General features: G+C 42.4%; 4 protein-coding genes across 7 annotated transcripts in view; all 4 read right to left on the bottom strand.

Moving 5' to 3' along the window:
* Nucleotides 1-8914: 8914 nt before the first annotated feature.
* Nucleotides 8915-16184, bottom strand: LOC108415504. Of its 2 annotated transcripts, XM_017688544.2 has the most exons (6): nt 15472-16184; nt 12951-13018; nt 12400-12699; nt 10549-10848; nt 10251-10429; nt 8915-9647 (listed from the first exon to the last, which is right to left on the bottom strand). In XM_017688544.2, exons 2-5 carry the CDS (start codon nt 13009-13011, stop codon nt 10254-10256), a joined length of 837 nt encoding a protein of 278 aa, XP_017544033.1. In that variant the 5' UTR covers nt 13012-13018; nt 15472-16184; the 3' UTR covers nt 8915-9647; nt 10251-10253. The 2 variants fall into 2 exon arrangements, with proteins under 2 accessions (XP_017544033.1, XP_017544032.1); XM_017688543.2 differs by having other exon boundaries at nt 8915-10429.
* An 8726-nt stretch (nt 16185-24910) lies between these two features.
* On the bottom strand, nt 24911-41440 carry LOC108414970. 3 transcript variants are annotated; one of them, XM_017687905.2, is made up of 6 exons: nt 41079-41440; nt 38126-38186; nt 29938-30231; nt 29325-29609; nt 27591-27671; nt 24911-26993 (listed from the first exon to the last, which is right to left on the bottom strand). In XM_017687905.2, exons 2-6 carry the CDS (start codon nt 38184-38186, stop codon nt 26761-26763), a joined length of 954 nt encoding a protein of 317 aa, XP_017543394.1. In that variant the 5' UTR covers nt 41079-41440; the 3' UTR covers nt 24911-26760. The 3 variants fall into 3 exon arrangements, with proteins under 3 accessions (XP_017543394.1, XP_017543395.1, XP_017543396.1); XM_017687906.2 differs by lacking the exon at nt 41079-41440 and adding an exon at nt 40116-40213; XM_017687907.2 differs by lacking the exon at nt 27591-27671 and having other exon boundaries at nt 41079-41429.
* A 110-nt stretch (nt 41441-41550) lies between these two features.
* On the bottom strand, nt 41551-66123 carry mybbp1a (MYB binding protein (P160) 1a). The gene is made up of 28 exons (XM_017687904.2): nt 65969-66123; nt 65194-65400; nt 63240-63335; nt 62785-62868; nt 62584-62658; nt 62058-62165; nt 59865-60055; nt 58920-59087; nt 57856-57973; nt 57318-57607; nt 55809-55919; nt 55604-55729; nt 54152-54358; nt 52712-52820; nt 51976-52069; nt 51254-51408; nt 50354-50488; nt 49728-49853; nt 48811-48987; nt 48339-48496; nt 47302-47436; nt 47071-47140; nt 46827-46958; nt 45960-46028; nt 45617-45730; nt 45117-45215; nt 44831-44955; nt 41551-42421 (listed from the first exon to the last, which is right to left on the bottom strand). The coding sequence occupies exons 2-28, from the start codon at nt 65383-65385 to the stop codon at nt 42082-42084; spliced, it is 3804 nt and encodes a 1267-aa protein (XP_017543393.2). The 5' UTR covers nt 65386-65400; nt 65969-66123; the 3' UTR covers nt 41551-42081.
* Nucleotides 66124-68155: 2032 nt separating this feature from the next.
* Nucleotides 68156-71449, bottom strand: part of fgf10b (fibroblast growth factor 10b) — a 16547-nt gene continuing 13253 nt past the window's right edge. The window contains exons 2-3 of the mRNA XM_037531479.1: nt 71064-71167; nt 68156-69552 (exon numbers count right to left, since the gene is read on the bottom strand). Coding sequence (XP_037387376.1) covers nt 69361-69552; nt 71064-71167 — 296 coding nt within the window. The 3' untranslated portion in view covers nt 68156-69360. The remainder of the gene's footprint in view (nt 69553-71063; nt 71168-71449) is intronic.

Genomic DNA, 71449 nt, shown 5'->3' with positions numbered 1-71449 from the left:
TGGATACACACACTCTATTCATCCCCGCAGGCGGCTGTCAGAGTCAATGGTTTTAGATCGGCAAGGTTTAACCTAGAGCGCGGCTGTAGGCAAGGATGCCCTCTGTCACCCCTTTTATTTGCAATAAGTATTGAACCGCTGGCCCAACTTATTAGGGATGATGACGGCATTAGAGGAATTTTGATTGGCACAGAAGAACATAAAATCTCACTATACGCAGATGATGTTCTATTATATTTGACAGAGCCTGCATCATCAATACCACACTTAAAGGGAGTGATTTCTATATATGGACATTTTTCTGGCTATAAAATAAACGTTGATAAGACAGGCAATGGAGGTCAATGGCAATGTCCCACTGATGGTAAAGCAACAAAGTGGTTTTAAGTGGTCTAAAGAGGGCATCAAATACCTAGGTATTAATATCCCTTTTTCATTACATGATTTGTTTCACGCTAATTACAGTAAAATATTGGACATAATCAAAAATGATCTAGAGCGGTGGGCAGCGTTACCTCTCTCCCTTTTTGGACGTATAGAAACTATTCGTATGAATGTTCTTCCAAGATTGCTATATCTATTCCAAATGTTACCAGTAGTAATTCCTAAATCCACATTTGTTGAATTGGATATAATTGAATAATCTCAAAATTTATATGGCAAAATAAGCGCCCCCGGATAAATTACAAAACAATCAAAAGAAGTAAGGCAGAAGGGGGACTCAATCTTCCTGTTCTAAAATACTATTTTTGGGCAGCTCAATTAAAGCCATTAATCTCATGGATCCAAAACGACAATCATACACGATGGCTGAGCATTGAACAAACAATGAGCTCTGAGCCGTTAAAGGTCTTGCCATTTCTAGATATTTCAATAAAGGGTCTGTCATTGTGGACTAGAACCACACTCAACATTTGGAATAAAGTTAGAGCTGCATTAAAGTTGCCTAAAGCACTTTCAATTTTAACCAGCATTGGACATATTTAATCCTTCACTCCTAACAGCTTAGATAAAGGCTTTGCAAAATGGGCTGATCAGGGGCTCATGTTTATTCATCAGTTAATTGATACAAACAATCTTATGTCCTTTGAACAACTACGTAGACATTTTCAACTTCAAAAAAATCATTTCTTTAGATATTTACAGTTGCGCTCTTTTCTGACTACACACAAAGAATGGGAACGAGTGCTGAACGCCACACCAATAGAAAATCTCTTAACCCAATTTCAAAAAGGTGAAGGGGATAAGAATTTGATAACAAAATTTTACAAGGTATTTTTATCAATGAGTCGACATGAACCTGTTCAAACAAAACAAAGATGGGAGGCAGAGACGGCCAAAACCATTACTGATGAAATGTGGGGGGGGACATGGACAGAGGTACATCAAACTACAAATTCAAATATATGGCGGGAATTTAAGTGGAAAATTATCAGCAGATATTTCAGGACACCGGATGTTGTCACTAAGATGGACCCTAGAGTACCGAGCTTATGTTGGAGAAACTGTGGCACAGCAATACCTAACCACACACACATCTTCTGGTCATGCCCTAAATTACAAATCTTTTGGGACAAGGTGTATAGGACTATAAACCAGATCCTCCAGGAAGTCATACCAAAGGATCCCACCATCGCATTACTCGGTATCTTTCCAGCAGGTATACAGGGTAGAGCTAAATTATATCTCTTAAATATCTTTTTTGTAGCAGCCTTGAAATGCATTACTATTAAGTGGATGCAATTAGAGCCACCCACCTACAATGCTTGGGTCCAAAAAGTTGGCGAACTGTACCAAATGGAAAAAATAACATACTTACTAAGACTCCAAAAGCATATTTTCAGTTTACGGTGGGACTGTGCTAGAGCTCTACTCAGGTAATGCCCCAGTTAGTAAACTTGTTGCTGGAATGTCGGGTACCGCGACCTTGCCACTTCAAGTAGATATTTTATTTAATCATTCATTTGTTTTTCCTACTCTTGATTTATGTGAAGCTGAAACCAAATGGAACCTGTTGTAAAACACTATTCTGAGATGTTTATTTTATTTTACTGAATGTCTGCACAATGCTCTCTAATTACCATCTGAAGTACAGTTGTATGATCTGCTCTGTTGTTAAAAAAATTCAATAAAAATTTTAGTTCTAAAAAAAAAAAAGCCCCGTGTAAGACTTGAATGATGGGTGATGTAAGGTAGGCTGTGCCTTTGGACGTATAACACTGTTTAACATATCGCTGCTGTCAGAAGAAAACCTCGTATCTCCAAAATAGTCATTTTACAGGAGAAGGAAAAAATTCACTTTACTTTCAATGGAAGTCAATGGAACCAGAATTTTTCCCATGTCATTTTGGGTCATGTCTTTTAGGCCTCTCATCAAAATTCACAAACAATGTGAAGAGGAACACACACTCTCAAACTATGTCAAAAACTGAAGAGTACAAGATACAAGGTTTTCTCACGACAGCAGCGATATGCTTCATAAGAATCGTCAAAGATGTGGGTCCATGGAAAGGTCCCGGTTTGAAGCATCTACCTTCAGAAAAATGAAACTGGGACATTGTTAAGCTTAATTATCTGATATTTGAGTTCAACTGACTAAAAACATAAAAGCTTGTTAGACCTGACGTCAGTCTGACTCCGGTCAGGCTCAAGTGATCACGGCCAGCAAATGCTGGTTTTTGGCCCAGAGATTTGTGCAGATTCTCTGAATCTTCTGATGTTATTATGTACGATGAAAAGCCAACACCTTTTAGTCAGGTTGAAGTGATTTAATAAAGGACAGTCAACAGGTCAGTGTGCATCTGTGAAGGGAAGATGATGACATCGCTCTGGACTTCTCTTTCCCCCTTTCTGTCAGTAGCTGAACAGGAAACAGGGCGTCTTACAGTACAGTGTTAGTGATGTTCCTCACAGACTTCAAGGCTTTTCCCTGACTGTGCCAAGAAATGCTGCTGGTGTGCATTTATTACAGCAAGCATAAGATCATTAGTTCAGCTGCTTCTGATGAAGCACCAACACACATCATTAATCCAGGCTTTCTGTTCCAAATACAAATCTAAAAACTGTTTTCAGTTCATGTCATTTACTTATCAAAGGAAATCACAGTAAAAGTAACCACAAATACACAGCTGACTGAAAACAACTGACTGAGAAGTGCGTTTCTCTTCTCAGTCAGTCGATCTTCTCAGTGGGTCTTAGTCTGACAGCTCTCAGTCAGTCAATCGATCTTCTCAGTCAGTCGCTCTTCTCAGTCGGTCTTAGTCTGACAGCTCTCAGTCAGTCAATAGATCTTCTCAGTCAGTCGCTCTTCTCAGTCGGTCTTAGTCTGACAGCTCTCAGTCAGTCAATCGATCTTCTCAGTCGGTCTTAGTCTGACAGCTCTCAGTCAGTCAATCGATCTTCTCAGTCAGTCGCTCTTAGTCTGACAGCTCTCAGTCAGTCAATCGTTCTTCTCAGTCGGTCTTAGTCTGACAGCTCTCAGTCAGTCAATCGTTCTTCTCAGTCGGTCTTAGTCTGACAGCTCTCAGTCAGTCAATCGTTCTTCTCAGTCGGTCTTAGTCTGACAGCTCTCAGTCAGTCAATCGATCTTCTCAGTCGGTCTTAGTCTGACAGCTCTCAGTCAGTCAATCGATCTTCTCAGTCGGTCTTAGTCTGATAGCTCTCAGTCAGTCAATCGATCTTCTCAGTCGGTCTTAGTCTGACAGCTCTCAGTCAGTCAATCGATCTTCTCAGTCGGTCTTAGTCTGACAGCTCTCAGTCAGTCAATCGTTCTTCTCAGTCGGTCTTAGTCTGACAGCTCTCAGTCAGTCAATCGATCTTCTCAGTCGGTCTTAGTCTGACAGCTCTCAGTCAGTCAATCGATCTTCTCAGTCGGTCTTAGTCTGACAGCTCTCAGTCAGTCAATCGATCTTCTCAGTCAGTCTTAGTCTGATAGCTCTCAGTCAGTCAATCGATCTTCTCAGTCGGTCTTAGTCTGATAGCTCTCAGTCAGTCAATCGATCTTCTCAGTCGGTCTTAGTCTGACAGCTCTCAGTCAGTCAATCAATCTTCTCAGTCGGTCTTAGTCTGACAGCTCTCAGTCAGTCAATCGATCTTCTCAGTCGGTCTTAGTCTGACAGCTCTCAGTCAGTCAATCGTTCTTCTCAGTCGGTCTTAGTCTGACAGCTCTCAGTCAGTCAATCGTTCTTCTCAGTCGGTCTTAGTCTGACAGCTCTCAGTCAGTCAATCGTTCTTCTCAGTCGGTCTTAGTCTGACAGCTCTCAGTCAGTCAATCGATCTTCTCAGTCGGTCTTAGTCTGACAGCTCTCAGTCAGTCAATCGATCTTCTCAGTCGGTCTTAGTCTGATAGCTCTCAGTCAGTCAATCGATCTTCTCAGTCGGTCTTAGTCTGACAGCTCTCAGTCAGTCAATCAATCTTCTCAGTCGGTCTTAGTCTGATAGCTCTCAGTCAGTCAATCGATCTTCTCAGTCGGTCTTAATCTGACAGCTCTCAGTCAGTCAATCGATCTTCTCAGTCGGTCTTAGTCTGATAGCTCTGTCAGTCAGTCAATCGTTCTTCTCAGTCGGTCTTAGTCTGATAGCTCTCAGTCAGTCAATCGTTCTTCTCAGTCGGTCTTAGTCTGACAGCTCTCAGTCAGTCAATCGATCTTCTCAGTCGGTCTTAGTCTGATAGCTCTGTCAGTCAGTCAATCGTTCTTCTCAGTCGGTCTTAGTCTGATAGCTCTCAGTCAGTCAATCGTTCTTCTCAGTCAGTCGCTCTTCTCAGTCGGTCTTAGTCTGACAGCTCTCAATCAGTCAATTGATCTTCTCAGTCGGTCTTAGTCTGATAGCTCTCAATCAGTCAATCGATCTTCTCAGTCAATCGATCTTCTCAGTCAGTTGTTCTGGGTTTTAAAGGAAATAAGAGTGTCTCTGAAATGTCACTCTCTCCACATCCACCTTTCCCATGTACTTCTCCTGCAGTCACCATACCAGCACACACATATGCTTCAGAAGCCTGACAGTAACACTCGTGCTGATTCTGTGTGTGTGTGTGTGGGCAGTTTTACCACAGCAGCAGGGGTGAGGGTGGTATTGGTTTGAATCACCACAAAATAACCACTTAAAGTGCAGCACTGAGACACACAGACCAAAATACATTAAATAGTCAAACTCAGAGCAACATTTCAGCCACATCTGGTTTAAATAGCTACTATAACGATGTTACGGCAGCTCTATGAACAGGGTTAGGCAAAATACTTAGCAAAGCAGTGATGGCTGAATACTCAATACAATGTATTCAGTAATTCCATTACAGTACACATAAAATAAATAGATATTGGTAAATGACATAGGAAAGAACTATTATCATTTCATTTACACTGCTCCTCCTTGGTACTGGTTGCTAGTATTGTGTATGTAATTCTGAAATGTTCCTTGAAAAGTTCAATTATTCAAATGAATACAATGATTACAGCATTCTCAATTTTATTATAGTTCTCATCGCCTGCTTCAGTCCACTGCTGTTCCTGTGGGTCCGCTGCCCTTTCCTGACCCAGGTCACCATCTTGAAATTTTTCTTTGAAATGAGTTGCTTTATGTAACTTATCACTGAATGCATGCACAAATCCCGTAAAATACCAGCTTTGATCTTGTCTCTTAATAATAATAATAATTCTTTATTTTTATATAGTGCTTTATCAAGGACCCAAAGACATCCTTGACATCATGTCCACTATTCGACACGGTTCGATCTTCCCTTAAGAGAGAGTTCAGTAACACTCAGATTAACTGACTCATCACACTGATTTATCAGCTGACTCAGGCTTTAGGAGGAGCTTCAGTGTTCGTAAAGATTTTTTAACTTCTTTAGAGTAAGTCTTGACATGCTGTGTTCTTATTTTTTAAAATAATTCATCAAGTGTTGATGGTGCTTCTTTAAAAGATGTCATACTTTTCAAATTTAGCACATCCATCCATCCATCCATTTTCCAAGCCGCTTCTCCATCAGGGTCGCAGTGGGGTGCTGGAGCCTATCCCAGCGGTCATCAGGCGGAAGGCAGGATACGCCCTGGACAGGTCGCCAGTCCATCGCAGGGCAGACAGACAGACACAGACAGTCACTCACACCCAGGGGCAATTTAGCATCAGCTTGACTGCATGTCTTTGGACTGTGGGAGGAAACCGGAGAACCTGGAGGAAACCCACCTGTGTTGACTTCTAGAAGCAATTCTTGACTGGAAGCGAACTACTCACCATCTCAAAACACCAAGGAGCTTTTTGAAAAATGACATTGCATTACATTACATTAGCATTACATTGGCTCAGAAGCCAATGAGAAGTTTAAAAATGTTTATAATAATGTTTTGATACCATTGACCACATGCCATTATCTAGCATCTTGAATGCTGTGTAGTCCTCTCAGGCACAGTTAGAATGTTTGCATTTGAAATCAATCCATTCTGTGTTATATAATATGTTTAACATATAGACAATTCTTGGTTTCACTGGGAAACCATTTATCAAGCAAATCTAACTTTGTGGAGTTCTTCAAGGCTCAGTTTTAGGGTATGTGCTTTTCTCTTTGTACATGCTATCTCCAGGTGATATCATTAGAAAACATAATCTGAATTTGCATGGCTATGGTTCATTTGGTTTTCTTTACCTTTTATTATGTGTTAAAGGAAGACCTGATCATATTTTAGGTTCCATTTATGTAGATACATGCAAAATGATAAAGGGTTCATCTGGAGAGACCTTGTTTTCTTCAAGAACTGCATTTCAGCACATTTTTACCAAGTTCTTAGCCTTTGTCTTAGGAACCTTCACAGGTTTTTCTTAAGAATGCTTTAGTGAATCCAGCCTTAGAGACTCTTTTTGTACAGAATATGACAGAAATGGATGTGCCCCATTACCTCATCACCTCATACAGACGTCTTCAGGGATTATTCTCCCCAGTGACTCTTTTTTCGGACTCTCCTGATCATCTTAGAGAGTTTGCAAATGCTGCAATTAAAGAAATTTGAAAAATCTGACTTAAGTGTTAAGTAGATTTCTTTGATATGCTCATTTTAAACCAAATTCAACTGGGGCTTTTCTCCTGCAACAGGCTGAACAATAAAGTTAATTGCTAATAAAGCCACTCGTTTCAGAAATCGGCGCAAATTAATTTCAGGGAGTGAATCAGCGTCCCTCATCCATGTGACGAAGAGATGCTGCACATTGTTAAATGTGGACTTTAAGTGATAAAGTGCAGATTCTGGACAGAGTATAAGTAGAAAAACTCTGCTAACTTCTCACAGTGGGCCACACAAGACTAAGCATTACAGTTACATGACCACAGGTTTCTGACCCCCACACCCCAGTACTGAACTCTGACATTCTCAGGGACTGTTAGGCACTCAGCACTTTAACCGGTCCATAAGCTCCGTCTAGCTGCACTACTGTTTATATCTGCACTATTTGTACCCACAGACCTTAATCTGGATGTGCCTTATGTCACTTCAGTGTTCTTTTCAGGACTTCTTATATTTGTTATTTTATTACTCTATTTTTCTACAATTAATGTTTATTTGTACGATTTGTGTTTAAATAGACAGTAAAAAAAACTCTAAATTCACACTTTTCTTCTTTACCATCTATTTAATTTTATTGCTACACCATGGGGGTCTGAGAGGATTGCACTGTATGTCCTCTACATACTGTAGTATTGACAATAAAGCTGACTGGACTTGACTTACATCCAGAAAGACAATATCCGGGGGTCCGTAATGTCTTCACCCTGAATGAACCTCAGATTTAAATCACCTTCATGCAGGTAAAGTCTTATTTACAGTATGTCTTCTCTGTGTTAGTTTACTTTTTCATAACAGCTAGAGATCTGAAACGGTTTCTTCACCTTTTTAGTTTTCTAAAATAAACCCATACTTGTCCATCTTTGGTTTTTTGGGGGTTTATATATTTCTAACGTCAAATCTTATTATGTTCAAGAGTATATTTACAATACAAGTATTAAATATAGTATGCTCTGTGCTAAGCCCCAGATTTAGCCTGGTACTGAGTAAGTTTGTCCAAAAGCATGTGTTGACATGGTAACTGACCAGGGCTTAAGACTGAGGTCCAGAGTTTGTTTTTATATACCAAAAACTGTCATAATTCATTTCTCATCATTTTTCCACCTCTCTTTGCCCCAGAATGTAACAGGCCATGTTTGTCACTTTACCTTTAAGACACAGTGTATGTAAATGAGCTGGGTTTTGATTGGCTGCCCTGTATTGTACCTCATCCGAAAAGCAGTCCAGAGACACTCCTTATAACTTCAGCCCAAGTAGGCAGGGCTAAAGGATATATGTAAATGTGTTGGTTTAATGCAGACAAAAGAACAATGACATTCAAAAACCATCTTCCTCACATTTACATTATGTTCCTTTTATTTGTAAAATAATTGGCCCCTTTAACTGGGGCCAGGCTCTTTGGTCAGATGTAACACAAACAGGGGTGCAACTACATACTTTCTGAGGTGGATGCAAACATATTATCGGCGCACCCCCCCTAAAACCCCGCCCCTTAACTTAAAGTGACTGAAAAAAATTAAAATTAAAATCAAATATTTAAGCAGGCAAGCTAAAATAAGGAACTTTATAAACAGAATACAAATTAAATGGTAAGAGCAAAAAACAAGCAATGAGGATTTAATTAAGAAGAAATAAAATAATTCAGAATAAACTGATAAGTGGACAGGCTAAAATGTAACGCAATAAAATAGAGATTAATAATTAGAATAATAAAATATAAGCACAAAGAAAGAGGGTTAAAACACCAAGTTTATATAAAAAGTAAATTATGGAAATAAAATAAACAGTAAAACAGAAGACAGAATAAATAAAAGGAAGAAATAAATGAAATAAAAAGGTAAAAGGCGAAAAGTATGGAATAAAATAAATGAAAAGGTAAAACAGAAAATTAAATAAATAAAAGGACATAATAAATAAAAATGTAAAGGAAAACTCAACTAAGACAGTTACAGGCTGAATGTGTCTGAATGTGGCTGGAAACTAAGAGTTTAAGCTGATTTAGTGCCACCAGCGAGCTGAGCTTCAGACCAGGCCGCCACGGTTAGCATATTAGCTAGCTAGGTTAGCTAGCTAAACAGGCTACTATAAAGAGCTGTGGCTCGACTAATGTCACTCGTTTTGAAGTTAAACCGAGAAAATAAGCAGTTCAGGGTTAATCAGGTCGTAGCTGGAGAACCCAGTTTAGCTTTAGCGTTAGCTCGCTGCCTCACTGCTGTCATTCATCTGGCTGGCTGGGTAACATTAACATGGCTAGCCTTAGTTAGGCGATCTCTTCTGATGGTGTGAATCTATTCCCGGTGAAGTTCGGGATCTCTGGGGAAACTATGGAAGGTTTATCCTCCATTAGATTCCTTTATTTTTGAATAAGTGCGTTTGGGAACCCAGCAGTGAGGCAGCTTTGCTAGAACCCAGTGGTCCAGCGCTACTTTCGTACCCTACAGTCTCGTTTTGGTAGACAAAGGTGACGTAGGTGAATAAAGCGTATAAACTGACCAACCTGCTGTCTTTCAACCACTTTGAGAAGCTTTTCTTCATCCCTACAACATCTTTTTCTCTCTCCCTCTTCCGTTCCCTATGGGCCGCGTTCTCAAGCGCCTGTGTTTGGGAGCAGATGACAGGAGGGCAGGGGACGGAGTGGATGGGCGCCTGATTAGTGCTGTGCTGTTTTTTGATGTGTATTATCAGACTTGAACAAACAGCTCTTACAGAAAATGCAGACTAGAAATAATTTTCCGGCATCGTTTTGGCGCCCCCTCTAGTGCAGCGCCCCCTCTAGTGCAGCGCCCATATCCGCCGCATACGCTGCACACCCCCTTTTTGCGCCACTGAACACAAATACAACTTTTTGGTGTATAAAGAACCTCATCTCCACTGTTAAGCTTGCTGGAGGATCTTAGGACGTCCTGACCACTGAAGAACAGGGTAACAGAGTATCAGAGAAACAGATGCACTACAGTCTGTAACTGTAGAACTACAGAGTGAAACTATATGGTCAGTGGAGCTGATTTACACAAACAGTAACATCAATTATAATGGTCCTGAATTGTACTATTGAAACAGCAGTGGTCCTGTCCTGTTGGTCCTCATCCAAACCTCTTTACGTTTTAGAGTCTTTGGATTTCTGGCTTTTACAATCGGGTTTTTGAAAAACACTTTTTCAAAAGCTGCTTGGAAGATGAGGACAGAAATCTCTCTTACCCATTATACCCTGCAATCATTCAAAGGGCTTTGGTTTTTAATCCACTTCTCAATTTCTCTCCTCAGCCGCACAATCTTCGCTGCTGATACCCCACACAGCACTACGAGTACAGCCACCATCAGACCCAGCAGTATGGTCACCCACACTGGAACAGCAGCTCCTTTATCTGGCTGGTCACCTACAAAACACACACACAGGTTTGTAATACAGTGAGTTTAACTAAACACCATCATAAAGCTCAGCAGCAGATTCCTGCTCAGGGAATTCTGATTGGACAGATATCATATAATAACATACCTCTTCCCCCTGCTGACCCCACGGTCACTGTGTAGATGTGAATGACCTCTTTATTCAATTTGTCCATTACAGTATAAACACCACTATCAGACGGAGTCGCTCCTCTCAGCTGAAGAGCAGCCGATGTTCTCTGTTTATAGTCAGGTTTACACTGTAGTGACCGTCCATCCACTGTACAGATCTGACCACCGGATGGTCCAGCTGCACCTGTACTATCATAAAGCACCTCCACTGGATCGGGTATGTCTAAGTGGAGGACCAGAGATTCACCGGGCTTCATCTGAACTGAAGAATTCAATGCTGAGGGGAAAAAAAAGGAACTTCAATTAATTAGACTGCAGTACAGAGCTTGACTGAGCAGGGCAGACTTTCCCCTACAGGACAGCTTCTCTCACCCACTGTGTGAGTGTGAGTGTAAGAGAGTGTGTGAGTGTGTCAGTGTGTCAGTGCTTTGCTTGCCATTTGTTTTGTTGTAATTGTAAAGCATCCTTGGATTTGAGGAAGATGCTGTATTAATATCACCATCGTGATCTGCAATCTACAGTAAGCACAGCTGACCACAGATATCCGCCAATTCTGCGTGCCATGATAACAGTGATCTTTCCAGAGTACAGCTGCAGCAGTACGCTTGATTATCAGTCTCACACAACACCATAGGATGAAACATCATATGGTGTATATTTGCTTTAGACTAGTATTGAAAAAAATGCAACTGAGTGGAGAATCTCACCTGCTGTAACGGCCAGTAAAAGGAGTACTGTCTCTTTAAGATGGGCCAAAGAAAAGTTTGTGCTGTAACGGGACAAAGCCCGCTGGACCGTGCTCTTTGCCTTATTCTCATGCTTTTGATTCACGTACGAACAGACAGGTGAAGCTATGAGACCCAGCTTGATGTAGTCAAGTACATAATTAACCGGTCGGAATGTCGTCAATGTGTGCTCAAATCACTAGTTAGCATCATTAGAGAGTTCCACCTTAAAATCATGCAGCAGATCCATTCTGGTGGCTGAATTTAACTGTGCTATTTAAGGTGGAATGAGAAAATTCAAACAAGAAGCTGAGGCGCCACTGAAGCATTTAAGGTGGAACTGGAAGATATGGACAAGAAGCTGGCTTCAGCTTCGTGGAGAGCTGAAAGGCATGAAAAGGGATGAGGAGGTTGCTCTGTTTGTTTGACAGGTGAGCAACGTCAACCGATTTCTGCTGTTTCACAGAAGCAGTACGTGCGCATTGTTCTGCCTTGTTTGCTAATGTTTGTGATTGGTTAGCTTCCCGGCAGCAACTGTAGCGACAGTTTGCTAACCCACCACCTTGCTAATGTTAGCTACAGTTTCTTTTGCTGTTGTGTTCAAACATCGACACTCGTTCTCCAGAGTCATGTACTGCGCCTTTAATAGACAAAATAGTCAGCAGATTAATCCATAGTGAAAATACTTATTAAATGGATATAAAAAAGTAAAAAAGGACAACGTGGAATACCACATACTGCAATACTGTGAAACCTTCTGAGATGGTTATGACACCGTGAAAATCTCATACTGCTGCAACTCCATTCGGTAGATTAGAGAACATCACAGGATAAGAAAAAAGGTCACGCAAACTATCCAAGACTTTTGTGTGTTTTGTTGTAGCAGCTTTTTGAAAATGACCTGCACCTTTCAAGCCACACAAAACAATAGCCTGTTTTTCTAAAACCAGCCCCTTCCTGTCAAAGTAGGGCAGGGAATACCAACTAGACTCTCTAGAAACTGGCAGAAGTATCAATTCATCAGCTCTGTACAGATCTGAAGCACCTAGGCATCTAAGTCACTGGAGTTCCATCAGTAATGAAGAAAACAGATAAACACTTACATTTAATCATAAGCCGCACATTGCAGAGATCTTCACCACCACAGTCACACGTGTACCGAGCTCTCTTACTGAAATCAGCGTCAGTGATGATGAGAGAGAGATTCCCCTTCAGGTACTGATCATGGATCATCTGATATCCCTCCTTCACTGATCTACATGAAGTCTGATCACACTCAGCCAGAGGATCAGTGGGTTTACTGAACACAGTCCATCTGACCAAACCAGAGCATCTCCCAGAGCAGGGCAGAGTAGCAGAGTCATGGAGATTCACCTGTGTTGGAGCAACAGCTGATACAGACCCTGAAATAAAGAAAAAGGTACATTCAAGACAAGAGTTTATGGATAAAGAGCGCATTTTGAAATGTCACCATCATAGAAAAAACATTATGATCCAGCAGGTCTAGGTCCAATGAAGGTAAATATTCAGTGTACCCTCACTGATCCCTTTATTAAGAACGCAAAGTGCTCAGTGAGTGTGTATTACCTACTGCAATAACACATTCAAGGAGTAAAGTCTTGACGATATGACGATAAAGGAGTGCAGTTGTTACCAGCAGTGAATGTAGAGATCAGGAAGATCAGGATACAGAGAGCAGAACTGCTGGACCGCATGACTGACCTACAGACACACAACATCAAAAAGAACCATGAGAGAGAACCATTAGAAACACAGGGGAACAGAATACACAAGACATACATGAAATAAATAAGAGTAAATAGAACAAACAGAAAATCTGAATAGACAGAGATTCTCAGAAAGCAGGAGCATTATGGAGTCAAATTAGGGTCTTTAATGGTGACGAGAAAAAAAATATATCGCAAATATAAGATTAGCATTTTGCATTTTACGTTCCTGTTTTGTTTCTGCAATACTTTCCCTCTTTTGCGTTTCTTTCTTTTCTTTGCGCGTCACACTGCTTTTCTTTGCGTCTCGCGTTTTACGTTCCTCATTTTTTTTTGCGCTTCTCTCTTTTCTTTGCTCCGGTTTTACCCTCTGTGTGGGGGCGGGGAAAGAGGCGTGGCCAAGATCGAAAGGCGTGCCGTGAACGTTCCGCGTCATCAGTTGGAGCCACCGTCACACAGCACGGCAATTCGGTTTACTGGTATCATGGCAGACGGTCGCCCAGCTGGACCACAGCTATATACACTGATATATATACAGCTATATACACTGATATATACACAGCTATATACACTGATATATACACAGCTATATACACTGATATATACACAGCTATATACACTGATATATACACAGCTATATACACTGATATATACACAGCTATATACACTGATATATATACAGCTATATACACTGATATATACACAGCTATATACACTGATATATACACAGCTATATACACTGATATATATACAGCTATATACACTGATATATATACAGCTATATACACTGATATATATACACAGGTATATACACTGATATATATACAGCTATATACACTGATATATATACACAGCTATATACACTGATATATATACACAGCTATATACAGCTATATACACTGATATATATACACAGGTATATACACTGATATATATACAGGTATATACACTGATATATATACACAGCTATATACACTGATATATATACACAGCTATATACACTGATATATATACACAGCTATATACACTGATATATATACACAGGTATGTACACTGATATATACACAGGTATGTACACTGATATATACACAGGTATGTACACTGATATATATACACAGCTATATACACTGATATATATACACAGCTATATACACTGATATATATACACAGGTATATACACTGATATATACACACAGGTATGTACACTGATATATATACAGCTATATACACACTGATATATATACAGCTATATACACACTGATATATATACAGCTATATACACTGATATATATACAGCTATATACACTGATATATACACAGCTATATACAACTAATATATGTATACACAGCTATATACACTAATATATATACAGCTGTATACACTGATATATATACAGCTATATACACTGATATATATACACAGGTATATACACTGATATATACACAGGTATGTACACTGATATATATACACAGGTATATACACTGATATATACACACAGGTATGTACACTGATATATATACAGCTATATACACTGATATATATACAGCTATATACACACACTGATATATATACAGCTATATACACTGATATATATACAGCTATATACACTGATATATATACAGCTATATACACTGATATATATATACACAGCTATATACAACTAATATATGTATACACAGCTATATACACTGATATATATACAGCTGTATACACTGATATATATATACAGCTATATACACTGATATATATATATATATATATACAGCTATATACACTGATATATATATATATATACAGCTATATACACTGATATATATATATATATATATATACACACAGCTATATACACTGATATGTGTATATATATCAGTGTATATAGCTGTGTATATATATCAGTGTATATACCTGTATATACAGAGAGATAGAGAGAGAGAGAGACAGAGACAGAGAGAGAGAGAGACAGAGAGAGAGAGAGAGAGAGAGAGAGAGAGAGAGAGAGAGAGAGAGAGAGAGAGAGAGAGAGAGAGAGAGAGTGAGGGAGAGAGCGAGAAACTAATGAAGCCCGTTATTTCGTCTTTTGTGACCTCTGCAGGTGGAGAAAGTAAATGCTCCCTCATGTTGAGCTGGTGTGCTGATGTCTTCACTTCATCAGTGCATCAGTCCCGTCACAAGTGCACTGTACTTTTTTGGTTTCATTCCTGGTTTAGTCTCTTGTTGTTTATGCACTGCTGCCCAGGTTAGTGGTCCCTGAGTCTTACACCTCAACACTGAACCTGCGGTCTACTAATGCGCGCTCCCGAGATAACCCGACTAGATCCATCCACCCCAGGTGGCCAGATCCCTGTTCCATGATCAGTAAATCACAGTGATGCGCAGTTATGAAGGTAAAGCCTTGTTAAAAAATAACCTATAAATAAAATGTATATTCACTATAAACCGCGTCTTACCTTACGCGAGGAGTCGGACGAGGCTGGACAGCTGACAGCAGAGACAGGGAGAAGTTACACACGACGTCACGGGTGGGGGGACGGCAGATTCAACTCCAACGACCCGCCCACTTTCTCCTGCATTTAAACTGCAGCTGCGACACGGCTCATTTACATAACGCCCGCTTTTCTTTCTTCTTTTATACCAAGTCCAGACTGCAGCCGGCCACTCCACCGGACCCAGTTCACCTCGAGCTAGCCCAGTGTTTCCGCCAGGTCCACTTCAACGGCCCGTTCAGCAGCCCACCCTGCGCCGCCGCTCAGCCTCTCCTCAGCCCTCCTGCCTCTCATGGACGCCGTCGGTCCACCCAGAGCAGGACGGCCTCTGTCGCTCGGGCACAGCTTACAGAGGCTTACTGGACTACCACCCGGGTCTGACACCGGTCGGCGATGGAGGCTGACCCCTTCTGAGGGCATCGCGTCGCTCTACGCTCGTCTCCTCTGTGAGAAACGCACCACAGGGTGGATAAATCAACGGCGGGGCCTCTTCAGCGGAGGACGCTGTTCAGGGTTTCCTCAAACCGGTCACGGAGCTCTTGGACGGCCTGTGTCCACTACACCAGCTGAATCTCCTGCCCCATACAGTCCACCTTCCACGGCTGCCGCTGGGTTATACTTCTGAGAGGAACTAAGATGACGTCGACATAACCACAGCTGGTTTATGAGGGGTCTGGCCCCACCCATTATGGCAGAAACAGGCCTGCTGACCAGCAGAGGGCGCCCGCGAGCGAGTCCTCGGTGAATGGGAGTGAATGGAGCTCAGCGGCTAAAACCGAGCAGTTAAATCGCCTCTAATCTCAGAACCAGAACTTTCCTCTGATCTCACACAGCAGACGGACGAGTTCCACTAAAACACGGAAACCTCACCGCTGTGTTTCCTTCATTCTACAGTAAACGGGTTTCGGCCAGCAGGGGGCGGGCTTTACTGCTGGAGCGGGATGATTGACGGGCGAGCGGAGCAGCTCATTGGCTGTCAGCGCTCTCTGACGTCATGAACCTACATAAGGCGCCGTTTTAAACTCCTGTAGCTCGAGTTTAAAAGCTCTTAAAGACTTACCAGCGGTGTTAAAGTGTTTTATGATATTCCGTGCTCTGGAACTTTTTACATTTAAAATGTTTCAGCGTTTATAAACTATGATTTTGCTAAAATATTCCATATGAACCCATTCATAGCGCCTGAGAAACCTGTAAGACAGTGCAGAGAGTGGGAATTGCCCTTTCTACAAGCTCTCTGGTAATATGATTTTAGTTTTTCTGAGCGAATTTGATCAACATTTCAGTCGTTTATGTGGGTTTCCAATCAATAGCTGATAAATAAGCGCTGGACTAATCTTATGTTTTAAGCTTTAGGCTAAGACAAGCTTTGGTTTGAACCAGAGGTGGACGAAGTACACAAATCATGTTCCTGAGTTAAAGTAGAGACCCTAAATATTCCTCCAGTAAAAGCAGAAGTTCCTCCCTTTAGACCTCCACTTGAGTAAAAGTACTAAAGTATTTCCCTTCAAATGTACTTAAGTATAAAGTAAAAGTACTAAAAGAGGAATTCTGGCTCTGATGTCCTGTTATCATTTTTATAACCAGACTGGCTTCATGAACTCATTTCAGGTGAAGTCCTCCAGCGTCTCTCTTGGTAAACCAGTCTTTTAATAGAACGTCATTAATTAGTGACGCTGACGTCTATTAAAATGATCAGAAGCACAAAACACTGAAGGTAAACAGTTTCCATCAGGGAGAACCGAGTGGCTCTGAAATCACTTTTTACACACAAGCAAAGTTTCAGTTTCAGATTTATTTACAACTTAGTTCCAAGTTTAAGTTGAATAAAAACTGGCTTTAAACTCAGGATCACAGATGAGCTTCACTACGTCCCATAAGCGCTGGATTGGGGGGAATAGCCAGGCCACATCATTCATCTGAACTCTCCAGAACATTCCTCAAACCAGCGCTAGACAACTTGGGCCCGACGGCCCCTACTGGAACCATCCCATTATTGTGGGACTATATAAAGTCCATGAAGGACTACAAATGGTCACCAAGCAGTGGAACATCGTAATCAGCACACGATGATGTGTTCAAGAGGGCCAGTGGACCCAACCCATGCCATGGGAACACACCAGACACCAGTGTGGAGCCGTGTTAGTTTTGACAGCAAATTTTGATTTAGTTTTAGTCACAGTCCTTTGACTAAAATATCATTTAGTTTTAGTCATAATTTAGTCATCTGCATTGTTTTTAGTTGTTGACTAATTATGATAAGAATATAGTCAACTAAATCTACAGTTGATTCAGTCGACTAAGATATAAAGGGTGTAAAATGTAAATGGTCTTTCATCCTATATACTTAGACAAAATGAAACTTTTATTGACCAGTTATTGAATATTATTAATGTTTCAAAAGACCAATACACACACAAACAGATGGAACAAACACCATCATCTTTATTTACCTGACCTTGCTTATTGAGCATAACAATAACGTTATATTGATGACGAGTAGGCCTGCTCTGCCTGAAAAATATATGCAATTTGTTATGAACAGTGCATCTTACACTCTTTATAAAACTGGGTACCGTTAAAGCAGCAGCGCCATTAGTGCAAACATATAACAGCAAATGTATTAATAATTTAGTATTCACAGGAGAATTACTTTAACAGCTGAAATTCTCAAAAACATTCAAAAACAAGTGCATAAGCTATAATGCCATCAGACCTGCTCTCCCTGAATTTAGCACAAATATTAAAATCAAAAATTGCTGTAATTCAGTGTTTATAGTTAAATATTGCAGCTGAAATTCTTAAACACATGAAAAAAGAGACGTATAATGCCATGACTGACTTTCAGCATCTTTAACTTATTTATATATACTTTAACGTGTTTCAGCACCTTTAACTTATTTATATATACTTTAACGTGTTTCAGCATCTTTAACTTATTTATATATACTTTAACGTGTTTCAGCACCTTTAACTTATTTATATATACTTTAACGTGTTTCAGCACCTTTAACTTATTTATATATACTTTAACGTGTTTCAGCATCTTTAACTTATTTATATATACTTTAACGTGTTTCAGCACCTTTAACTTATTTATATATACTTTAACGTGTTTCAGCATCTTTAACTTATTTATATATACTTTAACGTGTTTCAGCACCTTTAACTTATTTATATATACTTTAACGTGTTTCAGCATCTTTAACTTATTTATATATACTTTAACGTGTTTCAGCACCTTTAACTTATTTATATATACTTTAACGTGTTTCAGCACCTTTAACTTATTTATATATACTTTAACGTGTTTCAGCACCTTTAACTTATTTATATATACTTTAACGTGTTTCAGCATCTTTAACTTATTTATATTTACTTTAACGTGTTTCAGCACCTTTAACTTATTTATATTTACTTTAACGTGTTTCAGCACCTTTAACTTATTTATATATACTTTAACGTGTTTCAGCACCTTTAACTTATTTATATATACTTTAACGTGTTTCAGCACCTTTAACTTATTTATATTTACTTTAACGTGTTTCAGCACCTTTAACTTATTTATATATACTTTAACGTGTTTCAGCACCTTTAACTTATTTATATATACTTTAACGTGTTTCAGCACCTTTAACTTATTTATATATACTTTAACGTGTTTCAGCATCTTTAACTTATTTATATTTACTTTAACGTGTTTCAGCATCTTTAACTTATTTATATATACTTTAACGTGTTTCAGCACCTTTAACTTATTTATATATACTTTAACGTGTTTCAGCACCTTTAACTTATTTATATTTACTTTAACGTGTTTCAGCACCTTTAACTTATTTATATATACTTTAACGTGTTTCAGCATCTTTAACTTATTTATATATACTTTAACGTGTTTCAGCACCTTTAACTTATTTATATATACTTTAACGTGTTTCAGCATCTTTAACTTATTTATATATACTTTAACGTGTTTCAGCATCTTTAACTTATTTATATATACTTTAACGTGTTTCAGCATCTTTAACTTATTTATATTTACTTTAACGTGTTTCAGCACCTTTAACTTATTTATATATACTTTAACGTGTTTCAGCACCTTTAACTTATTTATATATACTTTAACGTGTTTCAGCACCTTTAACTTATTTATATATACTTTAACGTGTTTCAGCATCTTTAACTTATTTATATATACTTTAACGTGTTTCAGCACCTTTAACTTATTTATATATACTTTAACGTGTTTCAGCATCTTTAACTTATTTATATTTACTTTAACGTGTTTCAGCACCTTTAACTTATTTATATATACTTTAACGTGTTTCAGCACCTTTAACTTATTTATATATACTTTAACGTGTTTCAGCACCTTTAACTTATTTATATTTACTTTAACGTGTTTCAGCACCTTTAACTTATTTATATATACTTTAACGTGTTTCAGCACCTTTAACTTATTTATATATACTTTAACGTGTTTCAGCACCTTTAACTTATTTATATTTACTTTAACGTGTTTCAGCACCTTTAACTTATTTATATTTACTTTAACGTGTTTCAGCACCTTTAACTTATTTATATATACTTTAACGTGTTTCAGCATCTTTAACTTATTTATATATACTTTAACGTGTTTCAGCACCTTTAACTTATTTATATATACTTTAACGTGTTTCAGCATCTTTAACTTATTTATATATACTTTAACGTGTTTCAGCATCTTTAACTTATTTATATATACTTTAACGTGTTTCAGCATCTTTAACTTATTTATATTTACTTTAACGTGTTTCAGCACCTTTAACTTATTTATATATACTTTAACGTGTTTCAGCACCTTTAACTTATTTATATATACTTTAACGTGTTTCAGCACCTTTAACTTATTTATATATACTTTAACGTGTTTCAGCACCTTTAACTTATTTATATATACTTTAACGTGTTTCAGCATCTTTAACTTATTTATATATACTTTAACGTGTTTCAGCACCTTTAACTTATTTATATATACTTTAACGTGTTTCAGCATCTTTAACTTATTTATATTTACTTTAACGTGTTTCAGCACCTTTAACTTATTTATATATACTTTAACGTGTTTCAGCATCTTTAACTTATTTATATATACTTTAACGTGTTTCAGCATCTTTAACTTATTTATATTTACTTTAACGTGTTTCAGCATCTTTAACTTATTTATTTATACTTTAACGTGTTTCAGCATCTTTAACTTATTTATATTTACTTTAACGTGTTTCAGCATCTTTAACTTATTTATTTATACTTTAACGTGTTTCAGCATCTTTAACTTATTTATATATACTTTAACGTGTTTCAGCACCTTTAACTTATTTATATATACTTTAACGTGTTTCAGCATCTTTAACTTATTTATATATACTTTAACGTGTTTCAGCATCTTTAACTTATTTATATATACTTTAACGTGTTTCAGCACCTTTAACTTATTTATATATACTTTAACGTGTTTCAGCACCTTTAACTTATTTATATTTACTTTAACGTGTTTCAGCATCTTTAACTTATTTATTTATACTTTAACGTGTTTCAGCACCTTTAACTTATTTATATATACTTTAACGTGTTTCAGCACCTTTAACTTATTTATATTTACTTTAACGTGTTTCAGCACCTTTAACTTATTTATATTTACTTTAACGTGTTTCAGCATCTTTAACTTATTTATATATACTTTAACGTGTTTCAGCACCTTTAACTTATTTATATTTACTTTAACGTGTTTCAGCACCTTTAACTTATTTATATTTACTTTAACGTGTTTCAGCATCTTTAACTTATTTATATATACTTTAACGTGTTTCAGCATCTTTAACTTATTTATATATACTTTAACGTGTTTCAGCACCTTTAACTTATTTATATATACTTTAACGTGTTTCAGCATCTTTAACTTATTTATATTTACTTTAACGTGTTTCAGCACCTTTAACTTATTTGAAGGGTGAAGAAAGGCTGCGCTAAGGGTGGTGCTGGAGGGCTGATGTCCAACCCGGTGTGGTGATTTTCTCCAAACGCAAACGTTAAACTGGGGGAAACACTTCGCCCGGCAGGACATTAAAGCGCTCCCTTCTGCGGGGAGATCTGGGCGACTTGCTTGCAGATGTCGTTGCAGATTTGTCGTGTTTTTCCCGAGATAATCGCCCCACACGGTTCACACGACGTCAGAGGAGAAATGTGTCCACACAGCGGCTTGTCTCCTTCTCCCTGCGGATGCTGTCTAGATAACTCGGTTCCATCACGAGTACCGACAGTTCTTAGGCCAGGACGGTCCTCCCGGGTTCAGATCAAATTTGTGCGGGACTGCGTTCGATTGGACGGCTACCTGGCTTGTCCCGCCTCTCCAGGTACGCCGAAGTAGCTCTGATTAGATGTTTTCCTTACTCGTCCCCACCTTTCACTAAACAAAACCAGTTCTAATTGGATGTCATCCCTGCCAAACATTTTCGTCTCGTTTTTATTCGTTGAGGAAAGTGTCAATTAATTTTGTCAGCGTTTTTATCCTTTTATGTAGTTTTTATTTAGTTATAGTCTCGTTTCCGTCATTAAAAAAAGGTTCATTGACGAAAATAGTTTGTCAACGAAATTAACAGTGGTGTGGAACCACCACCATCCTTCAGTGCCTTGCTGACAACTGGGATCCATTGCTTCATGGGGTCTGCACCACACAAACTCCGCCCACAAAGGTATTCTTCTATAGTCACACCTACACTGAGCAATAGGTACCATAGTTGGTAACTTCACAGGGAGCGTTGAAGGGCTCCCTGAGATTCTGGATGGAATGCTGATGCTCTACATTCAACTGTTGGAGTACTTGAGAAAAAAATCTGGAAGTAAAGTTGGTTCCCTGGCTGGTCTGAATAGTTTTTGTTAACCCAAAAATAGAGCAGAAACGTTCTAACACTCTAGAGACAGACTTCGCTGTGATGCTCCTGAAAACGAGTGGCCTCACACATGACAGTGAGAAGGTACTGATTACCGTTTTTAGTTTTGGGGAGAGGGCCAACGCAATCTAACAAAAGATGTTCTGTCTAATTGTGATGTTTTTACCCCTCAAGTAGAGGATTTTGGGTTCAGGTATGGCTTCCTGGTCAGGTCTGCAGGGGTGAGGAGACCAATAGGATTGACGAGACCAAAAGTGGAGTGCACTAGCAGGTGGTTCAAAGGAAAATAAACGGAAAATAAAGTATTTACATTGAATACTAAGCGTCAGGCTTAGTCTTGGCATGAGAAGCAGCCGCGAGGCTGAGTTCAATCTCACCTTACAACTTCCCCCACTCTATTCTCTAAACACTACTGGCAGCTACTGTTTTCCAGTGGCAGTCATGGGGAAAAGTAGCCTTCCTTTCTCCGAGGAACCCCCAGGTTCGGGGATTCCATTCCCCACCATGTGGTCTGAACATTTAAAAACAAACAATAGCGCTATATACAGTCAACCTAGGTTATAGAGTCTGTTACCGGTAAGTACATTGCTTTGGCCATTACTTTATGATGTCTTACTATCCCCCCCCACCCCTTTCTCCCTATCGATGGATCCTCCTGATAAGGATAAGGTGAGTCAGTCTCCCTGCTGTCCCCCTTCCCAGGCAGACACAGGTAAGTACTTTCATATACCCACACACACACACATATTTTATGAACTAAGGGATGTTGTTCATTGGTGATGGGGTTTGCCCTGCTTTACCTCATCACACTAACCCCACGCCTTCCTGAGACTCGACACTTAATTGCCGATTGTACTGTGTGGAACAGAAAGAAAGACAAGCTCAAGAGTGTAGCTCGCATTTCTGCTCCTGAATCAGTGCCAAGTCAAGGTCCTTGCGCAGTTTCCTTCAGTCCATTTGTTTTGGATGGCTTTGTTGCTTTGTCTGACAAAGAAGAGTGTTGAAATCCAGTTAGCATCCTGCGAGATAGAGATACACAAGCAGCCCAGTCTTTTATCTCCAGTAAGGTGCTTACTTTAACGGAGGAAACGTTTTGTGGTTCATATGTAGTTGTATGTGGGATCAATCTTACCTCTGTTAGTGTGCCCTTACACCACATTAGGTCAGAGTTGGTCAGTGGGATGGTACAGGTAGCTGTACAGGAGAAAATACCAGTAGCACATACACTCTCAGAAATAAAGGTACAAGAGGGGTAAAAGCAAATTCTGTACTTTGAAGTACGAGACTGTACCCAGTCAGTAAATGTACTTCTAAAAGTACAAGTTTGAGCTTGCATGGTACTGTTTTGTACCTGTGTAGGTACAAAGTTTTGAAAAGTACATAAATGAACTCATTCACTGTTTTTGATTGTACTTCCATTGAGGATTTATAGGCTATTCTAAGAGTCACAAGTTGAGTAAATTAAGAACAGATGCTTGACATTTGAGAAACAGGATAACACTCAGGAAAAAAAACCACCTCTGAACTAGTTTTCTTCCTCGTGTGTTATCGTAATGCCCCCTGTGAATAGTTTTTGTAGAAGTACATACAGAAAAAATTCCTGTTTTTCCAGTAAAAACGTGCGGGAGTACAGGAGTGTGGGAAGTTATTACTTCCATTATCATTTGATGCACACATGCATGCATAGTCTGTTGTCTTTGGTTGGATTTGTGTAAGCCCAGGGAGGAGTGTGACTCGCAGACCCTTGACATTTATATGGTTGATGGCCGTTTGCGTTTTGCAGATACTCGTGTAACTTGTTGACCCAAATGAGTGATGCATCATTATCTTTTCACCCTGTTCTTTATATGCCAGGTAATTAACATGAATTTACTTCAGCTGCAATGTAAATGTCATTGACACAAGTGTCAACTGTTATGTTGTTTACAACACAGGGATTAGTGCTTATTTACATGCAATGTTAACATTTTCATGTTTTAATTCATTTTTATGGCAGTGGCTTCAAATCTAATAAACTGGGAAAAATATTTGCCTTTCATTTTTTAAAGAGGTACCCTATGGGAACCTATTGTACCCCTGACCATTGTATGGGAAAGGTACCCCAGGAAACAAATTAGTACAAAATCTTTCCCTTAAGGTACAAACTGTAAGAGTACATATGTCCTTATAAATAAAGGTGCACTTCTGGACCCTTAAAGGGTGCTGCCACAGTGACACACTTTCCAGGTACGGAATGGCACCTTTTTTTCTGAGAGTGTAGATTTTATTTTTTTGTGTGGCAAGAATGGGGAAAATTAGTTGATACCGACTACGCCACCTAGGGGAATTACACCCCCAGGAAATTATGTGAGATTAAATAGAGAATGTAATTTAAATCTAATTTAACTATTAAAAACCAAGTCACAGGTTTGAACACACTTGAGCCCAGAGACATGGTTCTACTTTTCTGGAAAAAGAAAAAGAGCGAAACACACTAATAAACCAAGTAGTTTTAATAATTAAAGATTGTCAAAGTGAAGCCCAACCCGACTCACTGAACTCACATGAGCAGTAATGTCATTATTTATATATATAAATATATAAATAAATAGTCTGCTGTGGTGGACCAGGGCAAAATATACGAAGTCCCAGCTGCACATTTTTCAGACTAATAAAGTCTTAACGAGAAAGTGGGTCCCTTCAGTAGCTTCAAATGGGTGGGATAGTACATTTCAAATTGTAGGACCTGACATGTACAGGCCCCTGTGTGCTAAGACTAGCCCATGATCACGTCATGGCTGGTCATTTGGGCATCAACAAAACGTATAAAACGTATCCTGCAGCATTTCTTCTGGCCCAGTCTAAAGGCTGATGTGGTGAAGTATTCTTTTCACGCTTGTCAGATTGCTGGGAGACCTAATCACGGTGTTCCCCAACAACAAATTGGTGGAGCTTCCCCCTCTAACCACATGCAGTTCACTAAAGAGTGACATTTCATTCTTGACAGGAACAGTGAGGTTAACACTGATACGGTGTGACTGCATTAAAACATCAGTAAATCTGCCCCATAAAATAAAAACAGAAACAAAAGAACTAGAAACAGAGGAAAACAGAACTAACAAAAAAAAAAAAAAAAAAGAATCTGATCCTTAGATCAGGATCATTCCTCTTAATTCACACTCCGACAAAGACTGTATACAAATGCTTTATTGGTTATATAAATTATTAATTATAGCACATTACTCACATCACTGACTGCACAGTAGCAGAGTGTCTTTGCTGTGATGTGCTGTTATTACTGTCATTTCTTTCTGACTGTGCAGCTGAGATAAAGGCACCTTCTTCAGGATTACATACACCTGGCGTTTAGAGTCCCTGAGGAGATGTACATCACTGAGTAGAGTCCTGAGTATGAATACAGTCGGAGGTGAAGGACGGGCGCGTCACGGTGGGTAAGGAGTTCGGCATCGGGGGGATTATTGCTTCATTAACATTCTGGCTGATTATTGCTGTACTGATGAACTGTACCTGATTCAGTCTGATGTCACAGCAACATTACAAGAATATCAAGTGTCTCAGGTTGAAACCGACAAGGATCTTCAGGAACGGTGAGGCAGTCATACTTGATCATTGTGCTCATTTCAGTGCTGTTCCCTGATAAAGATCACAGAAAAATCTCACGCTGACATTTAGACAGCTGGACAAAATCTGAACTTCGTCAGTTACACATGCAAACACAGAACCTACGATAACTTCATTTGAGCTAGAGGAGTACAAACGCAATAAATAGCGAATAGCAAATAAAATAGCAAATCAACAACTCCCAATAAAAAAAAGCTACGGCCAGATCCAAACCTCAATACCAGAATCAGTACATAGACCTACAGCACAGTGATCCAGCTGTGGCACCATAGAAGTTAAGGGCACTAGTTGAAGTTCATAAAGTTGAGAAAGGCACAGCCTAAATCCTTAATCTGCCAGCATCGTCACCATTAGTATCAGTCAGACTTTGGCTGTAGATGAATAAACACCATTAGGATTATACACTTAAGGCCCTTTGTGGTGAAAGATTAAGGCACTAAAGACCCTTTCCCTTATCACATTTACCCAGTTTAGGATCCACATACAGTAAATTCATGACAAACTCAAACACCGAGCTCTCCTACAGTCCAACAGCACATAACAGATCACTAAAGAAATGTATAGCTAGAGGAAATTAGCTCCACGTGGTTCGAGGGAGGCAGTGACTCAGTGAGGATGGCTCTGCAGTTACATTCACACACAAAAAACAACCTTTCCCCAGATAAATACAGTAACACTTCACAGCGTGCCGACAGGAGAAAGGTGCTCATCGTTTCGGGTTCATGTTACTCTGCAGGTCCTCCTTTAGGGGAACGTTTCCATTCTCCACACTCCCACTAGGATCACCTCCTCTGAGCCTCTGGAGGACTCGATCCTTCAGACGAAGCACCCGCGGCACACCAAACACCCCCAGAAACACACCGATGACCAGCATCACAGTCCCAAAAATCCCTGCCACCTTTCCAAACCCCTCCTGACAGGTCTGGATCCGTCGTACGTCTGAAAGCAGACAAAGCAGAACACAGTGGACGAAGCTTAAAGGCTGTTGTACTCAAAAGGCCTTACAGCTGGGATTTCCCTGTATCACAATTTTTGCATTAATATCAGCGTGACAAAGATATCCTGTCAAAAATGTAGAGTCTGATGGAGTGGGCTCGTGACGCCCATCAAAAACTGCAAAAATTAAACCAGACCAAAAAAAAAAAAAAACCACTGCATTTGCTGTGCAAGATATCAGTCAGACAGTGCAACGTCCAAGCAATTGGTTGCATGTTGAGAGTTGCCAACACAATTTCTGTGCAACTTCTCATCTGGCAAAATGACTGGTTTGAAAATTTGTCGTCTCACTTGATCCCATGATGCGTTACTGGTGTTTCATACATTATTGACCATTTCATGAAACTTGTTACATAAAATCGTGACATTTTGATCTGTTGCAACTGAGTTTCAAGTGAGTTGCGGGACACTGTACAATATGCAAATCAAGTGCACTCTAGTTGTATGTAGGTTTCAAGCAACTAGACCTGCATGAAGCCTGCACTATGTAAAGCCAGCCTCATGTGCAACAATCAATAGCCCTGTTTGGAGATAGTGTACCGTGTAAGCGGCCTGCGAAGAGGGAAAGGAGGTCTCGGTTCTCTTCTGGGGTGGAAAAGCCAGCATTCAAACTCCTTCCTCCTTAAAACGAGAGCAACATCAGAAATCAGAAGAGAAAATCTCACTTTTACTGACAGCCCAATTATTAGTAAATATACGCTGAACAGATGGGAAGAACTGAAACAGCATTCCATCACTAAACGGTGCAACCTTGTAAGAAAAAGCTCTCAACTTTAAGGTGCAGCAGTGTAACATTATAAGGTCTGTTTGTGATGTTTGCTCTGAGACGATTTTAAGGAGGAGGTGCTGAATAACTGCAAATTAATATTTGCATCACAAGTCAACAAAGGTTAAGAGAGTTGCAAGTATGAAAGAACGTTATTGCATTAAGGGGAATTCCACCCATTTTCTGCCCAATCCAGTGTGTGAGGTGTAATCAGAGATTCAGAGGGTTTGATCTGAAATGGTTCAGACGTCTTTACAGTGGTGGTGATGGGAACCAGGCGTCGCCTTATAGACACTTTATTTACCATCCAGAACCACCAGAGAACCTACACGAGTCTTCTGAGCTTATATGGAATGTCGATGATGGAAAACAGTGGAAAATCTGGAATGAGTTTTCTTTGGGGACTATTTTGCCGCACAGCGCCCTGCATGTCTCCCTCCACCATGAATGGAGTTGAAGTTCTCTAAACTCTCATAAAACAGCGTCTCAGTCATCAGGCAGTGAATTCAGAACCAGCTCATGTAGGAACTGAGGAGCTTTTAGAGGGGAACGTCTGGTTCCCATCACCACCACTGGGAATGGCTCTGACTGTTTGTGTAAAAGAGTAACTGTTAGCCTAACTAGCATGCTGCCAGCTCTGCTTACCACAGAACTGGTTCAGTTCTACTAACAAAAGCTTCACTGACACAGGTTTAGATGATGACTCAAATCCGAGGAACAGAAGTCAAGTGGGTGATATTAAAAGGGACATAAAGCTGAAATTAAACCTTCGGTGTATGGAGCCTCCTCGCCAAGCTAATCCTAGCCGGCTCCCCTCTCCTAGCTAATTTAGCCTAGCTGAAGAGATCCAAACCCGCCAGTGCAGGTTCAATTCGACTAGCTGCTCTGCTGTCACAAGTATAGATGATGCAAACTTATAACAGCGAGAGCAAAGTGGACTGACCAGTGCTGGAGTGACAAAGCTGAAATCTACCCTGTTCTGTAGCGCTTTAACCTGTAGCCTGCTAGGCTAGGCTAAGTTGCGGACTCAGTTCAGCGAGCCGATTTAAAGCACCAGGTTAGAGGATGAAGACTCCTATCTAAGAGCACTCATTTGAATGACTGGAGCTGAAGTGACAAAGATATAAACAGAGTTCTGTGGTGCTTTGAGCTGAACCCTTCCAGGCGATGCTAAAGCTAATGTAGCTAGTTATCCAGCTACAGGAGAGAGAGAGAGAGAGAGAGAGAGAGAGAGAGAGAGAGAGAGAGAGAGAGAGAGAGAGAGAGAGAGAGAGAGAGAGAGAGAGAGAGAGAGAGAGAGAGAGAGAGAGAGAGAGAGAGAGAGAGAGAGAGAGAGAGAGAGAGAGACAACTGCTTTATAACTCTGTCTCTGACAACATTAATTACATTATTTTATTTATTGGTACTGAAGTTCAAACACCCCCCCCCCCCCCCCCCCCCCCACCTCATATCAGCTACACTCCTGTACGCTGAGGGCTTTGATGCCCACAAGCAGAACAGATACCCACCTTTGATGGTCACATTCCAAATGCTGACGGACGTACCGTCCTCCTCTTGTATGGTGTAGATCCCAGAGTCTGAAGGAACCGTGTTACCCAGAATGAAGGTGTTTCCAACGATGAAGACCCTCTTCTGATATTCAGGAAGGCATCCATGGTGTCGTCCATCTACACTGCACAACTGGAGTCGGGAGAGGTTCCCAGTCCTCGTGAAGAGAATTCTTGCAGTTCCAGAAATCTGCAGATCCATCTTGAGGAGGTCACCAGTATCCAGCTCACGAGGAAATTCAGGAGCTAAAACATCAACACAAACAAGAGATGACTCAAGATTAATTCAACCATCTATAAAGTTGGAAATTGCTACAAATCTTAAATGACTGATTTCAGTTGTGCTATCCATGCACCTCTGACAAGTGTGTTCTCTTGTAGATACTGTCAGAGGTGAGACCAGCTGAACACTGGTTAAAAAAAAAAAAAAAAAAAAAAGGTAAAAAACAACCCAAGCTTCTCATTAGGCGGAATGCTTTTAAAGCTTGTTCAGCCTCACAACAGTGGCTATGAAAGAACATTTGTGGGCAGAGCTTGGGGACGGCAACTGTTTGAGTCACTTGGTTGTACTTACTAAGAAGCTGCAGGAACTGTCGACAAAAAACGACTTCCCTTCCAGAGCAATAGACTGAATAGCGGCCTCTAGTTGAGTAGGTGACCTGAGGGACGGTCAGGGTACTTCTCCCCTCGTTTCCTGCACAGGTGAGCTCAAAACCCTGTTTAGCACCAGGACCACACTGAGCCACTTCTGCCCCATTCCTCCTCCACTGGGTCAAACCTGAACACGGCTGGTCACAGATCAGTGCAGCGGATTCGTTCAGCTTCTTCTGTGTTTTTGGGAATGAGTCAGTGGTGGACGCAGACAGCACTGCAGCAGAGAGAAACATGATCTTTACATTCAGAACACACTAAAACCCACCCTGTTATGTAATGTTACTATAAATTCAAAACATCAAAAAAAACTCTTTTATGACTTGAAAATGTATAAAATATTTTAAAAATATATTTTAAATTCGGCATCAGCTCCCCCGGGGGGGGATTCCGAGGCGCTCCAAGGCCAGCTGGGCGATATAGTCACGCCAGCGTGTCCTGGGTCTTCCCCGTGGTCTCCTCCCGGGTGGACTTGCCGGTGACACCTCCCGAGGGAGGCGTCCAGGAGGCATCCTAACCAGATGCCCGAACCACCTCAGCTGGCTCCTCTCGACGTGGAGAAGCAGCGGTTCTACTCCGAGTCCCTCCCGGGTGACCGAACTTCTCACCCTATCTCTAAGGGAGAGTCCAGACACCCTGCGGAGGAAACTCATTTCGGCCACTTGACAAGTGTATTATGTGTGCGAGAAATCATTAGGAAATCTCCAAGAAACATAGGACAAGCAGCAAATCAGTACGTAATCAATCTACCCGGACTGTAGCTGCCATCGAAGTCAGAATAAATAAATAAATAATAGATTAATAAATATTAGGTTAAAAAATATAGAGTTCATAAATACATACATTTCTAGTAAAATAGTTAAATATTAGAAGCATAATTTCATATATTTCATGTATATTGTTTGTTTTGATAGGGGGGAACCAAAGTTTGCTGCCGCGGGTTGATAGGGTGTTACTTTTGAGGGTTATACTTGTAACATGCTGGACCAAGCTAGCAGGCAGACACCTCGCTGATTCCTCTGCCTAAGATCAGCAATGATTAAGGAAGATTGGATAAAGTGCATAGTGCGTTTAAGGACTGAAGATTTCTAATTTTCTCTCAAGGGAAAGCGGCCAATGAGGTACATTTAATGTTTTCTGTTACTGTAATTTTGTAAGAGTGTAAAGATGTAATGTGACGAATTTCATGTAACAGTACGGTCGTGTTGTTCCTTTGAAGTCTTTATGTGGAAATAAGTTGTTTTTTTTGTTTTATCTTTCTGTATGTCTAACAGTTCTCACGGCACACTATCATGCTTTGTGTGATTAAAGCCCGTAATACAAAGAACGACTTGGTTTCGTGATCTCGACTTGAGAGTGAATTACAGTGAGAACTCAGCCACCGCGACACGAGGGGAGAGCGTGAACAGCAGCCAGCAAGGAGCCTGCGCGCGCGTGCATCTCTCGTCGTCGGAGCTGTGAAGATGTGCGAGGTTTCGGCGGAGCCACTCGTCAAAGGACAGTATGCAACCTGCCGGTAACCTAAGCGAGTTGTGTGGTTATGCCAACGAGAAGCACGTTTGAGCTAAGTTAAATGTGAACACGTGTGGTAGCCTCTACAACTGCTTATAGCACTCTTTGAGTTTGAAGATTCAGTTGGACCGATTGCACTCGCCATAAAGATATTTTCAAGGACTTGCATATTTCATTAAGGAATGCTTGCTAAGTTTGAAGTGTAACTAAGGTTTAATATGATAACGTTTCTGATTATTCTATATTTGTTGCCTTTGATGTTCGCATGTGTATAGGTTAATGTTTAGCAACATTAAGTAATTCTGAGAAGTATTTAGTTTAAAGGAGTACTATGGTATTTGCCTATTTGCAGTGATTCTAAGTTTAAAGAGTGCTCTCATTTAATATTCACCTGACAAGTCTACGTGTATCTTGCCATATAGGGCATTTAATCTATCACTTTACATTCAAGCTGGTGTGATCTAACTGCAATATTATTATTTCATTTATTATTTGCCTATAGTTATTAGCCTTATTACTACATTATTAATACTTTACATCTTTTATACTTTTACATTTTAATTTCACAGAATAGCCTTTGAACATAGGCCACTGAAGGATAACGCGTGTAACTGATTTTGAAAATAGTTTCAAGGGTGAAACTTACTTTGATTTACAAGCTAATTTAATTTAAGCTATTTAAGGCTCCTTAAGGTTACATATTAAACTCAGTTTAATTCTTAAAATACTAAAATGGCTGATAAGGACATTGCAACTGAAATGCAAGACCCAGAAGTTCCTCATGAAGAAGAAGAGGAGTCTGTTCATGATGAACCTTTAGAAGAAAACCCTGCACAGGAAGTTGAAGTGAATACAGAAACTGATGTTACTGAGGACAAGAGAAAAAGAAGATTTACTGAAAAGGGTCAGGAGCTGCACAATGAAAAATTAAAGAAATTTCAACGCAATTTTGACAAAACATACGAGAAATGGAAAGCTCTTGCCAAAGAGGCTAAAAAAGCACTCTCCTTACCCAACACAACTAAGGTTCTACATGAACACCAAATTCAAATTCACGCTGCTGATCTTGAAGTAAAGGAACGCTATGAGGATGTTCGCAAATGCAGTGTCCCGGACGCAGACACCCGACGTCGGGTAGACACCTGTGATGCTGTATCAAAACAGCTGATTGAACGACTACATGTTCTACAGGTTGAAGACACAGATAAGCATTTACCCACTGTACGAGCACCATGGGGTAACACTGGCTCAGTGTTTTCATGTCAAGAAGACCAAGTGTCCATGTTGAGCCGCCCAGTCTATGGACGTGTTTCAAAACGCTCAAGCGTGTCCTCCACAAGGAAGCAGGAGGCAGAAGCAGAGCTTGCTGCAACTAAAGCTACCTTGAAGGTTCTAGCAGAAATGGAACAGGAAGAAAAGGAGCTTGAAAGGCTTGAGGCTGAGAATAGAAGGCAGCTAGCACAGCAAGAAGCAGAAAATGCTGAAAGACATAAGTTACTGGAAGAGAAGCGCAGACAGTTAAAACGTTTGGAAGCAACTAAAAGAATGAATGCTGCAAAGGCAAGACTTCAAGTCTACGAACAAGACGTAGGCTCAGATGAAGAAATATCAGATCTTCTTCATAACCATAACCTGCCTCCACTTAAAGCTAATGCCCTTCCAAGGTACAGCATGCCTTCACAGTCTGCCAGTAAGCTCCCCACCACGACCTATGAAGTCCCAAAGCCTACTTTTCAAGTTGCTCGCCCCACTTTTCACGATAACAGCACAACAATGCTTGCTGAAGCGATAGCAGAGTCCATAAATACAAGCCGTCTTCCAGTGCCAGAGCCACCGATCTTTAGCGGAGACCCAATAAGATACAAGGACTGGAAAATGTCATTCCTAACCCTTATAGGCCGGAAGAACATTCCCGTAAATGAAAAGATTTACTACCTCCGCAAGTATGTCACAGGAGCGGCGAAGAAAGCAATTGAGAGTTATTTCCTGGTGGGCACTGAGGAAGCCTATTATTCCGCATGGGAAATATTAGAAGAACGATACGGCAACTCCTTTGTTGTCGCTAAGGCTTTCCGCGACAAGCTGAATTCGTGGACAAAGATTGGACCCAAAGACAGTGTTGAGCTGAGAGAATTCGCAGACTTTCTGCGAGGCTGTCAAGCAGCTATGAGTCATATTAAGAGTCTCGAAGTCCTAAACGACTGCAGTGAAAATCAAAGAATCCTTAGCAAGCTCCCTGACTGGCTCACTGCCAGGTGGAACAGAAAGGTAATGGAATTCGAAGAAGAAACACAAGACTTTCCTAGTTTCCACACCTTTGTTGAATTTGTGTCTAGAGAAGCCAAGATAGCTTGCAATCCGATGACTTCGCTTCATGCTCTGAAGAGTGGTGATGCTGAAAGGGCAAAGCCGTCTAAGGTCCGCAATGTCGGTGCAAAGGTGCTAGCAAGTGCATCTGAAGAGAAGCCAGATGTTGAAGGACAAAGGGGCAATGCTAAGGGATGCATGTTTTGTGAGAAGACAAACCATGGCATTCAGACATGTCGGAAGTTAATAGAGAAGCCTATCAAAGAGCGAGTTAAGTATGTGCAAACAAAGAAATTGTGTTTTGCATGTCTAAGGCCAGGACACCACTCAAAGAGCTGCGAGAAGAGAAGTGTTTGCAATGTGTGCACGGGGAGGCATCCCACATGTCTGCATGAAGACCGTGCCAAGGCGGATGAAAAGGTCCAAGCTGATGGACAAAATGAGAGTGGGAAACCCTCGAAAGGAAAAGAAAAGCCTAAAGAGCAGAAACACGGTGACACAGAATCCACAACTACTGAAGTAACAAGCACAGCTATGTCTAACCAAGTCATGCACAATAGGAACAGCACATATGCATCCACAATAGTGCCAGTTTGGCTGTCAACAACAAGAAACCCAGATGCTGAAGTTCTGGTATACGCTCTTCTAGATAGTCAGAGCGATAGCACCTTCATCTTACAAGAAAGAGCAGAGACTCTCGATACACAGATGGAGCCCGTGCAATTAAAGCTTTGCACTCTAGTGTCCAAGCGGACTGTAATCCCAAGTCACAAGCTAGTTGGGTTGCAGGTCAGAGGGTTTTACTCCTCCAAGAAAATCCCTCTTCCTGTGACTTATTCGCGAGACTTTATCCCTGCTAGTCTAAGTCACATTCCCACACCCAAGACAGCAAGAGCATGGTCTCACTTAGAGCACCTTGCTGAAGAGATCGCTCCTCTGATAGACTGCGACGTTGGCCTGCTCATAGGGTACAATTGTTCTCAAGCCCTGTTGCCAAGAGAAATTGTATCAGGCAAAGATGACGAGCCGTTCGCAGTAAGGACAGATCTTGGCTGGAGCATCGTTGGCTGTGTCAATCCCTGTGTTGACTATGGAGATGCCATCGGAAGCAGCCACAGAATCATTGTGAAACAAGTCACACCAAGTCTACAGTCATCTAGTGACCTAACGAATCAAGTTCAGTACATATGCAGAACCCAAGTCAAGGAAATCATTGTTCCGACTGATGTGCTGAAAGTGCTTGAATCCGACTTCAGCGAGAGAAACGTGGAAGATGCCCATTTCTCTCAGGATGACCTTCTCTTCATCACGAAAATGGAGAAGGGCATAAAGACACAAGCGAATGGACAGCGGGAAATGCCATTGCCATTTAAAGAAGACAAGCCGTGTCTGCCTAACAAACTGAAGTGTGCAGATCATCGTCTCCGGTGTCTGAAAAGGAGATTTGAGAAAGACAAGCAGTACCACAAGGACTACGTTGCATTCATGAGCGACATCATATCCTGTGGAGATGCTCAAGAAGTCTTTTGGACGGACTCAAAGGTCGTCCTTGGATACGTGTACAACGATGCAAGAAGATTCCATGTGTTTGTGGCAAATCGCATCCAGCGGATTAAGGACAGCACCAGACCAGATCAGTGGAGACACGTGAGCTCAGAAGACAACCCCGCCGATCATGCATCGAGAGGCCTGCGGGCACAGGAGCTCATTGCCTCCAACTGGTTCTCTGGTCCTGATTTTCTCTGGTGTGAAGAACTTCCCAGTGGAAATGTTGAGGTGGAAGATGTAGCAGTAGAAGACCCTGAAGTACGCAATGTCTTCGTACACAAGGCTTCAGCTACAGAAGTTTTGCTTCTGGATCGCTTCCTTAAGTTCTCCTGCTGGACAAGATTAGTCAAGGACATTGCTCGTCTCATGCGACTTACTGAGGAGCTGAAAGGTTCAATCCCAAGAACAAATGAAGCCACAAGTCTGGTGGAAAGGAGTGATGCTGAGGCTACCATCATCAGTCTTGTTCAGAGAGAAGCTTTCGCGGAAGAAATCCAAACCCTCCAACATAGGAAGGAGCTTGTTAAGACCAGTAAGCTACACAAACTGAACCCTTTCCTTGACGAACAGGGAATCCTCAGGGTGGGAGGTCGGCTGATGCATGCTGATTTGCACCATCACATCAAGCATCCAGCTGTTTTACCTGCCAAAGGTCACGTAACAAGACTGCTCATACAGCATTATCATCAACAAGTACAACATCAGGGACGTGGCATTACAGTCAACGAGCTACGAGCCAATGGATTTTGGATACTCGGATGTAGTCATGCCGTGTCATCCTGCATTAACAAGTGTGTCAAGTGCAGAAGGTTTAGAAGGTCTACAGAGAATCAGCTAATGGCAGACTTGCCGCGCGACCGCATGGAAGAAACACCTCCATTTACGTATTGCGGAATAGACTGCTTCGGACCGTTCTATGTTAAGGATGGAAGGAAGGAGTCGAAGCGTTACGGTCTGCTGTTTACTTGCTTATGCTCTCGTGCAGTTCATATAGAGCTTCTTGAAGAGATGACCACAGACTTTTTCATCATTGCTCTCCGTGCCTTCATAGCCATACGTGGTAATGTTCGACAACTCCGCTGCGATCAAGGCACCAATTTCGTCGGTGCCAGGCGCGAGTTCATAGAGGCCTTGAAGGAGATGGATCAAGAACGCCTAAAGATACTAGGCTGTGAGTTTGTCATGAATCCGCCGTCAGCAAGCCACATGGGTGGTGCCTGGGAAAGGCAGATTCGGACAATAAGAAGTGTGCTTACATCTATCCTGGATCAGTCCTCTAATCGACTCGATACTTCATCATTGAGGACATACTTCTATGTAGTAATGGCAATCGTTAACAGTCGACCATTAACGGCTCACTTACTGAACGATCCCATGGGACCACAGCCTCTTTCACCTAATCATATACTGACAATGAAGTCCTCTATCATTCTTCCACCACCTGGAAAGTTTGAAAGAGAAGACCTCTACCTTCGGAAGAGGTGGCGCAAGGTCCAATACTTAGCCAACAAGTTTTGGTCCAGATGGCGCAAAGAATATCTGCTGAACTTACAACCGCGTCAGAAATGGCAACGAAAGCGCAGAAATGCTAAGGTCAATGATATAGTGATCGTACAAGATGACACTGCCCCAAGAACCGAGTGGAAGTTGGCAAAGGTCACAAAGGTCTATCCTGCAGAAGATGGTTGCGTAAGGAAACTGCAACTGCTGATCAGTGATTCAACTTTGGATAAAGAAGGGAAACGCATTGGGAAGCCAGTGTACTTGGAGAGACCCATCCATAAGACGGTCACCCTGATTGAAGCCGAGTGATGCTGCCACGTTTTTCTTGTAATGTGTCTTGTCAGCTAGGGCTAGCCTAGTATGTAGGTTTGAGTAAAATCACAAGTGATTTGGTGGGAGTGTAGCTGCCATCGAAGTCAGAATAAATAAATAAATAATAGATTAATAAATATTAGGTTAAAAAATATAGAGTTCATAAATACATACATTTCTAGTAAAATAGTTAAATATTAGAAGCATAATTTCATATATTTCATGTATATTGTTTGTTTTGATAGGGGGGAACCAAAGTTTGCTGCCGCGGGTTGATAGGGTGTTACTTTTGAGGGTTATACTTGTAACATGCTGGACCAAGCTAGCAGGCAGACACCTCGCTGATTCCTCTGCCTAAGATCAGCAATGATTAAGGAAGATTGGATAAAGTGCATAGTGCGTTTAAGGACTGAAGATTTCTAATTTTCTCTCAAGGGAAAGCGGCCAATGAGGTACATTTAATGTTTTCTGTTACTGTAATTTTGTAAGAGTGTAAAGATGTAATGTGACGAATTTCATGTAACAGTACGGTCGTGTTGTTCCTTTGAAGTCTTTATGTGGAAATAAGTTGTTTTTTTTGTTTTATCTTTCTGTATGTCTAACAGTTCTCACGGCACACTATCATGCTTTGTGTGATTAAAGCCCGTAATACAAAGAACGACTTGGTTTCGTGATCTCGACTTGAGAGTGAATTACACGGACAAAAGGGACACAGGAGTTAGACGCTCACTCTGGCCAACATGGCTCTGAACAAAGTTGTAAAGTTACCGTGTTAGACGTCGCAGATCAGGAGCTTTAGAAACTGTATCATAATGACAAACTCAAATCCATCTAAATTATAACTACCCACATCTGCAAATATGACACTGTACATTGTGTTTAACACATTTATTCCTTCCAGCCACTGTTTAAGACATGATCATACTTACCAAGGATTAGAACTAGGAAGAGCCCCAGAGAGGCCATCAACAGGCAGCTAGTGAGGTTCATCTGTGGAAGACATAATAGGATGTGAAACAGAAAAGATGAGTCGCAGGTCATTAAGGGGAAATCACTTTCTTTGATGTTTGAGTTTGATGTCGTTTGTAAACACTGTTAAAGATTCTATGTGTTCCGTTTACCCTCCAGTCCGTCCACAGAAACCTCGTCACAAAACGACCCATTTTAAATTCACTGCTTCAGTAACTCACAGAAAACTGAGATGAGCTGCAGCCAAAGCTGGGAGTGAACTGTACTACGACAGATTCTCATGTCAACAGCTCACATGACTCCTACACATGTATGCACATACACTGATGTGCCAAAATTCATGGGACAGGAACTAGTATCGTGTAGGACCCCCTCCAGCCTGGCAGGGTGCAGCAACTCAACGTGGTATCGATTCTACAGGTGGACAGAAGACACCTGGAGGGATGCCGAGCTTGTCTGGATTGACACCCACAGCTCTGTGGTGTTTGTAGGTGCAGGATCTCTGGTGTGAAAGTTCCTCTCCATGACATCCCATAACTGCTGGATTGGGACAAAAGTCCAGGCCACAACTCTCAGCAGAACTCTCCAGAATGATCCGGACAACTTGGGCCTGATGGCATGGTGCATTATCCAGTTGGAATACCCCATCATTGTGGGGTTTCATGAAGTCCATGAAGGGCTGCAAATGGTCACCAAGCAGTGAAAAGGTCAGTGATGTGTTAAGGCAAACCAGTGGACCCAACCCATGAACACACCCCACACCAGTGTGGAACCACCACCATCCTGCACAGTGCCTCGTTGACAACTGGGATCCACGGCTTCATGGGGTCTAAACCACACAAACCCTACTGCCAGCCTGAAACAGCTGGTACCGTGACTCATCGGACCACGCCACATGACACCAGTCCTCTAGGGTCCAGTTAGCGACCTCACAAGCCCAGGTGAGACACTGTGTCCAGTGCCTTGGTGTTAAGAGGCACTCTGGTGGGTCTTCTGCTCCCATATCCCATGGAAGCTGAAGAACACTGCACTGACCTGTGGGACATGCGTGTGAGACCTCCTGCAGCGAATGTGGATGTGATTTCTGGGAGTTGCTTGTCTGCACAGACAGATCTAGTCAGACGCCGCCAGTCACGTTCGTTAAGCACCTGTGAGCATCCACTGCGCTGTCCACTGTGGGGGTAGTGCCTTTCATGGTGTATTCCTGGTACACACAACACTGGATAGAGGAATGTTAAATACTCGCACAACTTCAGAAACGGAATATCCCGTCCATCTGGCACCCACATCACAGGACCCTGCCATGACCAGGCTGACCAGTGTTCAAACCCATGGACGTTTTAAACTCCTACAACTCGAGTTTAAAAGCTCTAAAAAAAAAAAAATAGACCAGTGGCGTTGAAGTGTTTTATGCTTGGTCAGGAAATTAATGTATTCCTTTATATTAAAACCGTTTAACTATTTTGCTCAGATGCTCCAGATTAGTCCACTCATTACGGACTCGCCCGGGAGCGCCCCCTGGCGTCAACTGACGTGTAAACACTGGAAAAGTGCGCAAGTGCTGAGCGGAACGAGGCAGTCTGGGCTGGTTTATCAGGGCGAGGGGGGCCGCGGTCCGGAGATGGACCCACACGCTGCCCTCGCTGAAAGGGACTGGGCTTCCTGCGTGGCTGACCGGGTCGACGGAACTCCAGCAGGGCTGCTCGGCGGACCGAGCCGGGCGCTGGCGTTAGCTTGTTGTCCGAATTTTCCGTTCCACCTTAAATGGCGCAGCAGTTGCATTCTGGTGGCACACCCAGACTTCACACAGGCTAACTGCTGCGCCATTTAAGGTGGAACGGAAAATTCCAACGAGAAGGCAACCTGAGAGTCGGGGTAAATGGAACCGAGCCGCCCGGCTCTGTACCGGGGGGCTGCGGTTAAACGCTCTTGTTTCACCCGTTACTTTACCGTTTTACTCCCTCAGTAAAGACGGAGATCTGAGCTGCAGTCTGCGGGTCTGGGAGCTGCGTGTGTTGGCTGGTGATCGTGTGTGTTTGTTTGGGGGGCTGGTGATCGCGTGTGTTTGGGGGGCTGGTGATCGTGTGTGTGTGTGTGTGTGTTTGGGGGGCTGGTGATCGTGTGTGTGTGTGTGTGTGTGTTTGGGGGGCTGGTGATCGTGTGTGTGTTTGGGGGGCTGGTGATCGTGTGTGTGTTTGGGGGGCTGGTGATCGTGTGTGTGTTTGGGGGGCTGGTGATCGTGTGTGTTTGTTTGGGGGGCTGGTGATCGTGTGTGTGTTTGGGGGGCTGGTGATCGTGTGTGTTTGTTTGGGGGGCTGGTGATCGTGTGTGTGTTTGGGGGGCTGTTTGTTTACTCGGTCAGAAATGTAGGAGGACATCAGATGCCGAACGGATCTTCTCTTCCTGCTTGTTAGCCACTGCGCAGGAGGGCACGTGTCGAGCAGCGATTCAGGTTGATGATGGTCTGATTTTTAATAGTAAACTGTGCGGACGAGAAACGCCACTTAAACCATGAGGGCAGTAGTAACTGAACGGCTCAGAGAGCGGAGCCAGCCCGGCTGCTCAGCTCTTACCCCGCGAGAAAAATAAGTGCGCAACAGGTTCACGATCCCCCGAAATCCCCACCAGCCCCGGCCACGGCGAAACGGCCACCGGCCACGGAGAAACGGCTTCCACTGATAACGCCGCTGCTGCCATTTACACTCAAACTTCAGCAAACATACTGGGCGCGCTCGACATTTGTGTAAGTGGAGCGCATTAATGCACAGAGCAGTAGAGACACTTTCACCGGCCGGGTTGGGCAATATTACAGCAATATATACACACACACGCGGTCACCAGCCCCCCAAACACACATCCATCTCAGCATTACTGATCAGAGAAAAGTCAACGCTAATAAAGCGCTGTACTCACCGTAGGAAGACCGGACAATGCAACACCTACTAACGCCACCGTTTATATTGTTACAGCCCCTTTAAGCTGTAGTGATGTGTCGTTCGCGAACGATCCGGCTCTAAGAGTCGGCTCTTTGAAGTGAACGACTGGAACCGACTCCACAATGGGAGCCGTTTTAAGATCCTATTCAGGAGCCGTTTTTTCCTTCAGTATCTCGCGGTCTCTCCGCCTCCCTGTCGCTGCGCTTGTGCTCTGCAAGTGCCACAGAGCCGACAGTCTTTTTCCAACGTCGTTTTTTTGTCCTTCGGTAACTATATATATGGGGAGCCGTTTGGGAGCCGAAAGAGCCGGATCTCTACAGTAAGAAGAGCCATTAGAGCCGCATCTCAAAATAGAGCCGAAAATCCCATCACTAGTGTCAAGCGCTGCTTCGCTCCGCCCACATTTAGGCTCGTGTTTCATCAGGCTGGAATTACCGCACTTCAGTCCGTTTGTTAACAGCATAAAGAAACTTTATTAATGGATTATTTTACATTACAAAAACAAACAAACGGGCGTAGTAGCTGATTAAACTCACCAGTCTGTGGTCCAGCCTTACTGCAGAGCTCATTTATACCGCACAGCTTTCTATTTCAACGCTACAGGCCGCTCCATCTGTTTAAGTAAGTGCAGTATAAACTCAGTTAAATCACAAACTGGAACAAAACGGTGTGAGCATGAACGACATGAAGACGAGTGACAGGGTGGACTTCGCCTGCCAAGAGCTGCAGGAGCCTGGACACCACACTCTGGCCACAGACCGGTCAGTTTAGTCAGTGAACTCGAGACGCTCCAAATCAAAACAGGTCAAATCTGCCCATCTGTCCGTTAGAGAGGAGCTCTGAACACAGAGCCAGGTCATCACCTCAGACTCTAAAGCCTGAATCACACTCTTCACGCCGACTCCGCTCCACCGGCAGCGCTCAGAGGGTCAGCGGTCAGTCTCTGAGTGACCTGCCCTCCTGCTGAGGTCAGCGTCTCATCACTCTGCGCTGGCCTGATCTCCCCCCGCCTGCTTCTGCTTCTTCTTCTGCTTCTTACTCTGTGGAGGCTCCGTTTTGGCCTTTTTGTTTGGAGACTGAGCCTCAGACTGGGCTCCTTGTCCTTTCCTCTTGTTCTTCTTCTTCTTTTTCTTCTTCCCTCCTTCCACACCTCCTGCTCCTGCTGCAGTTTCTGTGGCCTCTTTTCCCTCCAGAACTTGTGGTTTCTTGCGGTTTTTGCGTTTCTTGCTCTCTGGGAGGAACCCTTTCTTCTTTTTCTTTGGGGCCTCCTGCTCTGTCTGCTCCTCCACCACTTTCTTCACCTTCTCCACTTTGGGTTTCCTGGGAAGAAACACAGGAGATCAGGTTTCATATTCATCCATAAACTGATATTCGGAGGGGCTCAGACTGAGTCTGGCGGTCAGATGATAAGACTCTGGATCCGGTTCATCACGCTGAGTCATCAGCGATAAATCAGTGCACAATCATTGCCTTATGCTTTGTACTCTGCTTTACCAGACAAACAAACAATTTACATAAACACACATTCACTTACAATGACAGAACTCATCCAACAGGTCTGTCCTTGGCTACGGCAAATACAGGTTCAGTTATCAGACTGTAGATATGCTCGTTACCCATAAATATCATCATTATTTACTTCCATGCTTTAAAGGCTTTTATTTACAAACACGGCACCGATCTTTGAGCAAGTTATCTGCTTTTTGTCCTGTAAAACTATATTAGGCTAACTAAAATGTCTGTTTGTTTGTGTGGACCTTTTCTTACTGTCAGCAACTGGGAAAAAAAAACAAACAAAAAACACAAGTGTTCAAAATAATAGCCGTGAGTTCAAGAACACGACTTCAACTATTAAAGATTTTGTGCTTATTTCCATGCATTGGGAACACTGCACACGTTTCTAAATCAAAACAAAGAAAATTAACTACTTTACAGAAAATAAAATGAACATTTGGCCGTTTAAAAAAAAAAAAAGCATTTGTCTTTACAAACTCAATCTATTTTTTTAAGGATTTAGCATTCCTGTGAAGCACTATCCTAATATTTAGTTGCAGTTTTTTAGAACTGCTTCACATCTGGTATTCCAGCCCAGGACGCTTTGACTACATCCCACAATTCGTTTGCATTTCTTGGTTTTGCCTCAAAAACGGCATTTTTGATGTTACCCCACCAGTGTTCTATCGGATTAAGGTCCGGGGATTGGGCTGGCCGCTCCAGAACCTCAATTTTGTTGGGACTGGAACCAAAATCTCGCTCGTTTACTGGTGTGTTTAGAGTCGTTGTCTTGCTGAAACACCCATTTCAAGGGCATTTCCTCTTCAGCGTAAGGCAACATGACCTCTTCAAGTATTCTGACATATGCAAACTGGTCCATGATCCCTGGTATGCGGTAAACAGGCCCGGCACCATAGGCAGAGAGACGTGCCCATATCATGATGCTTGTACCACCATGCTTCACTGTCTTCAGAGTGCACTGTAGCTTGAATTCAGAGTTTGGGGGTCGTCTGACGAACTGGACCCAAAAAGAACAATTTTACTTTCATCAGTCCACAAAGTTTCTCCATTTCTCTTCAGGCCAGTCGATGTGTTCTTTGTCAAATTGTATCGGCTACAGCGCAAGTCTTCAACAGTGGGACTCTGCGGGGACTTCACACAGGCATCTTCTAACAGTCACAGTACTCATGGGTAACTTGACTGTCTTTGATCATCCTGGAGCTGATCATTGGCTGAGCCTTTGCCATTCTGGCTATTCATTGATCCATTCAAATGGTAGTCTTCCGTTTTCTTCCACGTCTCTCTGGTTCAGCTTTCCATTTTAAAGCAGTGGAGATCATTTTAGCTGAACAGCTCATCATTGTCTGCACTTCATTAGAACTTTTACCCTCCCCAATCAACTTTTTAATCAAATTCGCTGTTCTTCTGAACAATGTCTCGAACCACCCATATTTCGCAGGCTTTCAAGGAGAAATGCATGTACAACGTGTGCTGGCTTCACCCTTAAATAAGGGCCACCTGATCAGAATGACTGACCTCACTAATTAAACTCCACACTGCTATTAATTTGAACACACCCCTTTCACTTAATTACTCAAACACATACTCAAGAGCATGTATATCATGTATATCATGAATGCTGAGTCGGTTTTTCTAAGAATCTACTGCACCAACTAGTAAATTGTCATGTCACCAAAAACTGATTAATCTGGTGTGTGTGTGTGTATATAAATATATATAAATATATAATGACAGGAGAAAATGTAGTTGACACCAAGGTGGCCGTGGTGTCGATCATCATTATTATGCATTATTCTTGCTCCCTCGCCGTCTCTGTATCTTTGCTTCATTACCGCAGTAAATGTATATTCGGAGATCATACAGTGAGCTGCATGCCAGTGTGTGGGTGCAGGATGTGTAGGTACAGCCGTAATCATCTGGTTAACACCACACCTCCACTAATATCTGTGGTTTTATGACTGCTTTTGAGTTTGTGAAAGGAAGTCACTGAACACAGTTTTGTATAATCGCTGCTGTCGGAACAAAACCTCGAATCTCCAAACTGGTCACTTTACAGGAGAAGGAAAAAACCCACTTTACTTGTAGTGCAAGTTAATAGAACCAGAATTTTTTCCATGTCATTTTGGGCCGTTTCTTTTCGTCCATTCATTGTGAAATTTACGTACAACATGAAGAGCAACAAGCATTTCAAATTATGTCAAACACTGAACTCACTGAATGCCGAAGAGCTTCATGACGCTCCAGTACGTGTCCTCCAGCTGCCCAGCCTTCTGCAGGCTCCCATCAGCATTCATGGACCTCAGAGCATCCCGGAGAGGATCCAGATTCACCTCCACCTTCTGCTCAGAACAAGACATTTTCAGCTTTACCACCTCAAAAAACTGAATTAGAAATCTAGAGTTCAGCATTTGGGGCTACAAGTCAGTTACGCTGGAGTAAAACGAAGTGGACGGTGGTCATTTGGACAGCGTTTGAGTGCTTTGAGGGGGTGCTTCTGTACCTGTGTGTGAATGGTTCTGACCAGGTACTGGCAGAGCTCCAGAGCCTTCACTGTTCTCTCATGCACAGCTTTGTTCTTGTGCTCTACATGCTGCAGACACTGGAAGAGAAAGAGAAAACGGTCAGTTCAGTTTTTCCTGTCCTGTCATCACTAATGACAGAAGTAAAGGGCAGATTTACTCAATAAGCTTCATACTGGACGAGTCATGAACACATGGGTGACTAAAGCACTGACATGGCAGAGAAATTCCTCTCCTCTAGTTCCTGTATTGGGAGTCACTGTCAAACTCACTGACCCGCTGACACGGTCAGTGAAAGAGTGAATGAATCAGTTCAAGCCTATTAGTCACTGTTTGTACACAGTGGACTGAGTCACAGCCAACAGACCTGATCCTCTAGTAACTGTCTACACACAGATTAGCTAGCTCAAGGTAAAGCCATTAAAACTACACAGCTGATTGTTCTTAGCTGCACCCTACCCACACATGCTGGGGGTCTTACCTGGATGAGCTGCTGTGCTGTTTTCTGGCATAGTTTGGTCCACTGAGCTGATGGAATCAACTGCTTCACATCTTTAGACTGTAGAGCTCTGAGCAGCATAGCACATGCCTGGCTCTGGAACACACACACACACACACACACACAGTGTTACTACAACAGTCTTTATTTTCCTCTCTGTTTGGGGTCTCAGATAAATGTATAAAACAAACTCAAATATTTTCAGTATGTTCATGTTCAAAACAGCACTTCTGAAAATCATCATAGATCTGCAAAAGACTCCATCCAATAAGAATGAATAAGCAGCAGTTCTGTAGCTGCTCAGTTTGGATGAGATGAGATGTACCTGCTGATGTTCTCTCACTCCTGCCGTGATGTTCTCCACTGCAGTGTCCAGCAGGTTCACACACACAGCCTGTAATACACGGCGGAGTTAAAGCCCGCGTTAACAGCGTGAAGACGGCAAATATAAAATCTCTTCATTTCCAAGCAGTCTGTCGATTATCTGATCTCTTTCAACATTCGATAAAGAATGCTTAAAATGTTCTTCATCTTACTGTAATTTATTATTAGTCATTATTATTTATGCTGAAATCTAAAATAGTGTAAGGTAATAAATAAAAACATCTCTCAAACAATTACTGTCCTAGCCAATCTGGCAACCCTGAGGTTTCCCTGGGAAAGTTTAAGCGAGTCAGAGGTGGGCGGAGCAGGACAGCAGAGGAAACACACTTAACCACACCGTCTCTACAGAACTGGATAATCAACCCTGGTCAGTGAGTGAGGGGGTGACCACAGGGTACATCCTATATGATCAAATCTATAAGGATACAGATTTTAATAGTCATGCGCCAAACCTGGGAAAAATGAACGTGTTAAGATCCATTTGAGGGTCTAGCCTTCACTCCCAGTCATTAAACAAACAAAAGGGCGTGGATCTATTAGCTTTGTTATGAAATTAGCATACGGTTAATTCAGCCAGGACTGCCATCAGGGAATAAAGGAAGGTGACTTACAAATCCCCAAATCTCATCCATAACCCCTCAGATTACAGCACCTTCCCAAACTTAATCCAGCTCCAACAAACACACGCTGCAAACAAGCCATTAATATATAGGCAAAACACAATACATGCTACAGTGCAGATAAGCAACAGCGGACATTCTCACAAGTGCTGCTTATGGTTAAGTGAGGGAGACGGGTGAATTCTCACAGGGAATCTGTTGAAGAGGTCGATGAACATGTCGCCTGTCAGGGGACTTTTTCGTCGGGTCATAAAAGAAGTCAGAGCGTCTCTGAAACAGTTAGTCACTCTCTCCACATCAGCCTTTCCCATGCTCTTCTCCTGTAATCGACACACACACACACACACACACACACACACACATTTCCGCAATCTGACGGTAACCTGCACACCGATTCTCAAGAGGCCGTGTGTGTGTGTGTGTGCACTTTACCTCAGCTGCCTGACTGGCATCGGTTTCCTTCACCACACCTCGTAGCACTTTAACTACATAGAGTGCAGCACTGAGACACAAACCAAACGTAAATTACAAACACAGAACAATCTTTCAGCCACATTAGGACTATTTAGATCATATAACCATGTGCATCTGTTACTATACAGCTACTATATATATATATAAATAAAACGGTTCCCTAAACCCATGAGCTCAGAAGCCCCTCACCTAAAGTAGTACAGTGCCACTGAGGAGTCCCGCAGCTTCTGCGCTCGACCAATCAGACGCTCCAGCATCTCGTGAAGCTCCGCCTCTCGCCCCTCGACCTCCTTGCAGTACTGTTTACCGCGGCACAGCTGATTCCTGCCAGACACAACCACACACAGAGCTCACTCAGGGGGGTGAAGTCAGCTGTGGGGTGAGGCAACATCACACCCTTTAATGTAAAGCTAAAATCTGACGACAGAAAACAGCTTTTTTTTTTATTGTTTTACAAAAACAACTAAAGTTGTAACTCCCAACAATCACAATATTGCCCTACGAGGACAGCAGTGAGTAATGCTTATTTGAGCTCAAGCTACTTTCATCTTCAGCTGAAGTTCTCCTCTATCCTTGCTAACATTTTGAAAAACCGTCAGGCCTCTGTGCACTGGGCACTATTTATTAGCGCAATTTATTCAGACAACAATTATTAATTCATTCATTCAAGCACATGAATAAATGGTTATTTTGCCATTTAAAGGTGGTTTTTCAGGTAGCCAAAATACTTTGTTCTGTTATTCACTGTCTGTTCAATTTCTGTGAACACTTGTTGGCAATATGAACTCGCTGACCAATCACTGCCGTCTCTGATGTAGGCATGGTGAAAACCAAGCTGACGATTGGACTGACTGCCAACAACTAGAACTTTGTGAAACGCCTAATGGATCAGTTTTTCCTCTGCTTTTTCACAAATGGTGTTCAAAATCAGCTCAAATGAGTCAAGCTGGACTACGGACATCTGAGCTGCATGTAGAGGCTCTGAGTTTTAGCTCCTGAATGAAGCAGTGCAGCTCTCCAGTCCACTTTTTCAACATGAAAAGTAGCCAATCCATGACACCATATGTCCATTTTATGAGGGGTAAATTTCATGAGGTTTTATAAGGAGCCAACATGGTGAAATGTCCCATTTGTACTCTCCTCCAAGGTAACTTAACAGGTGCATCCCTGCCAATGGTCAAGACAACTGGCTAATGACCAGAACAGGTGCCCAGACAATCACTAACCTGAAGATGGCTGCGGCTCTGCGCAGAAAGTCCATCTCCTGCTGACCGCTCTCTGAGCTCATTCCGTTCTCAATCACGCTGAGCAGAGGTTCCACCATTCCCAGAACCAGAACGCTGCTGCCCTGCTTGATCAGGAACACCTCCACCAAGTCCAACACCTGCACATAAACACAGGGAAATACATTTAGGTATTCAAGCATGTGCACACAGGCAGACGAAAGTTCAGCCACATTCATTTTTTAATTTAAATTTAAGGTTTGCTGCTGAAGTTTTCTACTGGAGCTACAAGGTTAAAGTAGCTCCCAAGCAATGGACGTTAGCTAGCGCCGTTTTAGTCATGTGGTGTAATTTTTTGCTGTTGCACTGGTTGGCTAGATTAGCCTGGTAGGTCCATTGCTAAGAGTAATAAAAATACTCTTATTTATATACATTTTTTTACACAATGATTCCTTCACAAAGCACAATGGCTCACTTTAATCTTGAAATCCCGGACGAGCATTTTCTCTCTGCGCAGTCGCTCTTTCTCGTCCTTCTTGGCCTGCAGCTTTTTCTTCTGCTCTCCAAACAGAGTGGCCAGGTTTTTGTCCAGCTTCATCATGGCTTCATCATCCATCTCCTGCTCATCCTCACCGCCGTCCTCTTCAGTGGCCTAAACAGCAGAAGGGGTGCGATCTTCACTCTTTCATTCTTTACAGCCCACTAGCCTTTTAGAACATTTATCTGCTAAAGGCAAATTTTTTCTCGTGATCTGCAGGCAGAGCTGAACTGCTGTAAGGCTGAACAACCAGACATATCATGGAAACCAAGTCTAGATCTCACAACAACGACAACAGACTCCAAACAGTCTGTCTTTGCAGCTTAGTAAAGAGTGAACGGTACGTTTTAAACAAATCCTTATTTTAGAAAAGTGATATTGGCCCTTGAACCCTAAACATGATGCCATGCTGCTACTAATTACATAATTACAGTGATGTGACAAACTCCCACTTTCTGAATTAATTTCTCAGCTTATTTCACTTCTATTTCTTAGTAAAAGTGTAAAATTAAATGTAATAAAATGTGCATCACTGCAACATAGTCTTGTGCGCCAGTGACGACTGCAATTTCATTTGAAATTTGAATGACTCCGCGTTCTATGGACTAAAACAGCAAGCTATCAGTCCGCAGTCCACCACCTCTACTGAAACTACTGATCAACCCTTTCCCGCATTCTACTCTACCCAAAGGGCATGCTAAAAGATGAAGCCGTCTGAAACTGAAAGGCTTTAATACTTTGATGTCCAACAGTGTCGACACAGTCCCCGTCATGCTGGGAGGTTTTCATAACCCCCTACAAGCCACAAATGCCACAAATGAGTCAGATCCGTTTGAGATTTTGTTCATCCATACCAGCTCGTTCTGGCCCTGCAGAACCTTCATCAGCTCCAGACGGAAATTCTGATCTACTTCCTCCTGCTCTTCCTCCATCGCCTCATCGTCGGCATCATCGTCTGAGGAGTCCGATTCCCCCTCGTCCTGATAACACAGATTAATAAAATGCGAAGTCATGATGAATTTCATAGTAATATCTTCAGTTCTCTGGTGGCTATGAAGACTAGAACCTGCGCAAAGTTTAAGATCTAATTCAATCTTTCCTCACCTACAGCGCTTCAAACACCCTGAGATAAAGAGCTTTATCCCTGGTTCTCTGGGGAACAGAGCTGAGCCAGGCTAGCTCCTCGCAAACTTTTTAAATCAGTACCACCTTCCATCCCCGAGCCGTGAGGCTCCAGATATTCCAGGAAGGTCATTAGAGGTCAGTTTATGAAATACAGCTGTATGCATACCTCCAGTCAAATGACACGTCTTGCTGATTCTCCAAGTGAAAATAAGTTTGTCTACAGGGAACAAACCTAAAAATGCAGTTTCTATTTATTTTTAACGCACTGGAAGAAGTTCTGTTCTGTTCAGACGGCCCATTTACAGCAGTGACTCCTAACCGGAGCTTTAAACTGCTCAGCGTGTTTTACACTTACCTCTCCTTCCTGTTCCCCATCTTTATCCTCATCTTCATCCTCCTCATCTTCCTCCTCCGCTAGCTTCTTCTCTCCTTCCTTCTCGTCCATCACTACCACACCACTTTCATCCTCGTCTTTACTGGGATCCAGAACCTGAGAACGCGTTTTAAAGGGTTCTTTAAAATCGGAGAGCTGCTTAATGGAAACAACCACGGCTCTGCTTGCTCATCAAAATGCGTTAAATACACTGCACTTACAGAAATGACACGTAGTAAATGTCAAATACAGAGGTGCTCGAGCACCTCCTCAATTCAGGTCATTAGGATCTCTCTTAGAGTCTAAACCAGAGTTTGGGGTTCTGTGACACTATTTTTCAGCTGGTCTCACACTGCAATGCTGAAAGTGCACCAAACTATACACATGGGCACTGTTCCCAATCTAGCTCATCATAGCATAAAATATTTATTCATCCTGCAACTATTTTCTTTTAATTGATTTCTCCCCAATTTAAATACCCAATTCCACCTACTAGTCAGGACTCCCCCAATCAAACATCACCAGTGCCAGGAGGGTGAAGACCATAACAGGCTTCCTCTGAGTCCTGTGAAGCCACTAATGCAACGTCACTGGACAGATGAATGGAGGAGAACTAATGGCCGTTTCTGTTGGCCAGCATCGGTGACAGAGAGCCATCCTACCCACTCAGAGAGCGAGGACAACTGTACTACAACTGAACTCTCAGCTACAGATGGCTGTAGCATCACCAGGGATCAAACTTGCAAAAACATAGAACTCATGTCAGAGATTATTTCCCCAACAATCAAAGAGACACTCTGTAGACCATGTGCCAAATTTAAAATCTCACTCCATCTTCAAAGCGCAGGCTGGGTGAGGTGCGTGTTTATGTATGCGTCTTACGTTGAGGATGGCGCTGAGCGCAGGCTGGGTGAGATGTGGACAGACGCGGCTGAAGGCTGTTTTGCACACATTGCGGATGAGGCGGCTGGGCTGAGAGAGCAGAGACAGCAGGATCTCCACCACGACCTCCACCCAGTGGGGCTCCTGCTCACAGTCTACACACAGATGCACATTACAACACGCATGCGTGAGCATTTGAAAGTGAAGGCTTATGCCTAGTTACTTTAAATCTGTGTCTAATTCTGTGTTTACAGGCTGGCACTAGACTGATGCTGTGCTGTTGCAGTGGAGCCGTGATCAAAACATCTACCACCGTTTGCCATCAGCCACAGCAGTGGAGTACTTTTCAGAAACACAGGAGCATTATTCTAAAAACACTTGGGATGCTCACTGCAACACTGCGCACCGCCACGCCCTCAGCAATTCTGCTAGGAGGCACACAACAACGTTTATTCCACAGCAATGCAAGACGAATGTAAACAGGGAAGCTGAAGTCTTTACAAGAGTATATGGACACAGCAGCTGTCAATTACAGCGTTAGATATGGTAATTAGATGTGGGGGGCTTGTTAAAATGTAATTAGTGCAACGCATTTCTCTGTTAACGTTCTAGTCAGGACTGCTGTTGGTGGACAGGGTTTTAACAGCTACATTTAGCAGGTCAGCATGTCTGATGTGCGGTTAATACTGAAGTACAGAAAACAGTAAACCTAATAACCGCACCTGCTTCCTTCTTCTTCTTCTTGGATTTCTTGGCCTGGGCTTTCTCCATGCAGCTCCGCAGATCCTTCAACAGCTCCACGCTGTCCTCAGGAGCCTAAAGAGCAGATCACAGAGATTGGACAGATGTCACAATGCTGTATTTGTAGAATTACATATCCTAATGTGTTCTGATCGCTTCTTCTGTATGAGATATTATATAAGTCTCATTACAGAATTCTGTGGTTGGTTTGTGTCGATTAGCACCTTGATTAGCTCCGATTTGTGTTTTAACCATGATGGTGTCAAGTTCAGCCTGTATTACTGTAATGAGAGTCATTTCTGGGCGATTCCATTCATGAGAAGGTTAAAATGTTTCTACTGCAACCAAACACACGTGACAAAACCACAGAGTTCTGGCTTCGTGCCTCAAGGCAGAAATATCATTGCTGCTGTTGGGAAATAAAAATATTAGATAGGGCAGCTGGAAATGTGTATAAATCTTATTCAAAGCTGCGTCTTCTCTGCAGTGTTAAAGCGGTCCCAGAGACACAAAGAGCGAGGAGGAAATGGAGGCTGAGTCATACTCCTTTACACCCACCCCAGACAGACACAGAGCATGCTGAAACAGTAGGAGTGTGAAAGCACTCAAAACGTGAACAGTAATAACCCAACTGCAACTGAAGACACAATTTATTGAATATTACTATATTTAATTGTAGACGGTACAGATCCAGTTGTGAGTGGAGAGTAAGTGTACCATAAACATCTGGATGCCGACAATGAGGAAGAGGTGCTGGAATGCTGTGTGTTCTGGAGCAGGAGACTTCTTCATTTTCTTCATCAGCATCTCCACCGACTGCAGCATGCTGCACGCACACACACACACACACACACAGTATTACTGAACTTCTCTTAAAAACCAAGAGAATAACAACATCAAACTGACCAAGTTTAACTCGAGTATAAACTGAAGCTTTCGCTCCTACAGTCCACTAAAGATGTTCTGTAGATACTCGCCTCCTCTTTATCATCCCTGTGCAAGTCAACTTCACTAACTCTAACCCTAAACCTGATCTCGACTTCCACATAAAACCTAACTCTAACCCTAAACCTGATCTCGACTTCCACATAAAACCTAACTCTAACCCTAAACCTGATCTCGACTTCCACATAAAACCTAACTCTAACCCTAAACCTGATCTCGACTTCCACATAAAACCTAACTCTAACCCTAAACCTGATCTCGACTTCCACATAAAACCTAACTCTAACCCTAAACCTGATCTCGACTTCCACATAAAACCTAACTCTAACCCTAAACCTGATCTCGACTTCCACATAAAACCTAACTCTAACCCTAAACCTGATCTCGACTTCCACATAAAACCTAACTCTAACCCTAAACCTGATCTCGACTTCCACATAAAACCTAACTCTAACCCTAAACCTGATCTCGACTTCCACATAAAACCTAACTCTAACCCTAAACCTGATCTCGACTTCCACATAAAACCTAACTCTAACCCTAAACCTGATCGACTTCCACATAAAACCTAACTCTAATCCTAAACCTGATCTCGACTTCCACATAAAACCTAACTCTAACTCTAACCCTAAACCTGATCGACTTCCACATAAAACCTAACTCTAATCCTAAACCTGATCTCGACTTCCACATAAAACCTAACTCTAACCCTAAACCTGATCGACTTCCACATAAAACCTAACTCTAATCCTAAACCTGATCTCGACTTCCACATAAAACCTAACTCTAACCCTAAACCTGATCGACTTCCACATAAAACCTAACTCTAACCCTAAACCTGATCGACTTACACATAAAACCTAACTCTAACCCTAAACCTGATCTCGACTTCCACATAAAACCTAAATCTAATCCTAAACCTAATTCTTTCCCCAACACTGGGGATAACCATGCGTTTCATCAGCGAGATCAGTAATTAAAGCATCTGTAAGAAATCTTTACTATCAAAGTGATCTGGACCTTATTTTTATTTGGCGTTTTTGCAACGTTCCCCTGACCACAGCATGGTCAGTCACATTAAACCTAACACTCACACCACTGCCTCACTAAGAAAGTCCTCATTCAGCAAATCTCCAGAATCCGCACTTTCTGAAGCTTCCAACGCAAACGACTCTCTCTCTCCGGGTCCTGGAACACCTCCGTGGCCCTCACCTGTCCCAGGCCTGCGTGTGCTCCTCCGTGAACGTCCGAGTGTTCTGTACGTGAGCGTCCTGTTTGAGCAGCGCATCCGCGAACTCCGCCAGGCGGTGCACCCACATAGAGCCGTCAGCCATCACACCCAGAGCTCGGCGCTTACTCCCAGCTCCAGCTTCAGCAGAGTCGTCCAGCACAGGCAGAACGTTGAGATGCTGCAGCAGACTGAGAGACAGAACCGAGAGAGGAGGAGCCAAACGTGAACTCAGGGGCACAATAAACATGAAAGCGTTTAGTTCTCCTGGAACTGTTTATGCAGTGGAGAAACCCAGAAGATTAAAACAGTTTCTAAAAAGAAAAGACAAGAATCATTTCATTCCAGTCATTACTACAGCCGCTGTAGATTAACCGCTCGCGGTCAACACTCACGCCCATTTTAAATAGCGTAAAAATTTAATAATCAATAGTATCAGCTAACCTACATTAATGTTTTCATTTTACCTGCCAAACGTTCGTGTTTTCCTGACCAAATATTTTACATGTTTGTAATTTTAGCAATGATTTGTGCTCAGATTCCCCAGTTCTGTCTGTCATTCAGTTTAATGGGGGCTCATATCGCTTTTCCCCATCGACGGGACATTCTGGAGTTTGAGTTGCGGGACACCAAAACCTAAAAAAGCTAGTAATTATTGCGGCATTGTCAGCGGCGTTCGTTGATATTGGTGAAACTGCAGGTCATCTGATATTTTTCATGCAGTGGGCTCTAATAAATACTACACACAATATTATTGATATTGTCACCGTTTCTAACATTTCAGTATTTATGCAGCTGAATTACCTTTTTACAGTCCTAGATCTTTAGATATCCTGCTATATTACACGTAGGGGCTGATTAATAAGAGAATCTGGGTAATGTAGCTCACGTTTCCAACAGATCCACGTTTTCCAACTCCTGACAAACTTGTGGATAATGCTTCTCCTCTTTTTTAGTCTTCGTCTATGTCTCACCAATACAAATCTCCACACCAGAGATCTCCCACTGATCACAGAGCATGAGCACAACAGCACTGCAGTCTGTAACTGCCAGGTCACTACATTAAAAATATGTCATTATTAGCTTACTGTCTCAGAACGCATCCACATCTGGAGCGCTGGCTGCCCCCTGATTCAGCTGCCCCAAACATTAGCACGTTCCTGCCCGTGTTATTCAATTTACTAAATTATCATCGCTGGGCTCAGACTCAGAGCAGCTAAAGAGCTGTCGGGTTTGTAAATATTCCAGGATAACTCTGAACTGTGATTTAAGCCAAGCTCCATCGTTTTGTTTAGTCAGCACTGTTCTTCTGTAGCAGCAGCAGTCGCGCATGGTGCCGCTACTGAAACATACAGCAGCGCTTCAAAGATTCAAATGTGCACCTTTTCGAGCATCTGAACGTGGAATCTGAGGAGACCGGAGTAAGACTGTAGTACCTGTAGAAGGCGGAGCTGGTGATGCCGCGTGTGGTGCTGTCCAGTGGGACCGAGAGAGAGCACGTAGTCTCCGGAATCCCTGCCGTGGCCTTTTTAGTGTCAAAAAAGGCATGGAAGAAGATGAACCTGGAGAAACCGCACACAATTAAAACCAAAACCAAGTAAGGGAGTGGTGCATTAGGAGATGTGGGTGTGATCTACGTACCTGGCGATGCCCATAACGAGCTCCTCGTCCTTTTTAATCCGATTGTTCTCCACAATAGACGTGAGCCGTGGAACGATCCACTTCCGGAATCGGAAGACACACGTCTCATTTCTAAAGGAGTAAAACACACAGCGAGAGAGAGCGTGCGAGAGAGCGAGAGTGTGAGTAAAACCCCCTGGAGAAAACTGAAACTCCCACCCCCAGATGGAGTTTTCCCCTCCATCTCGACCAGAAAACCACAGATTTGAGACGAGATAAAGAAAGCAAGAAAAAAAAAAAACAAGATGCTTTCACTACAACTAGGGGTTCAAATTATCGATTAATTCATGAATCATTAGTTGATTGATCTTATCGATCGACTTTCGATTAATGGATAAGCGGCGTTTTTCACCTGAATTTCAGTGTTTCAATAGGGCCTTTAAAAATATCAGCTAAATAGTTAAAACGCTGAGTTCAAAAAGTATATATTATATTATGATAATTATATTGTATTATATTATATATTCCTCAAGTAATTATGCATTGGGAAAAGAAAGCAGACATGTTTATGGTAAACAAACAACCTTCTTTAATTTAAAGAAAGAAAAAATGAAGGACTGGCTCAGTTAAATAGAGAGCCAAGCAGAATATTATTGAGCCTATAGATTATGAAGAAACTGCATCTAGGATATTAATCAGGAAATCCTCAACAATCCTCAACTGAAACATCCACAACATTTTACTGCCTTAATTTGTAGGGTTACAGCAAAATAGACAGGCGGAAATGCTTCACCAACCTTCCCGCTGCCACTATTGCTCTGCTTACCCCAGCAGCTCAAAGCCATCATAATACATTTTGTTGGAGCAACGTCTTGATCGACAATTAATCATTTGTCTATTTCATAAATCTATTTCTGTTATCACACTGGTTCATGTGGCCGCTCATAGCAGCATATCTGCATTTGACTAGAGACGGAACGTTTTCCATGTCCAGCAGGATGAATCTAGAGATCATCATTCTTTAATAATAAATTTAATGACCATATGAACTTCAGCACATTACACAAAAGTAGCGAAGAATGCAAACCGCTAATGTTACAATCTACATGAAAGCCACACTGTTATCTGTAGTGTAGCACAGTAACAGTTATTATATATAAATGTACATTCCAAAAATATATTTACATTAACTATTTAGGAGTATTTGTAAACATACTGAGTTTAATAAAAGCTCTCAGTATGATGCCCGCAGTAAAACGATTTCAGTGGTTATTAGCGCTTTTTAAACACTCTTTAAAACTACACTGAAACAGTGTAAATGTGCAGTAATGTCAACACTATCGCAATAAGATAGTAAACCAGTGCAATGACAGGACAATTTATTACGCATGAGGACCTGCTGGCTATGCTTAATCAAAAAACTGGACATTTAATGCCAAAGAGAGCTCCGACTACAACCTCATTCAGTGTGGAAGGACATCAGTGCATCACTGCTGAGAACAAGTGCAAAAGGCTGTGGTGGTCACTCACGGGACAGTGCTCTCCTGGCCCTCCCTCTGTTTGCGGGTGCTGAACTCCAGGCACTTATCCAGCTGCGGTTGGCAGAATGCCTCCTTCAGCCACGCTATGTACTGCCGCAGAGCTTTGGGCTCCATGTGCTCCACGACCTTCCAGTGGGAGGGTACAGCTGGGTACCCCTGATGTGTGAGCTGGGTGAAGGCCAGAATGACGGTCAGCTGCCTTTCAGGCTCCCTGCAGCTCTGCATGAAGGAGTTCACATACTCGCCCATCTCTGGGGAGAACTTAAACCGCTCGGGAAGCTTACGATACAGAGAGACAGAAAGAACAGATTTAAAACGACAGCTTAGGGGAGAAAAATCAGTCACCACATGTATTTGTGCACTGCAGCGTTAACAGACTTGCAGTGCAAAACCTTTTTTTAAACGCCAAACTACTCCTGAATAGACAAACTGCCTGTTTCCGTGAGGTTTACGCAGGGCTACAATGTAAGTTACGTCCAAACCAGACACGCAGAGCAACCAGCAGACAGATGGGTGACTGGACTCACCTGTGCAGACGCCACGTGCTCCCCGTAACGTCTCATCACCTCTCCAGAAAGAACAAACTGCAACTGAGACACAGAAAGCAGTGGCAGAGCCACTCCGAGGAGCCTAAACACCAGATAACTGGGGTAGAGGGAGAGAGGGGACAAAAAAAAAAGGGGGGGGTGAATGAGCTTCATCGAGCCCCAAGCCGCCAATCCACTCATTTACAGAATCAAACAGCCCTCTTTATTTGCACAAGCACACAGCATTAAGGATCTGTTTCCAGGGAAACACTGACCTCTGCTGGACAGACATCATAACAGAGCTCGACCAGCCTACGATCATTCTGACAGGCTCACTGGTTATTGGTAATGCAGAGTGTACAATCGCTTTGTACTAGTATTTATTTACAGAAAGTACTCTTCTAAACAGTTTATAAACGCTTGCTTAGACCAATCAAATCTTTTTTTACTTGAACAATACTTGAACAAAAGTTCTCTGAAAGGAACAAGCGTCTTAGTAGTAACTACAATGTACAAAAATCAACTAAAAAAATTTCAATATTTGTTGTTGGACATGGTCTAGAACATTTGGGGAAAGATCAGGAGATCAGTTTTAAATGTATTAAGAATTGAAGCAGCCTTGGAAACACAAAAATAAAAGACTGAAGCAAAACCACAACTAGGCCGAAACTGCCAACCAGGGCTGGTCGTTAAGATTTTAAAGGCCCTTCTTGTAATGAGTGCAGTAATTTTTAGTTAACCAAATATTTGAATCCACTATCCCACAAACAGGAGAATGTGAAGTTGAAAATCTTTCCCTGGCTCCTGCTTTAGCCACCGTTTCACTGCCACCAATCAGGGCTGGGAAATATGATACATCACAAATTACTCCACAGTAAACTTTTCTGAGCACAAAGGGGGAAATCGACAGTACTTGGAGAATTCAATCGTCTGCATGTTTCATTACAGACAGAGCAGAACAAGTCCTGTTTAGCTGGATTTGTACTATGCAGTACGGAAAATGCAAATGTGTGTAAAAATAATGTATTCATAGTTTTCGATGCTCTCTACTGGGCAGTACTCACTGGCAGGGGCCTGGGGGGTCTGACAGTAAGCCGCTGATGACCGCCTCCTTCCAGAAGAGCTCAAAGCTGTCCTCCCTCAGAGACACATGCAGCAGGTCCAGTGCTACCGAAGGCAACACGCTCTCCTTCTTCACCGAGCGGGCAGCTGTCTTTAACACCTCCACCAACCTGACGACACACAGAGGGCTGAAGAGTGAGTGTGTGCATGTGCACATCTAGAACACGCATCCCGTCTTTGGTATTATACGAGTAGGACGCCACTGCCATGTCCACCACTATGCCCCATTTCACTATGTTGTACAGTTTTGGGCTTTTCTTGTTTTGTGGGTCTAAAACAGAGTAAAGAATACTCAATATCCTCTTACAGTCCTACAATGAATGATACACCCCCTAGACTCTGAACACCCAAAAGCACTGTTGCATGCAGGGAGTAATGGCCAGGTCCATGTGACATTAGAGCACAAAACTGATTACTTCAGTCATGAATTCTGCTCTAATCCCCTGTAGTGGAGTCCAGCAGCTGTGAATTATTTAGCTTAATGAGCTCATCATCTAGGCAAATACAACCCATGTCAAGATTTAAACGTTTTCTAGGTATTTTGACTTCGTTATGTCTGTTGTTTACCTTTTAAATTTTGATCAAAATGTATGAAATCTGGCAGACATCCTTTGAGACCCCACATCCCTTATAAACAAAGGACATTATAAAAATTCTGCCCACTGTGTGTTCGATCTTCTAAAAGGCTTCTACACCAAGCATGTTGTGCTTGGAGAACCTATAATCGCCACTTGTTTTGTAATTCGTAGAAAAGAGGTCACCAGTCTTTTTCACAAAGAAGCAGTGTATGTGTGAACGGCATGTCCATCACTCATCTCTCAGATGTAGTCTATGAATGAAACTGTGTACATGAGAGGCCTGACAGCTTGACTGACGCTGCATCTCACCGTGGCAGGGTGTTTGCGCTGATGATGTTTGCGGTTCCCAGCAGTTTCTTCAGTTTGGCCGGCTTGATGACCGAGGGAAACTTCTGCATGGCCACCAGGAGGAGCTCCAACTGCTCTGGGCTGCTGAGGGCACAGGTCAGATCTGTCTGCAGTGCATTCAACAGCACCTCCTCAAACACCTCCTCTGATGTCTGCAACACAACAGAACACAGCTTAGAAAACTGTACCAAAAACAGTCCTCACGGCACTGTGGAAGAGGCAGGATGGTCTCAAGAGTAGAAAGACATTGGGGGTAATTGTAAGAGTCGGGTGAATTCCCAGCGGGCCGGAAGCCCTTTTCGGTTGAAATTCAGCGCAGCATTGCTTACCAATGTGGCTTTTCATATGTGAAACAGACCCCGACCACCTGACAACTTTCACCGACACCATTCAAACCAACACGAAAGCCATGATCACCTCTGAACTAACCTCACCACTATAAACAAACAGCAGATTACAGCAACCCTGCTCAGCGTTTACCAGAAGGCTGTATCACCAGCAGCCAGTGACGCCGTCAAAGAAATCAGGTCTAACATCAGTAATAATGCACTTGCTAATCTAATCAGCTTTGCTCCACACATTCAAATGCATGAAAATACCCTATATTGCTAAATGTGTTCACCTCACCCATCCAAATCACTGAATTCAGGTGTTCCAGTCACTTCCATGTCCACAGGTGTATAAAGCCGAGCCCCTAGGCCTGCAGACTGCTTCTACAGACATTAGTGAAAGAATGGGTCGCTCTCAGGAGCTCAGTGAATTCCAGCGTGGTACCGTGATCGGACGCCACCTGTGCAGCAAGTCCACTCGTGAAATTTCCTCACTACTAAATATTCCACAGTCCACTGTCAGTGGGATTATAACAAAGTGGAAGCGATTGGGAACGACAGCAACTCGGCCACGAAGTGGTCGGCCACGTAAAATGACAGAGCGGTAGGCGGGTGCTGAGGGGCATAGTGCGCAGAGGTCACCGACTTTCTGCAGAGTCAATCACTACAGACCTCCAAACTTCATGTGGCCTTCAGATCAGCTCAAGAACAGCGTAGAGAGCTTCATGGAATGGGTTTCCATGGCCGAGCAGCTGCATCCAAGCCTTACATCACCAAGCGCAATGCAAAGCGTGGAATGCAGTGGAGTAAAGCGCCGCCACTGGACTCTAGAGCAGTGGAGACGAGTTCTCTGGAGTGACCAATCACGCTTCTCCATCTGGGAATCCGATGGACGAATCTGGGTTTGGCGGTTGCCAGGAGACGGTACTTGTCTGACTGCATTGTGCTGAGTGTAAAGTTTGGTGGAGGGGGGATCATGGTGTGGGGGTGTTTTTCAGGAGTTGGGCTCGGCCCCTTAGTTCCAGTGAAAGGAACTCAAAGCTTCAGCACCAAAAAATTTGACAATTTCATGCTCCCAACTTTGTGGGAACAGTTTGGGGACGGCCCCTTCCTGTTCCAACATGACTGACCACCAGTGCACAAAGCAGGTCCATAAAGACATGGATGAGCCAGTTTGGTGTGGAAGAACTTGACTGGCCTCCACAGAGTCCTGACCTCAACCCCATAGAACACCTTTGGGATGAATTAGAGTGGAGACTGTGAGCCAGGCCTTCTCGTCCAACATCAGTGTCTGACCTCACAAATGCGCTTCTGGAAGAACGGCCAAAAGTTCCCATAAACACACACCTAACCCTTGTGGAAAGCCTTCCCAGAAGAGCTGAAGCTGTTATAGATGCAAAGGGTGGGCCGCCATCATATTAAACCCAGTGAATTAAGAATGGGATGCTACTCAAGATCATGTGTGTGAAGCCGGACGAACAAATACTTTTGGAAATATAGTAGACATCATGAAACATCTTAGGGAACACTGACCTCTGCTGAACAATCTTGCCATCACTGATATTATATTTACAAATCAGAAATAGAGCATGAAGCTTTATATTAAAATCTTGTCTAAAGAACGAAACTATATTCAATTCAGTGCTGCTGTTAGTCACTCTCTAAAGAAGCCCTAAGTTCATAGACTTCTTGGGCATTACTGCAAGTCTACTCTTAAAACACAAACACCAGATTAAAGAGCAGAGTGGAATCATGATTTAACTGAAGGTATGGTCAGGCACGCATGATCAAAGGTTCAGCGAGATGAGCAGTAGTGTCAGGTCACCTCACTCAGGATGTCCACCATGGTCTTCCTGGGCAGCTCTCTCAGGTGTTCTCTGTACTGAGACAGAGTCTGCAGCAGTTTGATGCACTCCAGCAGCACCTGTGTCTCCTGAGAGGGGGGTGTGAGAGGGGGAAACCGTTAAAGGTATGATTTAGATGAAAAACACACCCCTTTCCCCTGATCAGCCAAGACATAATAGGTTTGATTATTTACTTCTACAGTGGAGATACTGGGCTAACGTATCAAACATGCAATGGAAGCGTATAGCGTGGTGCCAAATACATTCAGAGATCTTCACACATTTGCCTCAAACTGTAATAACAGACTTGATGATGTGGTTTCTGACATGGCTCACTATGGCCTACAAACATGGACTAAAATAGACATTTCAGAATCCAAGGCGGCAGCCACTACTACACTGTTGTGGCCACTTGACTACATTTAAAGCAGGCAGGAAAATGTGTAAATGTGACTATCAGTACATAAATGACCGAAAAAATAGTAATCCAGCCTTTGAGGCGCTTACCTTGTGCAAGCGTGAGGACTGAGACAGCGCAAGCACTCCGAAAAAATTCCCAAACACCACATTTCTGATTTGTTTCTGTGACGAGGGAGAGCGTTTCAGCAGAGACAAAGTTGACCAATATAAGGACACAATCAATTACTGCCCACACCTTAAACAAGACACACAGAATTGATTGACTTCCTTCTATTCAGCGTCTCTTACCTTATTCGCAGTTTGCAGGTTGTGTTTTTCTTTGATCTGATCCAAAGTGCTCTGAAGTGAGATCTCCTCAAACACACTCAGCACCTGCAGACACAAAACAGCTCTTAACGTGAGCGCACGACTAACAGCAGGAGAACGGGAGCGGACTTTAACTCCACACTCAATAGGAACCCGATTAAAATGGTCCCAATAGGTAGAATCGAAAAAAAAAAAAACTTGGATATAAATATAATTGCCACCCAGCATCAACATAGAAACTGATGCTTATTAGACTCTGGATCTGATTTATTAGCTATGATATATAATTTATTAGCATTTTAAGGTACTTAGAAAAAAATCCAAATATTACTAAAGTATGAACTTCTGGGTGCTTATTCGCCCTTTTGACTCAAAGCATTAGGTACTATCTGCTAAAGCGTGATTAATGCCTGTGGTCAGGCTGGTCAGTGGCTTACCTGGGCCAGCGTGGCGCTGTAGCCGGTGCGTGCCTGCTCTCGAGTGTGAGAAAGTCCATTCACCAGTCTCTTCACCGCATAGTTCAACTCATCTGCCTGGAAGAAGACAAAGTTAGACACCAGCTCACTTCAACACATTTACAGCTAATAACAGATGAAGGAAATCGACAGCCTTTAAGAGTTTCATGTCGATTTGTTAGATCGGCGTAAGGTCCAGACGTCTGACTAAGAAATCTGCTAAGAGGCTGGACTTGAGCTCAGTGATTAGAATTCTCAGTGCATGTGAACTCTTACTCTGATTTCTTTGAAGGATTTAAACGTTCTTCTAGAGGACGCATGCTCATGTTTTTAAGTGAAGTGGTGCTTCACCTGGTGCTACTCAAGTGCATGTAAACACGTTCACGCAATTACTGACAAAATCTGATTTCCTTCCGTTTTTGGATCATTCAATGAATGTCAACGCACTCGTTACATATGCCGCATAGCTAAAAACAACTGCCCTCATCTTTAAGCCTTTTTGTCCACTCTTCTACTCCTGCAAGGCTGACCAGCTACTCAGTAACATCCTGCCTCCTCAGTAGTGATACGGATTTGATTCTTTTTACATTTTCCCATAATGACTCACTTTAGTGATTTAACTCTTTAACTGCACATGTAAAGGAATCAAACTACTCACGCTTTGATTCACCACCCAGATGCAATTTCAAGCCACTTTAACCCACTTACACAGCTCGACTCTGATTCTGTCATTTACCAGTGTTTTCTAATGTGGGGTTTGTACACAGGTGAGGACAGTTCTGCACTTTAAGACCACGACTTGAACCTGACGGAGACTTTTTCTTAGGACCTTTCTCAAGAACACACTTAAGAGAAAATATTGGTAATTGACGCCCAGCGTACTGGAAAAAACAAATGGCTTTAGTCAGAGTAACCTGGTAACCTGTAATACACTCTGTTACTATGGCCTGTGTACCAAGTACTGAAATATGTAACTTCTTATAAAACATGTCAGTATGTTTTAATATATGCCCGTGAAACTAGATGGTCTCTATTCCCAATTTATTAATCACATTTCTTGTAATTTGGTATTTTAAATCGACACACTGGCAGAAACTCATAGGGTGGACGATCGGTCGAAAGACAGTCGAAAGAGAGCGAAATCCATATCGGCAAAGGCTAGACAGCATATCAAGACTGTGGAAGTAAAAAGTCAGTCAATCTATAAAGTCCTAATCTGCCCCCTTCGCCCTTCCTAGTGCACAACAAAGACCAGAAAGTAGTGTCGTTCTACCAAAACACTGGGTTTCAGCCAAACTCGACTCACACGTTTATGAATCAATTCACCCCAACTACTCAGGAGTCGTTTAGAAGAATGATTCATGAATCACCCATCACTGAAGCTCAACCCACATGGGTTACATGGCGTAGGGTCGATCAACAGAGCCCCGAGTTTCCCCACTTACTGTATCCTGTATTTAATCCCTTCACTACGTAATTTAGTGTTTTATCACCTCAGCAGCTCTTTGAAGCCATCCTGAGGGTAAAGCAGGAACGGTACAGCAGGACAACTTTCCATACACTCCATAAGTCTTAGAGAAGACAGCATGTGAGAAAAACAGTCAAATGTGCAGCCTAGAAACATGACAGACACTCGGAGCTCTAATCAAGGTGGTTTAGTGTCGATCTAAAAGGTTCTGGATCAGACTGAGCTGCTGTGCTGGTTCGGAAAGGCTCTATAGCTCTGCCCATGTGCAGTAGTGTGAGAGTAATGTCCACTAATGATGTGGGCAGTCCAGAGAGATGTCAGGGACACTCGGAGCTCTAATCAAGGTGGTTTAGTGTCGATCTAAAAGGTTCTGGATCAGACTGAGCTGCTGTGCTGGTTCGGAAAGGCTCTACAGCTCTGACCATGTGCAGCAGTGAGTGTAACGTCCACTCAGCTGAATGTACTGACCTCTCCACTCTTCTTCAGCTGCTCCACCAGCTTCTCCGCCGCCTGCAGGCGCGTCTCTCGCTCAGGTTTGGCGATTTCCCAGAACAGGTCCAGTAGCTCGCGGCTCCGCTTCAGCAGGCCGTCCGGGTCGCTCACAGCCGGCCGGACCGGGCCGTCCTCAGGCCGTACAGGGCCACTCTCTGGGTCCACCATGCTCGCCTTCACAAACTCGTGTAGAAAAACACGGGAGGGAAACACGTGGAGTAAGAACGGGGCACTACGGTAGTACTTCCGCTGGAGCCCTTCAAAATAAGAGTCCCCGCACAACGGAGTTTACCTATAGATTTAATTAAAGCTAAAATAAGCATTTCTTGACTTTTTTTAAGAACAGAATATAAGACATTTCTGAACTAAGTAAACCGTGTGTTAATTATTGTAAAACAGCGCATAGACGAGCTCAACAAAACCTTACAGAGAAAAGCCAACTAGTTAACCTAACCAACACGCTCATGAGAGGTTCGGCTAAAACACAGCTTCTGTTATCTGACCGTTTATTCGCCTTTCTCCTTTTATTAACGTTTCTGAAGGATGTGCGGTGTAAATATAATTGAAAATAAATGCGTAAACACTGAGAGGGTAAACTATCAGTAAACCTCTAAACCTGTAACTTTATCCTTTAGATTAACGGGCGACTGAGGCAGTTAATGTTAACTTAGCATAGCTAGATTAACAAACCATCATAGCTCAAATCAATTTTCTCCTTAGCGGACTTTTGACCGCACGCACGGCTACTCACAGCAGTAAATCTGATATTTTCAGTCCCCGTTCTTCTTCTAGTGGTCAGGTTTTGTCTATTTGAGGGAGATTTGGCCGGTCGTGCGTCCGTCGCTGTGCGGAGTAGCGCTGGTGTAACGGCTGAACTCCAACGGTTACAGTTCAACGGCCGAACACTTCAAAATTCAAAATCGGCCTCGCGCCTTCGTGATTGGCTGAAATCCCGGACAAATTAAACGCCTGTTTAAGAAAAAAACTTTAAAAAATGACAAAAAAAGACCTTCAGAGTTTTTATTCTGAGAAATTTAAGAACTTCTCCTTATTATAAAATAGATATGGTAAAAATTATAAAGTCTTTTAAAGAAAATCACATTTATATATATATATATATATATATATATATATATATATATATATATATATATATATATATATATATATATATATATATATAAAAATTATATATATATATATATATATATATATATATATATATTTATATATATATAAGTCTTTTAGCGGTTTTTTTTTATAGAAATTTAACTCCTTATTAAAAATATTCAATGTAAAAATTAGAAAGTCTTTTAAAGAATATAACGCAAAAAAATATAAATAAGAAACTTCTTTTAGGGTTTTTTTTCTGAGAAATTTAAGAGCTTCTCCTTATTCAAAATATTTATGGTAAGAATTAGAAAGTCTTTTAAAGAAAGTCACATAATAAATATATAAATAAAAGTCTTTTGGTGTTTTTTTTAGGAATTTAAGAACTCCTCATTAAAAAAATATTTATGGTAAGAATTAGAAAGTCTTTTAAAGAAAGTCACATAATAAATATATAATTAAAAGTCTTTTAGAGTTTTTTTTTCTGAGAAATTGAAGAACTTATTAAAAGTATGTATGGTAAAAAAAAAATAGAAAGTCTTTTTTAAAAAATTACATTAAATATGTAAATAAAAGCCCTTTAGAGTTTTTTTTCTTTACTGAGAAATTAAGAGCTCCTCCTCCTCCTACAAGAAGTTTCTTATTATTCCTTATATTCAATTCAGAAAGTTCTATATTGTAGGATATACAGTATTATTATAAAATAACAGGAATTTTATACAGAGGAGAAACTATTGTACATCGTTATAGATAATTACTATAGTTTACTACAGGACACTCCACCAAGAGCTCTACATGAAGATTCTATAGAGAAGAAGATTAGTGCCTTATTGTAGATAAATATTTTAGATCAGGTCTCTTACATAGACGCTTCATAGTTTCACAAAGTATAGCTTTAGATGCTTTAGTGAGGGTTATGAGTTGCTGTAAGCTCTTATCTTATTCATTCATCCATTCATTGATGGAAGATTTTATGAATGTGCTCACTGTGTTTATGTTCTAAGCAGAGCGTTATCAGTGCATTAGCGCCCCCTGGTGGCAGTCTGTATGTGATAAAGCTAAACAGACCTAACTGAGCAGAAGCAGTGCATAGCTGTGAGAGTGCTGAGCTTCTAGCATGCAGCTTGGTGTTCTTTCTCTTCTGTGCTGTTTTTTGAGAGAAGTATTCAGTGAACTCCTAATCTGGGGTGGTTAGTGTTCCCTAATTAGCCTGTAGAGTTCAGCATTTTCCACTGAGATCCCCAAAGCTGCTGGTAAATGGCCTCCAGAGAGGAAACAGCAGATAACAGATAGCGGCGTGTGAGTTTTTCCGTTTGTGTGTGTTCTTGTGCGTGTAATGGAAATAAGAGGAATGTTTCAGCTTCAGGAGAGAGATATAAAGTAATACGGAAAGAGGACAGAATGGAAAATATTTGTGTGTGTGTGTGTGTGTGTGTGTGTGTGTGTGTGTGGCCCCACATGAAGGCCTCTGTGCTGTTGCAGTCCTAATTGGTGGGATGGTTTTAGCCACGTTATCAACCTAAGATATTTTATATTCCCCGTTTTCCTAATTCAATTTTCCGTCCCACCTTAAATGGTGCAGCACTTGCATGTTCCATTATGTAACGTTATGTCAGAGCTGCACCATTTAAGGTGGAGCGGATCATTCAAGTAAGAAGCTAGAAGACGGGAATCCCCCCTCAGCTGCGGGGTCTGTTTCTGTTCTCCTTCATGTTCACTGCTGTCGTTCAGAACCAGAACACTAGTCATTGACCAAAGGGTCCGGATCATTACTGTAATCAGCCAACTGCCCACAGTAACCGAGAACAGATGGACTGGGACTCAGTACAAGAGTGAGAAAAATAGCATTTATTCATATAAAGTCCAGAAAAGCTGCTCATTTCATTTCATACACTTCATTAGTTATTTTGCATTTAAATAGGATACAAATAAATAAATTCTCTGGAAGCAGAAAAGAGCAATGTTTACAAACGCCACCGCTGACCCTCATGGGTCTTCAGCTGACCCCAGAACCACAGTCCACATTCCACTGTCCAGCTTTTAGGTTCCCTTTCCAACCTTCGAATCCAGGATCGAGTAAAAAAAAAAGGGATTTAGATCCACATTCTGGATCCAGTTCATGTTGTAAAGGGATCCGGTTCCATGCTCTGATTTCAGGATCCAGTTCTAATACCGAGATCCAGTTCCATGCTCTGATTTTGGGATCCAGGATCCAGTCGATTGCTCCAGTTTCGTGCTTTGATTCCAGGATCCAGTTTCTCTTTTCTGAATATCTCAGTCAAACATCAATTCATATCTGGGGCTGGTCTGGAAGCAGCCCTCGGAGAAACACTCAGAGTCCACAGCGTCCTCCAGAGATTCCCGTCCATCCTTTATCCCTTCCATTAACGCCATCTTTTCACACGTAAACAATGCCTTGCAATTACAGGTTTCACAGTTCGTTAACCCGATAGCTGGAAATCGGATGTACAGAGTTGAACCCGTTTACCCCAAACGTAGTCAGTCAGCCAAGCCTGCATCTGCTTTGCTCTGGAGCTTCGAGGCTAACATGGCTAACAAGTAACGGGAGCCCAGACCACGACGAACTTCAGCCTCGCTTTAGAGTCACTTTCCGTTCAGCTTTATTTATACAGTGCTTCTCACTATTGAGACTGTTAAAGCAGCTGTTTCACCTGTTTATGAGCTGAGAAACGTACTCATAGTCAATTAAGCAGCAGGTCAGTCGCTACGGTTTCCGCTAATTGTTAGCTACATTAGCCGTGTAGCTCCAGCGCTAACTTCTGACACCAACTGTGTTTTAGGGGGATGGGGGGGGGCATTTGATTTTAAACTGTATCTCTGCACTATCGCCGCTCCTGCCCACCAGTCCGGGTTATAATGTGCAGTTATGTCCAAGAGAAGAACAACAAACGCACACAAGCACACAAACAGAAGCGGTCTCGGGTGGGTCCAGCGTCCAGCTGCGGCCGCCCGCCTCGGCTTTATCAGAGCTGCGTGCCGTCCTATCGGGCCTTTGGGTGTGGGAGTGCCCGCTCAGACCATGATGGGGAGGAAGTGTGTGGCCGTGTTCTTCCGCCGCGTTTTCCTGCCCTTCAGCGGCCGGCCGTTAGCGTTCAACCCCACGAACATGGACCTCCGGCGGTTCCTCCACTGCGCCGACGAGTAGGTGTTGTAGCCGTTCTCTTCAATGCGCTCCTTCAGCCTGCAGTTCACTCCGTATTCCCTCTGGAACATAAACGAATACAGAGTGAGAAACTTTCTGCAACAGGGATTTCGTTAATACAGCGACAAAGCAGGCCGCGCGTTCTGGACATGCAGCCAGATATTAGCCAAGGATTTCAGTCCGGTAGACTTGCTTCAGCTGAACCTGTTACAAAGCAGCTATTCATCCATTTCATGAGCTGAGACACTTTGTGGTAGTAAATTAAGAAACTCGTAACTGGGGCTGGAGGTTAACGAGCCAGTGGAGTGGACAGGATGACTGAGGTGTCCTTGAGCAAGACACCCAACCCCCAGCTGCTCCCCGGGCGCTGTGGATAGGGCTGCCCACCGCTCCGGGCAAGTGTGCCCACTACCCCCTAGTGTGTGTCTTCACTAGTGTGTATGTGGTGTTTCACTGCATGGATGGGTCAGATGGTCACTTAATTTAAAATTTGATCAAAACTTAATCAAATGGGAAAATGTAAGGCCTGCTGGTTATTCATAGTGCTAACTGTACGTATAGTGTAGCTACACCAAGGCCAGAAACATACGCAACGGAAGATCACGAACACTAGTAGGGGGCGCTAGAGGAGGGGGCGAGTGAGCTGCTTTGCCTTCTTCAGTAATGGATCAGATTTTTTTATGTTTATACAAAACATCTTTGAATGAGATTCAGCTGCTCGTGGGCTGTGGCAGCAGAGAAGCACGCTGGCAGTACGAAACCACTTGGACAGGCTTGGCTGTTTTTATAGCGCCCCCTGCTGTATCGCTCAGAACGCAGCTCTGCATATGAAACGTAGCAGGTTACGCAGCTACCTGACACAGTGAATGGAATGAATCCAAACCAGTTCACTGAGAAGTTTAACTTCACTCACACTCAGCAGAAATGCCAATGCTTCCACAATAAAAGCATAATTCTACTGTTAGATGTAGGTTTACTTTATTCAACTGGACCCTAAAATATTTAACAAACACCACATAGTTACACGACTACAAAACACCAAGAATGATCAGTAGTAGAAAAAGGAGTAGTTGTGGTTTTTGATGCTGATAAACAGTAACACTTAAATTACTATATATGTCAAAATTTCTCCTGGGGAAAAAATATGGGACCCTTCTTTTTCTCAAAATTAAAAAAAAAATTTAACCTGCCCTCCTTGGATGGACCACCCGACTATTAGCCCCCAGGTAATTTGAGTCTGAGACCTCACTGTTAGAAACGCTGACAAAGAAGACTGGAATGCATTTTAGTGTAGACGTAGCTTAGACCTTTAGCGTCGCTTGGCTCTGCTGTCAATCAGGGCCAAATGTCCTCACAAGTTCTTTAAGATGTTAAAAAAGATCCTTTTTTCTGCTTTTGAAAAGTTTTCATACATTTATTTCCCAGAAGTTTCGTTTTTCTATGAGAAAAAACAACTAAGTCTGTAGAGTTAGATATAGTCGTGGTAGCACTGCAGCCAGTGTAGGACCTCAGAAGTACAGTAATACCTCACTGTGTGTGTGTGTGTGTGTGTGTGTGTGTTAATAACACTCACCGATCCATACACTTCCCCTTTCTTGCTGATGGCAAGATAGTAATTACTTCTGAGCCCCCGAATGGCCACCACCCCCACATCCACAGACGTGATCTCCAGAATACCTACAACACACACACACACACACACACACACACACACACACACGCACACACACACGCTGCATTAGTCCTGCACTCCAGCTCTGCACAGTCCACTTCAGCCTCGAGACACCAGAGGTCTTTATTTCAGCTCTGAAAAGCTAGCAGAATGTGAAGGAACCCTGTAGGCCACAGCAGAGAACAGTGAGGACCGTGTCAGATCAATGCATTAGGATTGCTCTTTGGCATGACCTTTGACCTCCAGAAGCTCTTAAGTCAGGTTGCAGTCCATCTCCTCACTTCCCA

The sequence above is a fragment of the Pygocentrus nattereri genome, chromosome 20, assembly GCF_015220715.1.
Source record: "Pygocentrus nattereri isolate fPygNat1 chromosome 20, fPygNat1.pri, whole genome shotgun sequence".
NCBI classification, from domain to species: domain Eukaryota; kingdom Metazoa; phylum Chordata; class Actinopteri; order Characiformes; family Serrasalmidae; genus Pygocentrus; species Pygocentrus nattereri.
This window is presented reverse-complemented; position numbering and strand designations above follow the sequence as displayed.

What these genes read in the sequence shown, in the direction of transcription:
- LOC108415504 (XM_017688543.2), bottom strand. Translation starts at nt 13,011, where the DNA reads ATGCGGTCCAGCAGTTCTGCTCTCTGTATCCTGATCTTCCTGATCTCT. An exon ending in GATCTCTACATTCACTGCTG is followed by an intron (nt 12,700 to 12,950) that starts GTAACAACTGCA and finishes TCTTTATTTCAG; the next exon opens with GGTCTGTATCAGCTGTTGCT. An exon ending in TGTGCGGCTTATGATTAAAT is followed by an intron (nt 10,849 to 12,399) that starts GTAAGTGTTTAT and finishes TTTTCCCCTCAG; the next exon opens with CATTGAATTCTTCAGTTCAG.
- mybbp1a (XM_017687904.2), bottom strand. Translation starts at nt 65,385, where the DNA reads ATGGTGGACCCAGAGAGTGGCCCTGTACGGCCTGAGGACGGCCCGGTC. An exon ending in TCGGCATCCAGATGTTTATG is followed by an intron (nt 52,070 to 52,711) that starts GTACACTTACTC and finishes TCTGCTCTTTAG; the next exon opens with GCTCCTGAGGACAGCGTGGA. An exon ending in CGCTCAGCGCCATCCTCAAC is followed by an intron (nt 50,489 to 51,253) that starts GTAAGACGCATA and finishes ACGCGTTCTCAG; the next exon opens with GTTCTGGATCCCAGTAAAGA.
- LOC108414970 (XM_017687905.2), bottom strand. Translation starts at nt 38,186, where the DNA reads ATGAACCTCACTAGCTGCCTGTTGATGGCCTCTCTGGGGCTCTTCCTA. An exon ending in TTGGAATGTGACCATCAAAG is followed by an intron (nt 27,672 to 29,324) that starts GTGGGTATCTGT and finishes TCTCGTTTTAAG; the next exon opens with GAGGAAGGAGTTTGAATGCT. An exon ending in CTTCGCAGGCCGCTTACACG is followed by an intron (nt 26,994 to 27,590) that starts GTACACTATCTC and finishes GTCTGCTTTCAG; the next exon opens with ACGTACGACGGATCCAGACC.